The sequence below is a fragment of the Brachycentrus maculatus genome, unplaced genomic scaffold, assembly GCF_059751285.1.
Source record: "Brachycentrus maculatus isolate JH-2025_06_01 unplaced genomic scaffold, ASM5975128v1 h1tg000144l, whole genome shotgun sequence".
Taxonomy (NCBI): Eukaryota; Metazoa; Arthropoda; class Insecta; order Trichoptera; family Brachycentridae; genus Brachycentrus; species Brachycentrus maculatus.
Genome location: NW_028280897.1, coordinates 4,176,458 through 4,237,405, shown reverse-complemented (window position 1 = coordinate 4,237,405; position 60,948 = coordinate 4,176,458). Strand labels below are relative to the sequence as shown.

Genomic DNA, 60,948 nt, shown 5'->3' with positions numbered 1-60,948 from the left:
TAGTAAAATATTTCGCAAACGTCATTTCAATTCGAGGTGGTATGCACTATACTCGGGTATATATGATCGGAGAAAATGCAGTGAATGCGTTTGTTACCAGGAGCTCATTAATTGAAAGAGTAATCTTACTAATACGTTATTTAGTTTTGAGCGTCTAACGAGAAAGGTTGAGATTTTGTTTTTCTTTTTACCAGGAGCGCATGAATCGAAACATATTGTTTCAAGTATCGTTTAATTTCTCACCGATCCTAATGCTGATGTTGGTAGCTATCCATATACGGCCACATTACAGGTTTTATTTGTATATGTAAGCTGAGTGATATTTTTTTAAAGGCGCCAGTTGCGTATTGACGTGACAGTGCCTCACTAGCAGCTCACTGTTGACATACGAAGAATTGGTCTCCTTACCGAAGGCTGTTTGGCAAGTTGTATTTGGCAAAAAAATGTATTGAACCTCAGTTATATTTCGCAATTATTAATTTAGAGCGATTTAGAGCAAACTCTTTATAAAGTGTTTAGCTTTTTGAACATAAGATTGGCGAACTTGAAATATTTTGAAAAAAAATATTAGTCAAGGATGATAATTACCATACCAGACATTGCGAATACCATGTTTACAATATCCTTCGACATACTGCAAAATAACAGAGATATTATAAAATTTTGGTATATATAGTCTGATTCGTTCTCCATGTAAAATACTGTTGATTTTTTTCAGTTTTATCTCTCTTGACGGTTGTGAACTTCCCATCAGATTCATGCACAGGAGCATCAGGAAATAATGGCACGTGTTTAGCCTCCCAGGACTGCAGAGCCCGCCAAGGAGCTCCAGATGGTTCCTGCGCTAATGGCTTTGGCGTTTGCTGCATGTGTAAGTTGCTCTGTTTGTATTTGTATTGTATTTTTGTATTTCTGCAATTAATACTGTCACTTGTTTATGTCATGATGATTGTGCAGACAATTTGCTGTAATGGTTTTGATTTTCGCTATAATGAATAAAAAATGCCTCTTTGAAAATATATCAACATGACGATGCAACCAGGAACACAGAATCCTTATTTCGAAAAACAAATTTGGCAAATTAAAATGATGAACGGAATTTTTAAATTTTGGTATTTTTTATGAATACAAGGATAAAAAAAACATTTTAAATATACATAGAGAAAATGTGTGTTTTCGTAAATTGATTCGGCAGTCACTTTGTCTATCTTAAAAATCTATTGTGACACTTGTTTCAATGATTCCGCATCAATACGGTATTTGAAAATGATGCGGAATGCATCAAAATTTGTGTTACAATGTATTTCAGTAATAAGTGGTTTTTACCAAGTAAAAATAAAAAATAAAAAAATATGTATTTTAAATGCGATATAATTGGAGAGACATATCGCTCACTCCTTTCAACAACGTCATATAACAAAAAAACTTCATTTTTCAGGACATCGTTTTTAATGTTTAAGAACATAATAAAATGTATTAAAATATATATCCAGCCAATTATTGAACTTTTTATTGTGCAGCAAATCTTTTTAGGTTGAACCTGAAGGTTTTTTCTCCATTTGAAAAATATGTAGTAAATTAAAAAAAAATTAAACAATACCTTTTCTTCAAAATGCAAAAACAACACTTTCTGCCCTGTAGCGGGTAAATATTAAGTTTGAAATATGCCGCGTTTGCTGGGATATAGTACATTTTCTGGACAATCCGAAAACATGCATAACTGAAAATTGTCGATTTTTGATATATGACGTTTTTGAAAGGAGTGAGCAGCATACCAAAATACCTTAATATGTGCTTTTAAAAATACTTTTATACTTATATATTTAATAGATTTATATTATCCACTGACACTTCGTGATGGAATTGCATTTTTAATTTATTATTAGATTAAAACCAATATTTTTAGCTTTTCCACTTTTTTATTTGACCAGCGACCGGGTTTCGTCGTTACGGACATCATCAGACTGGACTTATATATTTGCTTAAAATACATATTAAGAGTTGTGTTTTTTTCTTTCTAGTTATTGTGAGCTGTGGAAGTACCACAGCAGAGAATGGCACATACTTCGTGAACAATGGCTATCCATCTCGATATGATGGAACAGGATCCTGTCAACTTACTGTGTTAAAATCACATCCGGATGTATGCCAAATAAGGTACGTTCTACATGACAAAATAAAATGAATATTATGTATTCATTTTTAAATCAAACACAGAGTTTTTGAGTCTATTAAGTTGTATTTTATTTAAAAAAAAAACAAGAATTAATATTGTGACAATTGTTTCGCCTAGTTTTTAGTAAGTGAGAAATTTTAGTAGTGTGGTTGTCAATCATGGGAAGAATTGGTAAAGTGATTACTTAAACCAGCTTATGACGGTAGTAAGCCCCGTAAATGCCCAGACTTTCATATTCTTCTTCATCTATGTTGAGATGTCAAAAAATAATACAAAAATAAATATATTTTTTAATATATTTCATCATATACATAATCACTAATTGCGATTTATAATAAAAATAAACCCTCACTTTTTTTTTTCCCGTGTCGAGGGCACATTTTACAATATTTTTTAATTTTTTTTTTAACAAAATAATTTTTTTCATTGAATTGTGCGATCTATTTCAGCGCTAACAATTATCCTTTTCATGAATATCTCTTTTACATTTGTTTTGAATTTTTAATGACTTAATCGATATAAGTAGCAGGTTATACAACTTTATTGCATAATAATCATAGTTCTTTTGACCATAAGAGTTATGTGTCAGATTATATTTGATATGTGTCGCCTACTTTCGAAATCCGACAGATCCATGTAAGTCGATTTTACAAAAAAATGCAAAATTCTCCGGGTAACATTTATGTTCAAAAGATTTGTCTATATTCTCAATATTATTAATATTTAAAGCATTTACTTTGTGGTTAGTCATTTTTACTTATTTATTTTTTTACAAAAATGTTAATAAAATTAGTATATAACCACTCACCGAGATTTTTACATTTGTATATTTTCTGGGCATTCCGAAAACACGCACAACTGAAAATTGACGATTTTTGATTTATGACTTTCTTGAAAGGAGTGAGCGAATTGAGATTTGTGTGCTTAAAGTTGCATATAAAGAATGTGTATAAAGTTGTTGTTTAAGTGTGAATGGAATGAACTGTTTTTAGATATATTTATTAACACTAGAATTAAATAATCTGAGAAAATTTATTATATGTTATATGCGAAATCATTCCTTGTATGAATTAAATACATTCATTTTTTAGGAACATTGGTAGGAATGTATTTCTCTCCCATCATTGAAAAAATGGGTTCTATTGAACATGTTATATTTAATGTACTTCACTTCATTGAGTTGATTACACACGATAGTTAACGACTTAACTACGTGCTGTAGACAACTTTAAATTTCTCTAGTTCTCTAATTCAGTTAATGGTACCAAAAAACCATTTTCAGAGATTTCGTACGTAAAATATACTGTAGTAAAATTTTATAAATATTTTATTTATTTTTCTATTTATTTTAACTCCATGTACAGAAAAAATGTACATTGGCCAGCTTATTGCTAAGAAGCAATATCTTCCAACCAACCAAAAACGGCTGGTGATATTGGTAAAAAAAAATTATACCTCAAATAGCTGTTTGCCATCAGAAGGTAGATAGATAGTATTTGTATTTATATTTTATTTTTTTGTCTATTTATTTTAACTCCATGTACACAAAAAATGTATAATGGCGGGCTTATTGCTAAGAAGCAATATCTTCCAACCAACCAAAAACGGCTAGTGATATTGGTCATAAATTTTGATACCTTATATAGCTGTTTGAATTAAAGGGTAGATAGGACTTGTATTTGTATAATATATAAAGCAGGGCTTTTTTCAATTTAGACGAAACAATGCTTGTGCTTTCGTAATTACAATCTTTATTTATACTATTCATAAAAATTATAAAATATGGTATTGTTATGAATTTTTTTAAAGTAAAAAGCTTGACATGAAATGACTCCCGGGACAATTTTTATTAAAAAAAAACTCTTTATAATATTAGGTACATATAGATCACTTCTTTCAACAACGTCATGTATCAAAAAACTTGATTTTTCAGGAGATCATTTTTAAAGTTTAAGAATAAAATAAAATGTATTAAAAATAAATATCAAGCCACTTATTGAACTTTTTACTGCGCAACAGATCTTTTTAGGTAAAACCTAAAGGTTTCTTTCTCCATTTCAAAAATATTTAGTTTATTTAAAAAATAATTAAACAACACCCTTTCTTCAAAAATAATGTAGTGTAATGGTCAGCACGCTCGGCTACCGTTCTGGAGGTCCCGGGTTCGTTTCCCAGGGGGGGGGGTCAAATAAATATAAGTGATTTTTTCACTGTAATATTTATTCAATATTATCCTGGACTGGTACCTGAAGCGGAGGGCTGATCACCTTGATAACACTGCGTTTATATGAAGCAGTGCCCTATGCACCATTGGGGTGCGGATTAGGGTTTTATTATTTATTATTTCTTCAAAATGCAAAAAGAACACATTCTGCCCTGTAGCGGGTAAATATTAGATTTATATTATCCACTGACACTTCGTGATGGAATTGCATTTTTAATTTATTATTAGATTAAAACCAATATTTTTAGCTTTTCCACTTTTTTATTTGACCAGCGACCGGGTTTCGTCGTTACCGACATCATCAGACTGGTCTGATGATGTCGGTAACGTCGAAACGGTAAGTCTGATGATGTCGGTAACGACGAAACCCGGTCGCTGGTCAAATAAAAAAGTGGAAAAGCTAAAAATATTGGTTTTAATCTAATAATAAAAAAAGGGTAAATATTAAGTTTAAAATATATCGCTTTTGCTGGGATATAGTACATTTTCTGGGCATTCCGAAAACATGCAAAACTGAAAATTGACGATTTTTGATATTTGACGTTGTTGAAAGGAGTGAGCGATATATCTGAGAAAGAAAAAAATTATAAATTACTTTTTATCGAAAATTTAGCCGTGGGCTATTGAAAATGTAGCCATTTATTACAGTCCGGTGTCACATATAATATATAAGAAAGTTTAATATTATATAATTTTGAATATATGATCCGATGCATAACTTTTTAATTAAATAATTTTGGCGCGACCTTGACATCATCACAATTCAACCAAAAGTATGTCATAATATTATGTATACATATTTATATGACCAACAGTTTAACATTTCGCGCACTCCTTTCAAGAACGTCATAAATCAAAAATCGTTAATATTCAGTTGTGCATGTTTTCGGAATGTCCAGAAAATGTACTATATCCCAGCAAAAGAGGCATATTTTTAACTTAAATTTACCCGCTACAGGGCAGAGAGTGTTGTTTTAGCATTTTAAAGAAAAGGTATTGTTTAATTATTTTTTTAAATTTACTAAATATTTTTCAAATGGAGAAAACATCTTCAGGTTTTACATAAAAAGATTTGTTGCACAGTAAAAAGTTCAATAAGTGGCTTGATATTTATTTTTAGTACATTGTATTATATTTTTAAACTTTAAAAACCTTCTCCTGAAAAACCATTTTTTTTTGTTTTATGCCGTTCTTGAGGGGAGTGAGCGATATGTTATAGATTAAGTAACTAAACAAAATAAAGAATATACATATATGGAAATGTACATAATAAACAAGAATTTTAAGAGAGATAGGAAGTTGCGGTATCTAACAATATTTCGGTATACTGTAAACTTCATCATACCTTGCAGTCAGTATGTTAATAATGTAATATCTTCTTCTTCCTCTTATCCGCACCCAATGGAGCATAGGGCACTACAGAATATAAATGCAGTGTTATCTTGATCGTTAACGCATGAAGGTGATTAGCCCTCCGCTTCAGGTACCAGTTCAGGGTAGTATTGAATAAACATTTGAGTAAAAAACACTAATCTTTATTTGACCACCCCCCTCCCTCAGGGAATCGAACGTCGGACCTCCAGTACGGTACCCAAAGGTGATGACTATTACACTACAGAGGCGGACGGATATATATTATATATGTACATATTTTAGAAGCCGCTTGTTCAAAATGTTTTGAACGTATAATATTTGTATATTTACGGCTTCTAAACATAGATGGAGAAGAATATGGAAGTCTGGGTATTTATAAAGCTTATGACCTGTCAAACATAGGCTGGTTAAGTGACAACATTATGTAATATATAATATTTTATTTCGAAGGTTAAATTATTATCAATTTCAAATTACTTTCGCGACAATATTATGTAATATAATATTTTTATTTCAATGGTTGGGTTTTTATCAATTTCAAATTACATTCGCGACAACATTATGTAATGTATAATATTTTTATTTCCAAGGTTAGACGGTTTTAGCGAGATCTCGGATATAACGAGGAAACATTCGTTGAAATTTTGATTTATGGTATTCTGCATACATTTTGTCACGGTTATTACTAGAAGAAGGGCAATACCGAACAAAAATTCTTAGAACAGTAAATGTGTCGATTTTTTAAGAGCACCGTTTTTTACCCTAAGCCAGGGGTTCCCAAACTTTTTCAACCCGCGGCGCACTTACAAGTTTAGTATTTTGTCACGGCGCCCTTTTTTAGTAAGCTATTCGGAATAGATATAGTGACTATATATATATATATATATATATATATATATATATATATATATATATATATATATATATATATATATATATATATATATATATATATATATATATATATATATATATATATATATATATATATATATATATATATATATATATATATATATATATATATATATATATATATATATATATATATATATATATATATATATATATATATATATATATATATATATATATATATATATATATATATATATATATATATATATATATATATATATATATATATATATATATATATATATATATATATATATATATATATATATATATACATATGTATATATATATATATATATATATATATATATATATATATATATATATATATATATATATATATATATATATATATATATATATATTTACGTATAAATATACATAGAGTCTTTCAATAAAGACTTCTAAACTTTTACAGTTCATAGGGTAGATAGGCACAAAAATTAAAACATCCACAATATGAAATTGAGTTTTATTATATTTATAAGAATTCAGAATTGAAACAGAGAACAACGGATTGGTTTTGGATAATGATAGAAGATCGTCTCCCGGCGCCCCTCTATACTTTCTACGGCGCCCCTCTATACTTTCTACGGCCCCCCAGGGCGCCACGGCGCACACTTTGGGAGCCCCTGCCCTAGGCAATAAAATCCGACCGGCAGTTAAATGAACCGATACCGCCGGGATCGGATTATGTTTATGACAGTAGTAAAGATGTTAAGTACCTTATTGGTATCCACATTTGAAAAAAAAAACATCACGGACCCGCAAAAAAAATCATTAATTGCGATCGTACGAATGTTGATGAAGCTTGAATACAAAGATTTTGTACCCAAAGAGGCTCAGAATTTTCCAAATTTTATAGGAAAAGTGTACTGACAGAAAAATTTGACACGTGTCTAACGGATTAATGGCGTACTTTATTTTAATTGCGAAGTTTTGTGTTATGTGACCCTTCCAGATACTTCATGTCTTCCTTTAGGTTTGTTTATGAAAAATATACCTATATTCGGATGTAACGAGTAACGGTTATAACGAGCAAAATCAGTCGGTCCCGTCTTCCTAGTTCTAACCGAGTTCGACTGTATTTTTATTTCGAAGGTTGGATTTTGACCAATTTCAAATTACTCTTTTGACACCATTATGTAATAAATAATATATTTATTTATGTTGTTGGATTTTGTTCTATTTCACGACAACATTATTTGATATACCATATAATATTTTTATTTGGAAGATTGTTTTTTTTTTTAATTCCAAATTACTGTATTTTTATAACTAGATTTTTTTTTTGTTAATAACAAATATATTATTTAAATCATTTATTTTTCTGAAAACGTGTTATAAAAAGCGTGTATAATACATGTGTTTACGAAAAATATGCCACAATTCATAGATTAGTGTTACATAAAACCTTGTTATTCGAGACCCAAGTGTATATAATATATTTATTTCGAAGGTTGGATTTTAACCAATTTCAAATTATTTTCACGACACTCATGTAAAATATAATATTTTTATTTCGAAGGTTGGTATTTGACCAATTTCAAGTTATTTTCACGACACTCTTATGTAATATATTATATTTTTATTTCGAGGGTTGGATTTTGACCAATTTCAAAATATTTTCACGACACTCTTACGTAATATATAATATGTATGGTTATTTCGAAGGTTGGTATTTGACCAATTTCAAGTTATTTTCACGACACTCTTATGTAATATATTATATTTTTATTTCGAAGGTTGGATTTTGACCAATTTCAAATAACTGGTCCGGAAACAGTGAACCACATTTGCAATAACGACCAGTTTATTGTGTCCGGCGGTAACCCCATTCCAGCCATTTGTGGGATCAACCAAGGAAATCACAGTGAGCACAAATATTTAATATATGTACAATATTATGCAAACGCACATTAAAGGTAATAGTTATCATTACAAAATTTGGTCATTTGAGCGCTTTTCACTGGTAATTTGGTACTATTATTTATTGCTATTGTGTGCCTAATACTTATTTAATATAGTTTTCTAGCATTTTTCATAATTCTCTTGATTATGAGTATGTATGTATTGCTGCGAAATTTTTCTAATGCGTTTCATGGTTCTTTGCGCCACATTTACAGTCAACCCCTATATAACGTTGAAATAACTACTGCGTTATCGGAGGAATAGTTACAAAGGGTTAATGTTTAATATTGTATTTTTACATTTAAACCAGCGGAAATGACTAAAATGAGTCATTATTAAATTAAAATACGATTCTTAAATATTTAACCTCTATAACGTTCTCTCCCATATCGCGGTACTTATTCAAACGTTATAGGGGAATTTACTCTATTTTTTATACTTATTTAATTTCAAACTACAATAATGTGCCCTCACTGAGTTTTCCCCTGTCAAGGGCACATTTTACGATATTTATTTATACAATTACGTGAAGGGAATTCGTTTATGATAAGCAATCGAATGCGACATAGCTAAATGGTGTTCAGATCTACCCACTTCTATTACACATTTATGAATAGCGCTTTTATATTTAGTTTTTAATTTAATGACTTTATGGGTAATGGAAGCAGGTTGTACAACTTTATTGCGTTATAATCAAAGTTCTTTTAACCAAAAGGGGTATGTATTTGATGTGTTTCTGTGTTTTGAATCTTGTAGTTCTATGTTATATGTGTTGATTGTAGTCTGTGTGCTTTGCTGGGAGGTGCGTTCTTGTATTATGCGAGAGTAATTCTTAAATGCATGTACATATAAGGATTGTTTTAGCATATTCATAGTTTTTTGACTATCATGTATTGAATATTATCTCTGTGGGAGTCCGTCTCGTAACTTTAAGTATTGGTTTCTATATTTTTTTGGAGTACAGAAAAACCTCGATATAATGGACCTTGATTTAACGAACTTCAGATATAACGGTCAAAAATCCGGTCAATAAATATTATACTCACTTTCGTAATTGTAGAGAATCGATTATATAAAAAAAACAAACCTCAAAAGTGCGAACATAAATTGATTCCCTTTTCAAAGGAGGATTACAGAAAGCAATCGCGTTGCTATCAAAAGGCAACGTCACTTCGGCTGTCCAAACTTAAAACACAGTAAGGGACATTTTTTTGCAGTACGTTTTTTTTGCAATTTTGGATTAAGTAGAATCTATACTTAGTCCAAAAATGCAAAAAAAACGTACTACAAAAAATGTCCCTTACTGTGTTTTGAGTTTGGACAGCTGACTTCACGATGAGTGTCTGAGACATTATATAGAATTTTGTTGGTGTTGTGAACTTTGTACTGTTTATTTATATCTAAATACAGAGTTCATTTATAAAAAATTCAATCCTTTTTTTATATAACGTACTTTCAGCTTAAACGGATACCCTACTCCCCCCAATTAGCCCGTTTTATCAAGGTTTTACTGTATTTTATAAAGCATTGTACCAATATTTACCAATAATCCTATAACATTATGAAAAATATTTTTCTGTTTTTTTTTGTTGCTGTTTATTTACGGTATTATTTAAATGTCTTTGTTACAGTGTATATCGACGCTGGAATAGGCACTACAAATCCGATAACTCTCACATTTGTAACAAGTGGTCCGTCATTTCAACGGAATTGGAAGGTCAAAGTTACTCAAATTCCATGCAGTACTATTTACAGAGGTAATTTATGTATATAATATTTTTTAATAATTAATTTATTCGCTCGGCTACCGTTCTGGAGGTCCCGGGTTCGATTCCCAAGGGGGGTAAAATAAATATAAGTGATTTTTTCACTGTCATATTTATTCAATATTATCCTGGACTGGCACCTGAAGCGGGGGGCTGATCACCTTTCCTTCATGTGTAAACGATCAAGATAACACTGCGTTTATATGACGCAGTGCCCTATGCACCATTGGGGTGCGGATAAGGGTTTTATTATTTATTATTATTATTAATTATTAATTTATTCGTATAAAGAACCTTTCTCAGATTGATCTAGTGCTAGTTTTTTTACCATTATTTTGTATTAATCCAGTCTATGACTTCCAAATGTATTCTATTTCAAATGTGTTCTATGCAATGTCAAAAGACAAAATACATAAAATATTAATCATATCAACTGTCCAAACTCAAAACACAGTAAGGGACATTTTTTGTAGTACGTTTTTTTGCATTTTTGAACTAAGTACAACGCTATTGTCTGAATCCTGTAATATTTCTAAAAGCGTAATTACGCCATTGTTGCACCAAATGAGCGGTATATGCTAAAAAAATCGAGTGGAGAGAGACTTCCGAAGAAGCCGAACGCGTTGTAATTTGAACGTTCGTGATCTCAGCCTTAAGACGTTATATTTGTTTAAAAAATAATAAAAAAAACACTCCTAAACATCCATTGTTCACTTTGTGTTTTACCACTTTTTTTTAATATACTTAAGTGGTATTACACAAAAAGAACAATGGATGATAAGGAGAGTATTTTATTACCATACCAAAAAGTTATCAATGCTTTTAATATACAAAATAAATAACTGTTAATAAATTATTTATTTCTTATAACCAACTAAAAGTCCACTTTTGAAAATATTCCCATTGGCATTCATTTGTTTTCTTTCTCTCTTTCAAAATTTTATTTTTTATACAAATGTCAAATTGTAATAATAATTTTATTTTAATGACCTGACGATGGAATGATTTTCCGAAACCGGTAGTCACGGATAAGTGTTTATAAAAGTGGTTTTACGAAAAGTAAACAATGGATGATAGGGGATTGTTTTATTACCATACCACAAAGTTATTAATGCTTTTAATAATTGATTTCTTTCAAAATATATTTATTTCTTATTTCACAGCCGAAGAGGGGTGCCTGCAGTACCACACAGGCGTGTCAGGCCAGCTGAGATCCTTCAACTACGATCCCGTGGGCGGTCTACAGCTGTCCAACCAGGACTACAGCATCTGCATCCGCGTGGAGCGCAACTTCTGCGGGGTGCAGTACACTGCATGCCCCGACGTGGCCAACGCTGCAGGTGAGGGCGGAGTCTTCGACCCTCAGAGTAAAATCTTTATTTCATTCCGATCTGCTGGCAGACATCTAACCGCAGATGCTCAAGAGGTTTGGTAGCAAAATTAACACGGAATTAACATTAACCATATCGGTTTATGAGCCATCTAACTCAAATGTAAAAAAATCCATTCAAAATTTACAACATAACAAAGTAATACTAAAAACTAAAAAGCATATCTAAAGGTCGGCTGTCCAAACTCAAAACACAGTAAGGGACATTTTTTTTTGATGCGTTTTTTTTTGACTAAGTAGATTCCACTTAGTCCAAAAATGCAAAAAAAACGTACTAGAAAAAAATGTCCCTTACTGTATTTTTAGTTTGGACAGCCGAGGTGAAGACAGACCGGAGCATTTTGTTGTAACGTAACGTCGTAACGTCGCTCGCGGCGAGCGCTCCGACTATGTATGGAGCGCTCGGCTCGCTGTACTGACTATACGAATGCTCGGATCGTAACGTGTTAGGTTATGACAAAATGGCTCCGGTGGTGTTTTTTTAACGAACAGTACAGTCATTGATTAGTTTCGAAAAGGTAACATTTCCAGGCCTTCGATTACGTATGTTAGGGCATCATCTTCATAAGCTATCATCGTGCATACCCTCGTAATTCTTGTCGTGTCCAAAGAACTGGAGAATCCGTCGGGTACAGATATTGGCCAGAGTCAAGCCATCCAAGCGTAGTTCCTAGCGAATGGACTCATTGGTGCGTCTAGCTGTCCATGGAATTCGGAGTATGCGCCTCCAACACCACATTTCGAAGTCATCAATTTTTCTCCTTTCTGCTGCTTTTATGGTCCATGTTTCAGCAGCATGGGGAAAAATGGAGTGGACCAAGCTCCTGACAAGCTTCATCTTGGTGTTGTTACTCACACCCCGGTCTTTCCAGATTTTGTCTAGCTTAGACATGGCACTTTTGGCGATGGCGTTATCGCCAACAATCTCAAAAAGTCGTTATACAGTACGTTCCAAAGGGATGGAGCCAATTCAGATTCCTGGATTCTTTTTAACTTATTGCGTTATAATATAAAAATAAAAAATATAATAAATGTGGATAATTCATATCGCACCATTTTCGTAAAATACTACCTCAAGGGGCTTCACTGTGATTTAATTGGGGAAAAGGAGGTAATGAAAATGATTTAGCTATCAACTTTAATATGTTTCTAGTTTTATTCTTAATATTATATCATCTCACTCTCATTCTTTCTAATTAGTGGTGGAAGAGCTTTCAAAGTCCCGCAACAGCAAAGGCACGATCGCCAAATTCAGTGCGCTGGTTGCGGGCTGGTAAGATCGCTTTCCCCATAGCAGTTGTAGCCGGTCGAAGAGTGAGACATTGTTCTATGAACTAAATTTGTAAATTTTCATCAGATTCTTAATTTGGAAAGAAAATACAAGAAATTTTATGATTATCCGGGAAAAGTAACAGTTACCCATTCGTGACATCCCTATTTGCGTTAACTTCCACATGGAATCCCACCCAGGGGACCAATCATAATTATATGGTATATCGCGGAAATATTTCCTTCCGGTCAGGATATTTTTTCATATACTCGTACAACATCGTATTTTCTTCTTTTTTTTCGCTATTCTACATTTAACCTTTGGTATCGGGACTTTTTCCGGGTTAATATGCCTGAAATACATAAATTATTCAAAATTAAAATGTGTTCAATGATTTATAAACACACATCGCTCACTCCTTTCAAGAACGTCATAAATCAAAAATCGTCAATTTTGAGTTGTGCATGTTTTCGGAATGTCCAGAAAATGTACTATATCCCAGCAAAAGAGTCATATTTTTAACTTAATATTTACCCGCTACAGGGCAGAAAATGTTGTTTTTGCATTTTGAAGAAAACATAATGTTATTTTTTTTTTTTAAATACTAAATATTTTTCAAATGGAGAAAAAACATCCAGGTTTTACCTAAAAAGATCTGTTGCACAGTAATAATTTCAATAAGTGGCTTGATATTTATTTTTAATATCTCCCTTAGTTCCCTACAGATTTCAATAATAATGTTATCGATGGTCTTGTGATTTTTAATATTAATTTATTAGCCAATAATCCAACATCGTTACAAAAGCTTTTGTTATTATGTGTATGGATGATATACAAATAAATAAATAAATACCTAACATCGTATTACAATCTAACATGGCAATATGTTATTATTAGAATTGTTGTCATTAGGAATGTCAATAGTTAGTTAATGAAATACAGTGAATAAGGTCATTCGTATAAATGTTTAGCGGTGTCGGCCGTCGCCAGTGTTGCCAGGTGTTCGGTATTTTAGCACCGCGTTCGGTTTTAAAACAAAAATACCGTTAAGACAAAAAAACCGAAGTATAGGCGGATCGGTATTTTTTCTGATTAATTTTTTTAATTGTATGGAAAATCATTGTATGACAGAATTAAAAACGAAGATATAAGAAAGGAATGTAAGGCTGAACAAGGAATAATTGAAAAGATTAAGAAGAGTTCTTTACGGTGGTATGGACATGTGGAGCGAATGGATAACGAGAGAATGACTGAGAAAATATATGTGGCGAATGTGAGAGGGAAAACAGAACGAAGACGACCGAAAAAGACTTGGCACGATCAAATCCTAAAATCTGGCGGTGACAAAAGTCTGCGTAATCGGAGGGCATGTGTGACTAGATGTAAGGATGTGAAGGAGGCGAGTAGTGTATGTCAGGAGAGAAGAGTGTGGCGTTCCAACCTCTCTGCCTACCCCTGCGGAGAAACGGCGTGATGGTAGTAGTAGTAGTAGTAGAAGTAATAATTTTTATCCCTAAGAAACGATGCTTTGTTAGCTAAGAATATCATACTCAGCCATATAACAGTTCTATGGGCAACTTTGTTTCCAGCTGTGTTTCAGGCTGTTGCTAGATTGGGATGCTATTAAAAGATATTTTCGTGAAGGGGGTGAGAATGAGTGCAATGAGATTATTTGGTCCATCGTTGCTAATGAACACAGTGGATTGCATAGTGCAGGACAGCCGTAATAAATTAAGTATGCACATGGTGAAGGCTTAATTATGTATACGATGTAATTTCAGTCTGACATGTCGCTCACTCCTTTCAACAACGTCATGTATAAAAAACTTGATTTTCAGGAGATCTTTCTTATAGTTTAAGAATATAATAAAATGTATTAAAAATAAATACTAAGCCACTTATTGAACTTTTTACTGTGCAACAGATCTTTTAGGTAAAACCTGAAGGTTTTTCTCCATTTGACAAATATTAAGTATATTTCAAAAAATAATTAAACAATACCATTTCTTCAAAATGCAAAAACAACACTTTCTGCCCTGTAGCGGGTAAATATTAAGTTTAAAATATGCCGCTTTTGCTGGGATAAACTACATTTACTGGGCATTCCGAAAACATACACAACTGAAAATAGTCGATTTTTGGTTTATGACGTTGTTGAAAGGAGTGAGCGATGTCGCGAAATGCATGAGGCAGTTAAAGCGAATAAGACATTACTGGAAGTATTACTGAGAAAAATATATAATTTTTATAAGTTAGGTAAGCGAGTCGCTCTTGTGCAATGGTACATTGTATTTTAAGTTAATAATATAAATAAACGATTGAAACTTAAAATTTATTTGGAAAAGACCTGGTAACTCTGTCTGGCACCCGTTCGTTGGTGTTGCGCATAAAATTGCTTACGCAATCCCAAATATCATAGACGATGACGTATTAATATTATACTGGCGTTTTAGGGACAAGCGAACTTGCAAACCACGTTTTGTTAAAAAATACGTTTTTTAGCTAATGGCGCCAATTGTTTTTTAGCTAATGTAGAAAATTAAAAATAAATAAATTCCATGTTTAGGTCCCAGCATTCGTTGATTCGTATTTATTCCACCGGAGAGGTCACATATCTGCTCACGCCCGACTTTTTTTAAAGATTTTTTTTTAATATATCGCTCACTCCTTTCAAGAACGTCATAAATAAAAAAACTTGATTTTTCAGGAGAACGTTTTTAAAGTTTAAAAATATAACACAATGTATTAAAAATAAATATCAAGCCACTGATTGAGCTTTTTACTGTGCAACAGATCTTTTTTTAGGTAAAACCTGAAGGTTTTTTCTCCATTTGAAAAATATTTAGTTTTTTAAAATAATAATTTAACAATACCTTTTCTTCAAAATACAAAAACAACACTTTCTGCCCTGCAGCGGGTAAATATTAAGTTTAAAATTGCCTGACTGCCTGAATGCTCGCAATGTAACGTGTTACGTTACGACGAAATGTGGAGGTCAGTCTCCACCTTTAGCATAATCTGCAAAAACTTGTTAAAACGAATTTAGTAGTAAAATAGAATAGAAAAATCAATGCTCTTTCAAAACTCGCTATGCTATACTCGCTATTAAAAAAATATCTTAAAAAAGCTCAAGTTGGTAGAAGGTTTAATATTCTACCGATTGCCGCCATTGTCTAAAAAACTTATTTTTTTATCATAACGTAGTTTACAAGTGGACTACTCACGTGTAGTATTCAATGCGCATGCGTAGGTCTCAGATATTGGACAAAACAAATTTGACATTTGATTGGTATAAAATCAAAGCTCACAAACTCCGCTAACGCGAAATTAAGAAAAAATCGAGAAAAAGTGCTATTTTATCACAATCTACATTTCTTATTTTTTTTGTTTGTTTAGAAAAATTATTTTTCAGTAAACGAATTATACTTATAATAAATAAGATATGTCATTGAGAAATACAGGTAAACCTCGTTTTACGTCGTGTTTTCGTCCCGAAAGACGAATATACCATATGTAATGGACAATGTAAGCTTCATTTCCATTCTGTTACCAATCTGCCTATATATATATATATATATATATATATATATATATATATATATATATATATATATATATATATATATATATATATATATATATATATATTATTTATATATATATATATATATATATATATATATATATATATATATATATATATATATATATATATATATTTGCAACTTATGCAACACCGCTTATTTTGACCCTTCTTTGGCTTAAACTTTTTAAGTTTTATAGCCTATGCCTACTCGTGAGTGGATTTACTCTTTATGTTTAAAGTTACAATAATTTAATGTAATTCATGAGTGAAAATTCTAGGCAAAAACACTCGCTATCTCGCTAGAGGCATGAGTTTATACAGTTCGGTGATTCTAAGTTAGCAGTGAAGTTACTTAGATGTATGATTTTGAAACCTGTACATATTTATCTAATTTTTCGTATGTAGTGGAGTTAGTGAGTTTTGATTCCAAACCCCTCATTTTAAAGTTTTGGAATATCGGAATATGTCATCGACGGTTTTCAAATTTACAAATACTATACAAATTAGTAAGTCTCTGCAAATACGAATACGTCACAGTTATCATAAATTTTAGATGGATGTTTTGAAAAATAACTGTGAAAACCTTAGTTGGAATGTGTTATACTCGTATTTAGCATATTAAAATGTAAAAGAAAGTTTATTAAAGAGTTAGACCAAAGGAGTAACAATGGGGATTATTAAAAATAAAATAAAAATACTGTAAATAATTGCTTGTGCATAAGTGATCACTTAAATCCAGCCTATGATAAGTAGTAAGCCCTGTAATTGCCCTGACTAGCATTTTCTTCTTCATCTATGTTAAGATGTCAAAAATATAATTAATGAATTAAAATAATTTCCTCGACTTTTGAAAAGACGCCACTATAAAATTGACAATTAAAAAAAGAACTCGATTAAGTGAATTATATTAATTTTCCATTTTAGCTGCATCCCTCAACCGATCAAGGAGTTTCACGTTGACTGGAAATAGTAATTTGGCGATCCCTGCAATGATTGGCTCGAGCAATACTCCCAATAGCTGTCCCGCAGATTGGATCATCATTCCTTGTGCATCTAATGTTGGCAGACCGCCGGCCTCTGCACCCTCTTGTACCGACCGCATATGTGGAGGAACATTTGCTGCTGAAGTTTCCCTTCAAGCTTCTCCTGTATTCAGTAAGTTTGTTTTATCACAAATCATGCTTTGAAAGGACTTGATCTAACCGGAATGGACTTATGTTATGCGAAAATCACATCCCATGTGTCATGGTAAGTCCCCTTGACGTCGACTTTCACTTGACAGTAATTGTTCTAGCCTTGGGCATCTCTAAACAGCGCCTCAACGGTTCTGATCTCCGTACAATCTCATATATTCCAGAGCCAGGATATCTATTTTCTGCCCACACCTTGTCAACCTTCTATTTTGCTTTTTATGATTAGGTACAACAGCTTGTACTTTTCTCAAGATGCCGCAGATAAGATAACTTCCGGACCTTGATATCAGTCAGCAACTGTCTCCCCGTTCTTGCTCTTTGGAGCACATTTGCATTGCTGACCATATCAGTCCACATAATGCGTAGCATTCTACGATGTAGCCATATTTTGAATGCCTCTAATCGGTTCATAGTGCTGATCTCGAGGGCTCACGATTCAACTCCGTAGAGAAGTACTTACCAAACAACTCAAAAAACAAAGTCTGTTACCCATAATTTAAAACAATATTTGATTACGGTACTCGGAAGGCAAGTACATGGCCAAGCCATTTGAATCGTCTTATCTTGACGAAAGTTGTGATCGTGGGTGGCTGCGTGTTATGAAGTATTTCCTTATTCCTCACGAAGTCTAACCACCGCATGCTTAAAACTTTTCACAGGCATCTATTCTATAAGTATACGGCTGCTCTGGGACCTTGTAAGGTGCCATATCTCACAACCATATCGTAGTCGTACATGAGAAAGTGACCAACTAACAAAACGTAAAAAGTTCAGGAGGGCCATTCAAGTTACTTTTGCTTAGCAAGAAAGTAAACATCAATGCAGTTAGTCATTTTTAAAAAGTCAATATATTATACTTCCAAGTTTAAAATCCTTTGGGATGTTTTCAGGGCAATATTAACCTTTTAAACGCGTTAATTTTGTTCCTAAGAGACGCTCGTGCGCGGCTGTATTTCGCCGTTTTTTAAATGATTACTTTTATCATGTATTTAGTTATGAAACGATTTATTTTCCTAAACAAAAACGTTCAATGGGATTCATTGTGCCTTTTTGGTACTCTATAATACACGTGTGTAACATTATTCTTGAAATATATCGTAATATAAACAAATTAGATCGTAACATAAATAAATCAAAGCACGCATCGTGTGTCACTCTTACCCACTGGCGATGCGTAGCGTCGAGAGTGAGACAGATATAGGGCATGATTATGGCGCGGACTAATTACCGACAGCAAGAAAAATCAGTGATCTGTTGTTTTATTTATCCTTGTGATGTTACAAATTATTAGTCAGATATTTCAACAGATGTCATAAGGCCGAGGATTGACGTATTATTTTATCCAAAGTTCCACACCATGAAAAGATCCCTCCAAGTTGAACTGAGGTTCGAAACTTGGAGCAAAGTGAAAACACAAACGCTTATGTCAGCCGCGTATGGGGCATGCCTTGTTAAAACACATACGGTTATGCGAGCCGCGTGGATCCGGTTAAGCTAATAAGGTATCAAATAGTCAATGATCTCGTTTTTGTAAAACAATGCACTTGGTCACTTTCAACTGTATGACCACAATATAAGAGAATTAAATTCACTATAATACACTTCACTTCATTCTATGATAGAGTTCATAGGGGTAGTTAAAATGGTTACAGCATACCACATTGTAGACCACCTAGATTATTTTTAGAGACAATTCTAGTTTCATTTATGAAATGTTTGAGAAAATAAAATATAACGTTCAACTTAAATTAAATGCTGTTTTCTAACAAAAATACTTATATGAATTATGATCGTTATTCGATGTATTATATTGAATATGATCTTTTTTTTTTCAGGTACAGTAAAACCATTCCGTTTGGCTTATCATACTGACAGCGTAGAAGCCCCCAATGACTTTGGAAACCGGGGATTCTGTATTAATTATGTTCAACAACCTTGCACAAATAATTTGAGTTAAAAAAAACGTTTTAACAGAGTTGCATTTAGAAAAAAGGGATATATTTCAAGAACCAAAATGTAGGAATAACTGCTAAAGAAGAAAACATACATGCTGACATTATGCTATTTGACTGAATATTAATGTTACTATAGATGTGCTGAATAAATAATCGAGGGATTAATTAGTATTCAGTGATTAAAACTAAAAACCAAATTAAGTAACGACTTATTTTTACATAATTCAGTTTTCGGTGTCCCTGAATGCGAGTGAACAGTGACTGCCATCTATTAGAAGGGTGCCCAAATACCCTTATTAGGAAACATTATCAAATACATAGTACTATTAACACATTGTAGTCGGGCGCTTCGAACAATAGACTCTAGCTTACGTTTCTAGCGATTAGCGCAAAAATATATTGCTTTCTTAAAATTCACACAATTTCTAAACCAAATAATATTTTCGATTAAAATTATCAAAGAAATCATATATGACATTTGATAATCAAAAATAAATTATAATCATAATTTTTAATTAAGTATTCCGTATTTCACAATTTTAGAAGCATTGTAAGCTTTGAAAAATAGTCTTCCCCTCCGAGGTATCATTCCCTGTACAATGCTCATATATTCAAATAATAAAATACCAAACAGTAAACAAAACAGTGCGAGCGGTATAAAAAATAGTCCAATACGTGAAATGACTCAAACTAAACTGGAGATTGAGATAGCATAAAAACTCTAGATTTCTGGCGATGCCTTTACAAGCGACACACTAGCCAACAAGGCATCGCAAATAATGTCAACAGACTGTCGCCTAGCACCCAGGTAGCAGATTACCCTTCAACGCATTTTATTTCCGACAGTCGACAAAAACGGCATTTGCCGTGTCCCGACGACAACGTGTTAATAATAACACATTGTTGTCGGGCAGATCTGCACGCTAATTAGTGCTTGAATCCCTTGATCACTTGAATCATTAGTTGTGATGTGGTATTTTGCGTGTACATGCAAACCTGTTTAGGTTATATATGTCCTGCAAACATCCAACAGGACGATTCAGGACAAAATGTATTTATATGTATTAAGCACAACTAAGATTTTTTTTATATCGCTCACTCCTTTCAAGAACGTCATAAATAAAAAATCGGCAATTTTCAGCTGTGCATGTTTTCGGAATGCCCAGAAAATGTACTATATCCCAGCAAAAGAGGCATATTTTTAACTTAATATTTACCCGCTACAGGGCAGAAAATGTTGTTTTTGCATTTTGAAGAAAAGGTATTGTTAAATAATTATTTTAAAAATACTAAATATTTTTCAAATGGAGAAAAAACCTTCAGGTTTTACCTAAAAAGATCTGTTGAATAGTAAAGACTTCAATAAGTGGCTTGATATTTATTTTTAATACATTGTGTTATATTTTATAACTTTAAAAACGTTCTCCTGAAAAATCAAGTTTTTTGATTTATGACATTCTTGAAAAGAGTGAGCGATATGTGACCTTACAAGAATGTGTTAATATGACTACAAGAATTCGTCGAACTGCCTTAAAATTGAAATACAAAATAATTCTTCTAGCCTTTATCCGCACCCCAATGGTGCATAGGGCACTGCATTGTATAGAAGCAGTGTAATCTTGATCATTTTATACACAAAGGAAAGGTAATCAGCCTTCCGCTTCAGGTACCAGTCCAGGGTCATATTAAATAAATATTTGACAGAAAAATCACTAATATTTATTTTGACCCTCTTGGGAATCAAACCCGGGACCTCCAGCATGATAGCCTAGCACGCTAACCACTACACTATAGAGGAGGACAAATTATAGCTTAAGATATTAAAAAATAAATGTACATCATTCAAGTAATGCCACAACATTGAATTAATTTAAAGAATGCCCATTGAAATGATGACATTACTAGTAATTGACTATCAGTTGATAATACCTCTAATTTCAGATGTTTTTAACATGTTTTCATACATACTTGCTATATTTTGTAGTTTTGTTGATACCTACTTCGTGTTCAGTTGGTAAAATAATTTTTTGTTTTATTAAGAATGCATTCTTAAAACAATATTTCTGTTAATAAAGAAAGTACTGAGTGAAAACTAATATAAAGGTGGAGACTGACTGGAGCATTTCGTCGTAACATAACATCGTAACATCGCTTGCGGCGAGCATCACCGAGCATCCGAAACTATGGATGAAGCGCTCGGCTTGGTGTACTGACTTCCTGAATACCCGCATCGTAATGTGTTACGTTATACTCCGGTCAGTCTCCACCTTTATGATATACTAAAATAATTGTTTTAAATATGTTAAAATTGTTAATAAATATTTTTACTACTTGAATTATTTTATTTCCTAATCCTTTTTTTGAGTATGAAATATCCTATTATGAACTGGGCATCGATGATATAAGGAAATTAAAACATTTTTTAGATATCATTATGTAACTTTACTTTCATCAAATGTTCATCAATTTTCAGTATTACTATGTACTTACTTTACTTTTCGTATGGCTATAGCAAAATAAAGGAACCTCTCAATCATTGGGCTGCGTTAAAGGCGCAGGTCCAGACTCTCCATCTACTCGACAATACTGTTTGGTAATCGTTTTACAAATGCTAACGTCATAAGAAATTAGAGTTCAGAATTGAAGTCAAAGATATCCACACTTCATAGTTAATGGATTACTTTTAACTGTAATTCAAGCACCATCAATACTGATGGACGACGTATTTATACCCATTGCACCAATAATAAATATGACATTATTTGTTCATACAACACATTTTTTTATCACAATAACATTAAGACTAAATTACTCACAAAATAAAAATGGTAAACCATAAAAGCATTTTTTTTGTTCGTAAGCTATGTTGATCATTATGGCTCATCTCCAGGCAGTTTTGGAAGAGTGTGTTCAGTTCAGAGTTGTGAAAGTAATTGACATTAAGTTTTGATGTAAAAAAATCACTTCAAAGTCAAGCCGACGAATTGCCGGCTTTGGGCGTTTGTCCACTACATGGAATTTCACCGTCCTGCAGTCCGTTTTTGAAAAATAAAAACGACGACGATAGTTTAGCGTGATCGAATTTACGCGCAACGTGTTCACGCACCAATCAAGAGCACCGATCCGAAGAAATATGGACAAAAGCACAAGCCCATCCAAGCCAATCATCGTTTTAAAACGCTAATTGACGTCCCGGATGGTAAAATTCCGTGTAATTCCGGGTAGTGGACAAGCGCCCTTTGTGTAGCAATGGGTTAAAATGCTAATGTCGTTAGAAACAAATGTCTAGAAGTGATGTTAACCCTCACTTCCCGGTGTTGTGTACCTTGTACACATTGTAAGGACATGCATTAATTTGGAAGAGGCGAAGATTACTAGTGAAGCCAGATCTTTCTATTATATTCTCTCTGCCAACCCCAGCGGAGAAATGCCGTGATGGTTGGTTAGTTAATTTAAACAAAAATAATAAAATATTTTTTACATGTTAAATTTTTCTGCTATCTGTTGGAATTCACACGAACTACATTTAGTTAACCTTTAATGTGAAAATAATTCAATGTTAGTTATTTAACAAATGATTGATTGAGTGGTTTTCTATGAATCGTTCAAAGGTCTTCAATAATTGTGTATTTATCCTTGCTAATTTTTGTGTTTGTTCAGTAAAAAATGTTTTATTTTATATTTTTGTTTAAAAAAATTATACCGCCATCTATACGTCAAAATAAAAATATATTTAATACACTCCTTGACATTGATACATTTACGCTTTTAGTTCGTAGATATAAATCACAGATGTCAGTTTGCATTTTTATGAAGTGAAAGGCTGCAATATACTATTTATATAATAAATATACTTGGTAAAAACCACTATTATATTGTGACACGTCTTGAAACTCGTGTCACATTAATAATGTTAATTAGTGGTCTTTCTCTGCTTTTATTACCAACCACATTCGCCTCATAAATTTGTTGTACTCTTCTTTATTTACTCATTCGATTCACATGCCCAAACCATCTCAAGACACCGTTCTTAATTTTATCGATAATTCTTATCTCAGCTTTGCATTTCTTCCTTATTTTACCATTCGAACATCTTTCATTCATAGAAGATCGCATTTCTGCTGCATTCAGTCTACATTCATCCTTTTTTGCCATCTCCGTGCTTCACTTCCATACATTAGGTTTGGTACCAGGACTCCGTTGTGTACTGCTAATTTAAGCTTAACCGCGTAAGAAACACTGATATCCGGAGCACATGTGTATGACGGAAGATATCGTGAGATGGGGACAACAATGAAGGCGATACTGGAATGAGGATGTGAACAGGATGCCAGAAGGCAGACTTCCACGTAATGGTTTTCAATGAAACTCTGAAGTAGACCCCCAGGCAGACCCCGAAAAGGTGGAGAGATAGCTGATAGTCAACATCCCAAGAGCATAGACAGATCCTTAGAATCTATAGAAAGATGATAAAGAAGAAAAACACTTAAATGCCTCCAGAACTACCATACGTTCTGTCAGTGTCCGCTTACAACAGAGAAGGAGAACTTTATAAATATCTTAGCTCTTACCACTCTGTAGGCCAGACATTCTGGCCCGTATGATTCTAGTAGGCAGCTCCGTGGGCCACAATGTCTGACCCGGCGCAGGTATAACTTTAATCACTGATTTCTCTATCACCCAAGTATATTCTACCAAAAAATATTTCAGATAAACACAGTTAATCTTAATTAACATTGTCATACGAATTGCCAGACATAGTGTCCCAAATATTTATTTTAATGGTAGAAAAACGTCTCATTCATGAGAAAAAATGGTCAGAGTGGAAAGGGTTAATTAACACAGGCTGGAATCCAACTCCTTACCCAAGTATCCACCCTTCATTCTAAATCTAATTCTAGAAATGAGGTCTAAATTTCTTTAGTGATAAAGCTAAAAGAATTTAAACTACAAATTATTTTATCATTGTTATTATTGTAATTTATTTTTTTTGTAAATTAAAATAAGACTTGATACTGGTAGAAACATAATCTAACTAAACGATTGAAAAAAAAACAAAATAATTAACAAATGATGGATCTATTATTTTTTTATTTGAATAATAACATACTGTGACATTGATTATAATTAAACACTAAACACCAATTTTAAAATATTTCAAAATATAACATCATAAAAAATATTGAAAAAACAGATATGTACATCAAACATTAATGAGTATATTTAGTTATTTTACATTTATGAGAAAATATATACATATTTACAACATGTGTTTGGTGACAATTCAAATTTTATATTTTATTAGATAGCAAAGCATATGAAACACAATAGATAAATTCTCAAATAATCGTGTAAAAATGTTACATTTTTTTAACATTGAACACGTTACGATTTTCAAGTAAGTACGAGTGAAAAATATATTTTTTATAGTGTAAAGATTAATTTCCTACTCAAATTAAACTATATATAAAATGAATAAAGTCCCTACACAAAATTAATTTACCATCATACTCGTACCCACAAATAACACCTTTTTTGGACATAATTATATACATTTGTTTTTATTAATTTTCATATTATAATTATACACAGTAAACCCCCTATAACGTTGAGATAGGCCTTTCGTCATCAGAGGGAACGTTTAGAGGGTAAATGTATTTAGATTGAATTTAAATTTTATAGTGACTCATTTCAGTCATTTCCGCTGATTAAAATGTAATGATACAATTTAAAACATTAACCCCTTATAACGTGGAACCTATATCAAAGTTATAACAGGGTTATAAGAGGGAATTTAGTTAATATGAACTATTATATTATACATAAATATATATTTTAATAAACATGTGTCTACATAATTAAAATATGTAATTAAGGTTTTACTTCGATAGGATATTATGTAATACGGAAAAATATTATAATTATCATATAATGATAAAATAATACAAAATTTTGTATGGTTTTCACGGGGATTACCATAATTACAAAAGCTTTGTTTAATTACATATACTTATAGGCTGAAAATTTATTTCATTCTGAACATTTATTTTTAACTTACTGGGAATTTAGAGGTATTTGAGTAAAACCTTGTTTATACTTAGTTAATACATCGTAATTACAATATTTTAAGTGTGTCCAAATACTTGCTCACAAATCGGGATTATCTCCAATTTAGAAGTTATTTAATATTATTTTTTGACATCTCAACATAGATAAAGAAGAATATTGAAGTCTGGGCATTTACAGGGCTTATGGTTGTTAATAAATTAACTGGTCAAATTATAAGCTAAAATATAGAAAAAAATGAAGAAAAGGATATTTTCTAGCGTTTCTCATGTATGTGATTATAATCCAGGATTCGGACCTTACATATAAATGAAAGAGTTTCTGCTCAGTAAAAAGCTTATTTTATTTCACCATAGATGTCTCTTGTGAAATTCTAGTGAATTCAAGTACTTTGTTTCGAATTTGAACAGTATATATAGAATCAAAAATTTGAGTAGTGTGGTTATTAGTACAGTAGGTATTGGTGAATATTACACGTGTGTAATATTCACAAACCAGTCTACGACGGTCGTAAGCCCCGTTAATCCCGAGAGTTCCATATTCTTCTTCATCTATGTTGAGATGTCAAAAAATAACATCGTTATTGCACTCGGATGAGATTAATGTTCAGCCTTAAGTAAGATTAGATTATATAGTGAGAAATACGCAAGAGTGTTGAAAGTATGTGTACTTTTTTTACAACATTTTGAGTGTCGACTGGTGAAATAAGTTGTCTGTTTATAGCTATACATCAATTTACAAAATTTCCATACTTAAAATTAATATCGTCTACAAGAGATCATCACGATATTTGGAATAGGTATATATGTAGATGGAATTATGAATGCTTTATGTACATACGTACGCAGGTAGATAAGTACAAGCTATACAAAGTGCCTATAAATATATGCAATTTTTTACATAAATAGTAATAGAAGCAGAGGAAAACATAGAAAATAATAAAATATTCCGAATACTTGGGCGAGTCATGTTAAGAGTTAACAAAAATATTTCAGAATATAGCTCTATTGTTTGTGCCAACGCACATGCCCTCCACAATCGTAAGAAGCAGGCTTGGGTGTCTTATATTTTGGTCTATCCATCTGGCTACTTTATTTAGTAAGTATCTAGACTCCCCAGCCCTGTTTATGTAGTACCTTGTTGTTTCCTATATGTTTCGACCGATGTATTCCCAACAAGTGCCTGTAGCACCACATCTCAAACGCCTCATTCTGCCTGCCCGATAGTCCACATTTCGCTTCCATACAACATAATGCTCCAGACTAGAACATACTGTTAAAGAAAAGTATCCTTCGTTTAATGCTGATCTTTCAGGCCAGCATCTTTCACCGTTTATTCTTCTTCTAACAATGATTAAAGAAAACACTTCGTTTTTTACCACTTGAGTTTTATTATAGACTACATGTTTCAGAAGTTAAACTTCCATCATTCAGGTCTGTATAATAACTAAAATATAAAATATAAAATTGTTCTATAAATAAGGAGAGGGGAAAGTAAGGGGAAGGGGTTAGTCAAGGGACGGAGTTTGAGAACAAAGGAAAAATGGAAAGCAATGGTGAAGAATTTTGAAAGAATATATTATTTAATAAATTATTATTAGAATTCAGGTTTTTTTGGATTTCTAAATTTCCAAGATAGTTCATAATTCAGAAATCCAAAAAAACCTGAATTCTAATAATAATTTATTAAATAATATATTGTTTAAAAATTCTTCACCATTGCTTTCCATTTTTCCTTTGTTTTCAAACTCCGTCCCTTGACTAACCCCTTCCCCTTACTTTCCCCTCTCCTTATTTATAGAACAATTTTATATTTTATATTTTAGTTATTATACAGACCTGAATGATGGATGTTTAACTTCTGAAACATGTAGTCTAAAATAAAACTCACGTGGTAAAAAACGAAGTGTTTTCTTTAATCATTGTAACATGTCTTACCACAAAGTTAATGCCGAAACAATAAATAAAACTTTTTCTAACACATTACTTACCTATATAGCAAGAGTAATTGTATAATACACACATGCACACGACCCAGAATTGAAATTCGACCTTCCACTCGACAAAACACGCTGTCGTAGCGTAGTAAATTCATCAATCATCAATTTGAAACGTGACATCCACTGTTTACTTCCTTGAATATTCAATGTGTGCAAAGTAAAATAAATTTAAATTTAAAAGTGGCACTTACCAAGAAAAAATCTAAAATAATCAAATAAATTTGACAAACAATGATTTTGATTAAAACGAATTGAAAAAAAAAAGATGTTATTCTATGTATAATATCTAATTATCCGAGTACTTTATAAAGAAAATTTAATGGTACCTAAAAACAAAGAATATATCTTTACTCCTTCATTGGTATTTAAAATAATTTATTCATAATTCTTCTTCAAAAATGTTTTTTTTATAGAAGTGACACTCCTTAGGTGTTACGCGATTCGATAATCGTTAACTGGGCGAGAATTGAGTGAAATTTCAAAGACACGTGACGTATGTTAGACACATTTCGTTACATGACAGAGAAGAAAGATATAATGTAGAGAGAGCTATACATTCCGACGACATGGGAGTGGAGCAAAAGAGACGACCAGTTGAGATATCACGAGTTGTGTTAGTAATATTTATTATTGCGCTTTAACAAACGCAACGAATTAGCAACAAAATCAAAACTTACAACAGATAATTTTTTTCTCTCTTGTCTTGAAAATATCGATTCATGGACATTTTATTTCATTTGTTAGTATATGGTATATTTTATAAGTTAGTTATCATAAACCAATATCAGTATTACCAATTAAAGCTTCAATTAATGACAGTATAAATATTGAGTAAACAGAATATTTTTATGCAAAGTTTGTAATTGTTGCATTTCTTTTGAGTTGCTCTCTGTCTCTCTCTCTCTCTCTGTCTGTCTCTCACATTTAATCTCTTTATTTCTTATTTTTAAAAAGTTTCACTTAGTTCACGTGTACGGTACTTTATACCCAATTAAAAAGATAATAACCTTACGATTATTTCATACGTATCTTCAATTTATTATTATTTTTATTTTTTTTGTCAGCAAAAATACTTTAATTTTGCTTTATTTCTGTGATCCTAAGCTGCTCATAATTAGAAATAGGTATCAGATTGTGGTAGAGTGGGTTCGAACCAAGAAACCCTGACTCAAGAGTCGGCGACACTAACCACGGGACCACAACCCGACACATGATTATTTTATACATATTAGTATTTTTCATGAGTTTAAAAATAGCTTAAAACAATGTTTCAGATGATGTATCAAATAATAACGTGTGTCACAAAAAGCTTGTGCATAAATTTACATGAACAATACATAGTCAGTCTACGCCGTGTTTCGAATTGCAATCACATTTCAAATTTCTATGCAAAAACACGTATGTGTCTGATTTGATGTTTGGCTATACCCGTTCTAAAAAACTTGATTCAGTATTGAATACAATGATTACCAATTCAATTTGGGTATTATATAAAATACCTGTAAATGTAATTCAATATCAATTGACTTTTGGGTATTATAAAAATACGCGCAAATGTCATGAAATATATATAACAAAAACAAATGCTCGTGATTGACTAAACCCTCGCTTTGTAGCCATACTAATCCCTATACAATTCAGTTTTAGAATTTTACACTACATATAAAATTAAAATTATAATTGGAAAAAATTATATTTAAAAAAAATAAATATTAAAAGTTTTTGTATTTTTAGAGATATTTTTTTTTATAAAAAAGTTATAATTTTAATCTTTGCTAAAATCAAACAAAACTTACATGACAAAATATTGCTTCGAACGTATTTTTTTAATGTTTTTCGTAAGTTTTATGTACAAGTATTTTTAGAATAAATCTATTTTTTTTTACAATACGAATCTTGGCAAAAATAAAGCAAAACTTACATGCATCATAACAGCTAAAATATTGCTTTAAAAGTATTTTTTCATACATCAAGAGTATGTTTTATGTCAAGTATTTACAGAATATATTATTACTTTTTTATTTAAAGTTACAATTTAAATTCTGACATCATTACAGACCAAATATTTTTTTAAAAGTCAAAGCTAAAATGCGTTTAACGCATTCAATGTATGTATGTACATGTATACCAAATACTTAGGTGTAGGTACATGAAATAAAACGTGGAAATATTATAAACGTATACTCAATGATAGGTGACCATATCCACATATTATATATCAATAATTTATTAAATATAAACCTACTTTAAAAATTATTTATACATATATTAAACCCTTATCCGCACCCCAATGGTGCATAGGGCACTGCATCATATAAATAAAGTGTTATCTTGATCGTTAACACATTAAGGAAAGGTGATCAGCCATTCGCTACAGGTACCAGTCCAGGGTAATATTGAATAAATATTATAGTGAAAAAAAAAGTTATATTTATTTGACCCCCCCCCCTAGGAATCGAACCCGGGACCTCCAGAACGGTAGCCGAGCGTGCTGACCATTATTATACTACGGAGGCGGACAAAAATAGTATATTTGAAATAATAAATCGTTTTTTTTTATGTGCATTACAAACGATCACAATTGGAGGTTTTATTTTACATTTACATCTTACGGAAAACATACATATCTTACATATCTTACATTATCTTAAGGAAAAAACTCATATTTTGATCTATCATGGTCTTATATTTTTATGACGTCTATGTACCTTGCAATATTTTTGATTTATGACCTTGTAATATTGTATTTTTGTATTATTTTTTGACATCTCATCAAAGATGAAGAAGAATACGGAAGTCTGGGCATTTACGGGGCTGACGACCGTCATAGGCTGGTTTAAGTGATCACTTTACACACGTGTAACATTCACCAATTCTATCCATTATTGACAACCACACTACTCAAATTCTTGGAAGTTCTATATATATGAACCAATTTAGAAACCTTGTTCTTGAATCACTAGAACTTCACTAGAGACATCTATTGGTGAGATGTAAAGAAGCTTTTTATTAAGCAGAAACTCTTATATTAGTATGTGAAATCCGAATCCTGGATTATAATCACACACATGAGAAACTCCAGAAAATACCATTTTCATTTTTATTATTTAAGCTTATAATTTGACCAGATAATTTATTTACAACATTTTGAGTATTTATTTTATTTTATTTTATTTTTATTTTATTGTATTTTTGATCCGATTACTGTATTATTACCAAAATTATTTCTCGAGTATTGACGCTAGTAAACAGGGGGCGTCATGTTTTTATGAATAATATTAATACTTTTAATGATTATAATAATACTATACCTTCTGCGAAGGTGAAGATATTGAGATGGAAAATTTTGTATTTTTTCTTGTTTAAAAAAAATCCGGATCAATTAATACAGGTTTATGTGTTGGACTACGAATCTAACTAACTAACTAACTAACCATCACCCGATTCTCCGCAGGGGTAGGCAGAGAGAATCGAACGCCACACCACTCTGTATTTGCAAACATTCTTCGCCTCTTTTACATTCATGCATCTCCTCATACATACCCGACGATTATTACGACTCCTGACCCGGCCGCTTTCAAGTATTTGACAAACATGATTGAGCCAGGTTTTCCTCGGTCTTCCACCGCTTCTTTTTCCGACTACATTCGCCTCATAAATTTGTTTGACCGTTCTTTCCTCACTTATACGTTCCACATGTCCAAACCATCTCAACACACCTTTCTTAATTTTATCGATAATACTAATCTATCTTACACTTTGTAATACGATATTATATATTCATGAATGAAGTTGGAAAAAGAAGCAGAGGACGACCGAGGAAAACTTGGCACAATCAGGTATGTCAAATATTTGAAAGCGGCTGGATCAGGAGTCGTAATAATCGTCGGGTATGTATGAGGAGATGCATGAATGTAGAAGAGGCGAAGAATGTTTGCAAAGACAGTGGTGTGGCGTTCGATTCTCTCTGCCTACCCTGCGGGGAAGCGACATGATTTTTATATATTCATCCGGTTACTTTTATGGAATTCCGGTTCCGGTTGGTATTTTTCGTCTTCATTTCCTACCCCTACCGTTTTCCATTTTAACAATATTCGTGGTGTCCTTCTTCCTGCTGGAGGTACACGTCTCCAAAGGGCGCTGCCGATATATGTGAATGGATCATGTTAGGGTTGCCACCGCCGTTCAGGGCTCCGTTACTTCCGTTCTGCTGTCCTTGTCCCACTGTTTCCTGTCTCATCATGTTGCGACGCCACTTGGCTCGGGCGTTTTGGAACCAGACCTTGAACAAAATTGCATCGTCAATAATAACACTTACATGGAATAGGTACTATACACACACACACACACACACACACACACACACACACACACACACACACAGACACACACACACACACACACACACACACACACACACACACACACACACACACACACACACACACACACACACACACACACACACACACACACACACACACACACACACACACACACACACACTCACCCCAACCAACATTACTTTCATAAGAATAAAATCGGTGCATTTTTGTAATTGGCTGTAGATTTTTATTTTTGTTTCGGCATTAACTTTGTGGTAAGACATGTTACAATGATTGAAGAAAACACTTGTTTTTTACCACTTGAGTTTTATTATAGACTACATGTTTCAGAAGTTAAACTTCCATCATTCAGGTCTGTATAATGACTAGTTATTATACAGACCTGAATGATGGAAGTTTAACTTCTGAAACATGTAGTCTATAATAAAACTCAAATGATAAAAAAACAAGTGTTTTCTTTAATCATTTTGGCTGTAGATTTGTTAATTTTTGTTTATATTGTTTTGTAGTGGCTGTAAAAATCCCAAATAAATAAATAAATAAAGTAACATAATTTACAAAAAAAACACATGTATAATACCAATAAATGAGTTTAATTTTCAACATTTTGAGTGTGTCCAAATACTTGTTCACTTACATATTTGTTTACAAATAATTCAGGATTCAAACCTCACATACTAATAAAAGAGTTTCTGCTCAATAAAAAGCTTCTTTTCATCTCACCAATAGATGTCTCTAGTGAAGTTCTAGTGATTCAAGAATAATGTTTCAAAATTGGTTCATTTATATAGAACTTCCAAGAAGTTGAGTACTGTGGTAATGTTACACGACAGCAGCCCCGTAAATGCCCAGACTTCCATATACTTCTTCATCTTTGATGAGGTGTCGAAAAATGAGTTTTATTTCATTATACACGACTAGTTTCGAAAACTACAGTTGTTTTCATCTACAGGTGAATAAAAAGTAAAACGGTTCTTCTTCTTACCCTTATCCGCGCCCAATGGTGCATAGGGCACTGATGCAGTGTTATTTTGAACGTTTTTTACATTAAGGCAAGCTGATCACTCTTTCGCTTCAGGGACCAGTCCAGGGTAGTAATAAATAAATATTAAAGTGTAAAATCACCAATATTTATTTTCACCCCCCCCTTTCTGGGAATCGAACCTAGGATCTCCAGCACGGTAACCAAACACGCTAACTATTACACCACGGAGGCGAATAATTACAAGCAGCAAAACTATAACAGGTGAGTTTTACTGTTTAAGTTTTTCTGCCGTTTTGTTTATATTATTGATTGTTTATAGGATTGTTTCTAACCTTTCACTAGTCGGTAACGATAAAACCCGGTCACAGATCAAATAAAATGCAATAAAACCCCCTATAACGTTGAGATAGGTACCGCATTATCAGAGGGGATGTTATAAGTGGTTAATTTTTAATATCGTATTTTTACATTTTAACCAGCGGAAAAGTCTGAAATGAGTCATTAAAAAATTAAAATTAAATTTAAAGAAACTACCCAAAACTTTCCCATTATTAAGCGCGCTATCTCAACGTTATAGGGGGGTTAACTGTAAAAGTGAACCACGAAATGTCAACTTAATAATTTTACCTGCAAAACTCTCTTTGACAATCCCGTCTTTTGGGCAAGCTGCTTCAGGTCCTTAGCATCAGGGTTTTGGTTGATCGCGAAGTAGGACTTCATAGTCCTAAGTTGGTGATGCTTGAAGCTGGTCCTCATTCTCTTAGTTCTCTGGGAGTGTCTTCCGGAAGCGCTACACGGAGAAGTCACCGAGGAATCATATGACAGAGATTCCATAGAGGAGTTGAGGTCGGTAGGCTGTAGAATTTCTGAGAAAAATATAATCAAATATTTAAATAAAACACCTTAAAGAACCCCCACATTGCACTGCACGGCCAACCCCAAGGAAGACATAAGACGACTCACGGGCAGACAACCAAAGAGATGGATTGTCAGGAATCAACATCGCAGGAGGCAAATCCCTCTTAAATACAGGTCATAAGACCAACTTTCCTACAGATCGTGTACTCTTTATTGGAGAGAACTGCGTTATTTATTTTAAGGTTGTAAAATTAGAAATGTCTAGATAGAAATTAAATTATTGAAAAAAAATCGTAACGATAAATAATAATAATAATAATAAAACCCTTATCCGCACCCCAATGGTGCATAGGGCACTGCGTCATATAAACGCAGTGTTATCTTGATCGTTTACACATGAAGGAAAGGTGATTAGCCCTCCGCTTCAAGTACCAGTCCAGGGTAATATTGAATAAATATTACAGTGAAAAAATCATTCATATTTATTCTTACCCCCCCTGGGAATCGAACCCGGGTCCTCCAGAACGGTAGCCGAGCGTGCTGACCATTACACTACGGAGGCGGACGATATATAACCAATTAAAATAAAAAAAACATCAATCCACATATTTAGTTTTTCAGGTTTGAACTTCGTTGCTTAAGTTAAATTATATTAATTTTTAATCTAGGAAATTTCTGTAACAGAACCGCTATAAAATATAAAATGGAAATTTGAATCCCATCACTGGGTATATTCGACGAAAACAAATTAAAAAATGGTTCAAAATCTGCAATATTACATATTCATAAAAATTGTACCCAGTCATATATATGTATATATAATCAAAAGGACGAATCAGTTTTGATATATAAACATTTAAAGTTATTTCCGGTACGTGGAATATTGTGGATGAGTATCATCGTTGAACAACAAACTAGACAAAATATTGAAATCTTCTAGAACACAACCATGATACACGATTTACCCACAATGAAGGTTTGATAGTCCCAAGAATTAACTATAAATGTGGGAGTCGAACACTGCAATGTATAGTTCCAAACATTTTTAATTTGTTGCCGACGGAGGTTAGTTATCAAAGTAATATATGGGACAAAGGCAAAATAAAGGAATGGGTAAATGATCAAGAGTTAATTCTATGAAAATTGTAAAATAGTTTATGTTCTTAATTTTCTCTTTCTTTTTGTGTGTATATTAGGTTAAAATGAATAAAAATGATAAAAATGTATATAAAAAGAACTCCGCCCACAAGACAAGGCACAAGGTGGCTTGATGGGTCTCTGCAAAAATATTTTTAATATGTTTAAAATTGTTATTTGAATAAATATTTACTACATATTTATGTTAATAAAATTAAAAAAAAAAACAATAGAGTGATTGAATTTACCATATGAATATTTCGCATTTTATCATAATTACAAATATAGTATTATTGAAATAGACGTACATATAGTTGTAATTTAAGTACAATATTGGGATATTTTATTAAAAAAATTAAATAAATTTTACATCTTATACGAAAGCGAGTGCAAGTCATTAATAAATAATAAAGGAGAAAAATATATTAATTCATGTTTCATTTAAAAAATTTATATACTTATGCGCAATTTATTTAAATTAAATTAAATCGCTCAAAACTGTGCATTTATAAATTACAAATATATATATATATATATATATATATATATATATATATATATATATATATATATATATATATATATATATATATATATATATATATATATATATATATATATATATATATATATATATATATATATATATATATATATATATATATATATATATATATATATATATATATATATATATATATATATATATATATATATATATAAACGGTTATTTCGCTTAAATTAATAATCATTAAAAAAACAAACAGCCAACGCTAAGATAAAATAATGTTACAGCAATTTGCGAACAAAATAAACAAGTAATAAGTACCATGTATCCACGTATAGTAAAATACATATACATATATATACATGCCAAATTTTTCCATGGTCTTCTTTTGCTCCTATTTCAAACTGCATTTGGCACGTTTTCTATTACCCCGAATTCACTCATTCCGAAATTCTTCTTTGAATATATAATATAATTTTTAGTATTTTTAATAGACTTTTCTAAAGAATGAATGAATGAAAGAATGCTAAAATTATTAGATACAAATCTTAAAGATTTATTTATTTTTTATCATCATATGAATAATTACAAATTTCAAATTACGGTAATGTGTCCTCACAGAGATTTTATCCTCAAATACAGATGAATCTAATAAACAGGTATAAAGGATAGGTGGAGATATAAACGGATGTTATCTAAGGATCAGAAACAGATCAATGAATATGCGAAGAAGAAAAAAAAGTTTCGGCTTACGATCAGTCTCACGGTACGAATTAATAAGTTTGTTATTCGAGGTTTGACTTTGATAGTTTTACACCGTTTGCAAAATTACTGACTAATGAAATTTAGTAAAAACTAGAAGTTTCGACGTGATAGTTTATGGCTCCAGGTACAAGGGCCAATTTGTGACACGGAATATCTTTGGTAATACTACCACGATATTTGATTGGGGTGGCTTTTGTTGACAGAAGAGCATTAGATGGCGCGATACGTCACGTCCCCTATCGTCCGTGTTACAAAATAAAGGGTCCTGAAGTGCCAACAGAAGCGACAGTCTTGAGATGTTATAAAAACGCTAATACACACGTTTGTACTTTTTTCTTCATATTTATTAGTTGCTTAAGAATTTTCTCATTGGCTTTGTACAAGGATTTATAGGAAAATTTAGTTAATATGTCTTAAAAATATTAGTTAACGTGTATAGTTAATAATAAATTAAAGAGGTTGATTGACGCAAATTGACGCAGTGTTATCTTGATCATTAATTACATGAAGGCAAGGTGATCACTCTTGCGCTTCAGGAACCAGTCCAGGGTAATATTAAATAAATATTAGAGTGTTAAATCACTAATATTTATTTTCACCCCCCCCCCCTGGGAATCGACACCGGGACCTCCAGCACGGTAGGTTATCACGCTGACCATTACACCACGGAGGCGAACAAAATATATATATATATATATATATATATACATATATATATATATACATATATATACACACACACATATATATATATATATATATATATATATATATATATATATATATATATATATACATATATATATATATATATATATATATATATATATATATATATATATATATATATATATATATATATATTCATTTCAGATCGGCCTTAAAGCTAATATGAGTGCTTTAACGAATTATCAATTGAAATATTTATACATTGAAGGAAAAATGCAATGTTTTACAACATAGGTGAATAAATATAATTTATTTGTGAATACATCGTCACATATGTTATGTGAGGGGTGAGGGCAGAGGGTTCGTAATGTTGTGTTATGAGTAACGGTACTTGGATCATGTGTATACGTATATTTGACAATCATAACCTTTATTTACACAGAATTAGTACAGTTGTTGGTAAACAAAAGCTTTTTACATGCAACACTTCTATCACAATGTTTTCCGTTACTGCATACAAAAGAATAATGCTAGGGTCAGAATCTTCAAGTTGATAACTAAAGCTGTTTATTCAACGGATTTTAAGACGAAAGGGGATTCAAATCCATTCCCGGCAGTTAACAAATTTTGTTTACATATTTAATGCAAACAAAAATCCATACATTTCCAAACAAACGTTGTTTTATCGTGTATAAGGTGTTTTTTTAGAGGTTTACAAATTATAATTTCCTGCAATAAATTGATGGTGGTACTCGCCACATGGAATGTTGCGTCATCTTGTTGAAACCAAGAAGTTCTGTAGCGCTCTCCATTGACCGTAATCTGGTCAGTTTTGTCTTTTTTTTTTGGACATATATATATATATATATATTGCCATGCTTAGTAGGTGGTTTGATAATTGGATGAGAGTTGAGTGAAATTTCAAGGACGTGTCCGTTTTAAGACGCTATATATGAACAGTGAGGCAGCACACTTTGTGTAAGTAATTGTGTTTTGTGATTTATCATTGTGTTTCTTCGTTATCTTAAAAATATAGAGTCACGGACATATATCTCATATTTCATATATCACAAACCCTTAATATCAGTGTTACCAATTCAACGTTCAATCAATGACAGTGTAAATATTGAATACACAGAATTATTTTGATGTAATCATTGTATTTCTTTTGAAATGCTTTCTTTTTCTGTCTCTCATACTTAATCTCTCACAGTCTTTATAAATTCAAAAGTTTAACTTCTATTAACGGAATAGTAAATAATATAATGAATACGAATATTAGAAACACAGTACAATTCTTTTCACCCTTTTCCAAACAATGAACCGAGTGACTGCAAGTACTTTTTGTTTCTATTGTTTTAATCACTTTTCAGTATGTGTATAATGATACTCATAGTATTTATAACCGAGAATCATTAAAACATGCACGAACCCAACAATACAGCTTTTATAGCAAAATTTAATTTATTTACTATCCTGAGTAATATTTTATTTGCTCGCATATAGTGGATTACGCTGTTATACAATATTTACCAAAGGAAATTTTCATATAATACTCTGGCTTGGCAGACACAATGTAGTTGAAAACTGATACTCTTCCCTTTTCAAGAATACGGTACTTCGTTTGACTTTCATGCGCGATTGCCCCCAACGCTAAGGAACGAGAGAGGAAACAAAGGGTTGAAGCAAGAATGAGCAAACAACGATGAAGTTAAGTAATGAAGAATATAAGGTGAACTAACCAATTACCGCACTGTGAGCTTTTGTATGGTTTTTTTTTTACAGTAGATACTTATGTTTTGAATATTGAAAGCATTCACTTTGTGGATCATATTGATATATTATTTTGAGAAATAAAAATACTTTGTTTTTTGATCCACTCACATTTTTATTAACGACCAACTAGTTTCGGCAACAACCTGTTGCCCTCTTCAGGGTTTATTTTATGACTAAACATACATACAGGATATATAAAAAAAATTACTATCATATATACATGTTAAGTCATAAATTAAACCTTGAAGAGGGCAACAGGTTGTTGCCGAAACTAGTTGGTTGTTAATAATGTGAGTGGATCGAAAAATAAAGTCTTTTAATTTCTCAAAATAATAGATACTTATGTGATTAATAAATACATAACGCAACACTTTAATTTACCTTATTATTATTTATCGTACATTGTACTTTGTCCGCCTCCGTAGTGAAATGGTCACCACGCTCAACTACAGTTCTGGAGGTCTTGGGTTTGATTCCCAGGGGGGGTCAAGTAAATATACTCGTAAGTGATTTTTTCACTCTAATAGTTATTCAATATTACTTTGGACTAGTGACTCGTGCGGGAGGCTGATCACCTTTCCTTCGTGTGTTAAAGATCAAGATAACACTGCGTTTATATGATGCAGTGCCCTATGCACCATTGGGGTGTGGATAAGGGTTTGAAGAAGAAGAAGAAGTGAAGTAATTGTTAACAATAGGGTGTTTTGAAAATGATGCGGAATTAATCGAATTCATCGCTTCTCCGCAGGGGTAGGCAGAGAGAATCAAACGCCACACCACTCTGTCTTTGCAAACATTCTTAGCCTCTTCTACATTCTCGACGATTATTACAACTCCTAACCCGGCCGCTTTCAAGTATTTGACATACTTGATTGTGCCACGTTTACCTCGGTATTCCGTTGCTTCTTTTTCACTACATTCACTTCATAAATTTGTTATACCATCCTTTCCTTATTCATACGTTCCTCATGTCCAAACCATCTCAGCACACCTTTCTAAATTTTATCGATAATACTTATTTCAGCCTTGCTTTCTTTCCTTATTTAATTAGCTAGAATTCCTGATTACTTAAAAAAAAATTATAATGGAAATGTATCGTTTTGGTGAAGACCTACACAATTGATGAAACGTATTTTAGAGCTTTTAGTTTTTTTTTATTCAGGTGAAAATCATAAAGGTCAGGTATTGTTGGGTAATATATCCAAAAGAAAACAAGGTTTTCGTTGGATTGAATTCTACATTTATTTATGTGTATCCGAATACGTGACGCATAAATAAATGTAGAACCAACGAAAACCTTGTTTTATTTAGAATATATAACCCAACAATTCAATATGGAATTCTACCAACTGTCTGCAGTTACAATAAATAAGGTCAGGTATATCTTCAACAATGTCAACTCACCAAGTGTATTGTTCGACATTCTCATAGCTTGTACTTGCAGAGAGTCTGGAGATGGAACTTGTGATTTCCTTTTCCTTGGTCGACCTTTCTGCACTGGACCAACTGCGAAGTAATGGTTGGGTGAACCATTTGGTCTGAAAAAAACATTTCAATTAAGATCTAGGTTCAAAGAAAAAAAGGTATTGATTTATCAATTCTACCTATGATTGACAACCACACTACAACGATGTGGAGGAACAAACACATGAGAATAGAAATGAAAATATACGAAACATGTGTTTGACCAATAGCCACTTATGGGATTGAAGCAAGTGCAGATACTTTCAGAACAAAATCTCGACTTCGAACTTCCGAGATGAAGACTCTCCGATCCATAACCGGATACATTGCGAGACCGAGTAAGAAATACGGACATCCGGAGTATGTGTAAGATGAAGGATATCGTGAGGTGGGGACGACAACGAAGGCGATACTGGAATGATCATGTTAACAGAATGTCAGATGACAGACTTCCAAGTATCGCCTTTCAAGGAAGGAATCCCTGAAGGACGCAGACCCCCAGGCAGACCTCCAAAAAGGTAAAAAGACAGCTGGGAGTCAACATCCCAAGAGCTACAAGCGGAGGCATAAACAGATCCTTGGTCAAAAAGTGGAGATATCTTGCCTGAACATTGCAGCCATTTCTTCCTCACAATAGGCTTCGCTGAAGATCATCTCGTAGTGGGGTCTGCAGTAGACGGCCGAGTCCCTCATGCCGAAGGTGTCCCCCTTGCAGAGCGGCACTCCGCAGGTGGAGCAGACGAAGCAGTGCAGGTGGAACACCAGGTCTCTGGCCCTCATCACCAGCTCGTTGGCAGATATGCCAGCCTGGCACCGAGCGCATCTCTTCACGCAGAACATCCTGGGGACAAACGCACCTATATTTATTTATTGTAACTGGAGGCAGTTGGTAGAATTCAATTTTGAATTGTTGGGTAATATATCCAAAATAAAACACGGTTATTGGATTGAATTGTACTTTTATTTATAAACAAATGTACAATTATATAAACAAACGTATGTTTGATAATGTCTTAATACGACACTCCTTTCAACAACGTCATATATCAAAAATCGTCAATTTTCAGTTGTGGACGTTTTCGCAATACCCAGAAAATGTACTATATCCCAGCAAAAGCAGCATATTTTCAACTTAATATTTACCCGCTACAGGGCAGAAAGTGTTGTTTTTGCATTTTTAAGAAAGGGTATTGTTTAATGAATTTTTTTAGCATATTAAATATTTTTCAAATGGAGAAAAAACATTCAGGTTTTACCTAAAAAGATCTGTTGCACAGTAAAAAGTTCATTAAGTGGCTTGATATTTATTTTTAATAATTTTCATTATATTTTTAAACTTTAAAAACGATCTCCTAAAAATCAAGTCTTTTGATATATGACGTTGTTGAAAGGAGTGAGCAGCATATGTTAATAAAATTAGAATTCAATGCAATAACCGTGTTTAATTTTGGATGTATTACCCAAGAGCACCTAAATTTTTATTATTACTATCTTTGTGAAGATGTCAAGAAATAATATTGAAAACGTTTTAAGAGGTTCCACTTTGTATCCAAAAGGAAACAGGGCAGGTCTAAGCATCAGGTCGTGAGCTACATGCTTTACGTAGGTCTTGAGAGTGAGCTATGACACAGAGGGAGGTCACAATAGACCCAATATGGTCGCAGTGACATAAGGGATGCAAGATCCCTTGACATCTTATGAAAAAATAAATATAAAATAGCATATTATTTCTTGACATCTCAACATAGATGAAAAAGAATATGGAATAAGTCCAGAGGTACCTATTGTAAAATAAAAAATTAGTCATCTATAATGATGGCAATCACGTTTTGTAATTTAATCAAAACACATTTTTTTTACTCAGACAAGTCGTAAGACCTGTAAATACCTAGATTTCCATATTCTTATTTTGTTTAATTTTTTTAAAAATGGTTTTAAAAAAATACATGGAGGCCAATTTGTTATTTCTAACGATGGCATTCATATATTTCTTAATTTTAGCAAAAAAAAAAAATATTTTTACTGCTATGACAGGTCATAAGCCCTGTAATTACCCAGACTTCCATATTCTTCTTCGTCAATGATGAGATGTCAAAATGCAGATCTAAAATTAAACCCGATGTGTATATATTGTTAACATCTTCTATAGTTGTATGTCTCTGCGAAAAAATGTCGAATGTGATAAATATTACAGGAGCCGTTTATTAATACTAATTAACAATTCTATTTCTGAGATGCTGCGCGAGAAAAAAAAGAAAGAAAAATGATCTTAATTACCCGCAATTGCTTTCCTGCTGATAGCTTTATTGGCCGCTAATAATTTTGACCTAATCTTGTTACAATTGAACCTGAGTATTTTTATCCCAGATATACTAGAACAGTGGTTCTTATCCCATCGGTTTAATATGCGCGTTCACGCAACCCTTAACTGGAAAAATTAAACATATTTTTTTTCAAATTTAAACCAATACCCCCCCTCTTATAACGCTGAGATAGGTACCTAGTTATCGGATGGGACTTCTAAAGGAAGTTGATGTTTTTAAACATTATAAAATTAAACAACTTTATAATTAAAATGTAACATTCTTTTAAAATCACTATAAGTATTTTATTATAACTTAATTATAATGTCTACTGGTTTCAAAGCTAACCGCTTCTTTATCAAGATTAATTATAAAATGGAAAATCATAAAGTTATTGCTTCAAATATAAGTAATATAACTTTGTTTTAACCTTAAAATCATTAAAATTCTCATAATAATTTACATTCCCTTACCAAAAACTTCCACACTTTTTTTGTATGTCGATGTTTTTGGTAAGGGAATGTAATTAATTATGAGTATTGTAATGTTTTTAATATTTTAGAATTTCGATAAACCCTGATTATGACAAGGTTATTGTCGAAACCGGTAGATTAAAGTGTACTTATAATAAAAAAGTGGTTAAAACAAAGTTGTTTAATTTTATCAAGTTTATAAAATGTGCCACAAAGTATCAGCGAAAAACATTCAAGAAATTAATGTTTTTAAATTGTACGTAAATTGCAAAAACGCCTATTCAAAATTTACAACACTAAAACAAGTAGCGTTTGTATTGTGGCTGCGCTGAAGCCGCATTGCAAGCGCTAGATCTATTGGATAAATGAATATATCGTATGAATAGTCGGGTGTGTTTTGAGCTCCGCCGAACCCGGGAGACTGTCTCACCGAACCCAGGTTAAGAACCACTGTACTAGACTATAGTGACATTGTAACGGTCGAATCACTTACGAAATGGTTTTCGTTATTTGTCCACAATTGTGATGTTAAGTGTTACAATTGACCCAGCAATTGGGTAGTTCAACATATTTCTTCCTTATGGCACTTAGGAATCGAATCAGGAAGTCGTTTTAATTTCGTATAACAAATATGTCACTGCATACATTTTTATAAAGTATAAGACGAGTGTTTAGAATTAGACAGGCGCCGTGGCGTAGACACTCGACTGCGAAGCTGGCGTCGCGGGTTCGATTTCCACCAATTGCAAATTAGCCAAGCGTACTGACCTTTACACTACGGGGGCGAAAAAAATATGCATTTATTTATTACCGAATATAATCTCATCTCTAAAAGATCCACCATGTTTCACTTCTACTACTATATATATATATATATATATATATATATATATATATATATATATATATATATATATATATATATATATATATATATATATATATATATATATATATATATATATATATATATATATATATATATATATATATATATATATATATATATATATATATATATATATATATATATATATATATATATATATATATATATATATATATTTATATATATATGTATATATATATATATATATATATATATATATGTATGTATATATATATATATATATATATATATATATATATATATATATATATATATATATATATATATATATATATATATATATATATAACTATATATATATATATAACGTGGTAATATTTTCCTTTTGAAAATTAAGTGTAAATAATATGTAAAGTGGGTGTATAATAATAAAATAAACAATGTGTTGCTTTGTAATTAAAGTTTATTCTTAATTTATCTTTATAATAACTTTATATCTATCTATCTATCTATCTATCTGATTCTGACAGTTAATAATATTATCAGAAGTCTTTTGTTTTATTCTGTGCGACGCATGCGGCATCTGGTGGTAGAACTGTTTTATGTAGGTACTTTTTGTAAGTACTTAATAAAATGTATAGGTAGGTACCTAGTTATTTTATTACATATAATAGATTTATATTATCCACTGACACTTCGTGATGGAATTGCATTTTTAATTTATTATTAGATTAAAACCAATATTTTTAGCTTTTCCACTTTTTTATTTGACCAGCGACCGGGTTTCGTCGTTACCGACATCATCAGACTGGTCTGTCGTTACCGACATCATCAGACCAGTCTGATGATGTCGGTAACGACGAAACCCGGTCGCTGGTCAAATAAAAAAGTGGAAAAGCTAAAAATATTGGTTTTAATCTAATAATAAATTATTACATATATATAGAACTTTCAAGAATTTGAGTTGTGTGGTTGTCAATCATGGGTAGAATTGGTGTACTGAATACTGGCCACAAGAAGAAGGCTATTGGTGAGAGGAAGAACCTTTTTTTTTGAGCAGAAATTCTAATATTTGTATGTGAGGTCCGAATCTTGGATTATAATCACATACATGAGAAACGCCCGAAAATATCATTTTTTTATCATTTTAGCTAATAATTTTACCAGACTTCCATATTCTTCTTCATTTATGTTGAGATGTAAAAATAGTTTGAAATAACTCCTATAAATGGAGATAATCCAAATTTGCGAACTAGGATTTGGACACACTCAAAATTTTATCTTTCTATACATTGAGCTTTGATCTTTCTCTCTTCCCCTTTTCCTTCCTCCCGCCCCTCTTCCGGGTATTTACAATTAACGACATATCGCTCATTCCTTTCAAGAACGTCATAAATCAAAAATCGTCAATTTTCAGTTGCGCATGTTATCGGAATGCCCAGAAAATGTACAATATCCCAGCAAAAGCAGCATATTTTTAACTTAATATTTACCCGCTACAGGGCAGAAGATATTGTTTTTGCATTTAAAAAAAAATAATTGTTTAATTATTTTTTTAAATATACTTAATATTTTTCAAATGGAGAAAAAACCATCAGGTTTCACATAAAAAGATCTGTTGCACAGTAAAAAGTTCAAATAGTGGCTTGATATTTATTTTCAATACATTGTATAATATTTTTACACTTTAAATACGTTCTCCTGAAAAATCAAGTTTTTATTTTATTTATGACGTTCTTGAAAGGAGTGAGCGATATGTGAAATTTTGTAAATGGAATGTTTTATAATATTACATGTTTTTTTTAGGTTTATGTATTTATGTAACTGTTCTGATAAATTAATGAATAAATATATTCAGGTAATTAGGCATCTTCCGTTTCATGATCAATTTGATAGTTCTCTATCCCAACTTTTAAACCCCCTCCGTAAGCTGTCTTTTCAATGGAAGGATGGTACGATATAAGGAGGGCCGGATGTTCACGGAAGTCGAGTTTCCTTTCTTCTGAGCCAGTGAAAAAGTATAATGGACGGCTAGGCTTTCATTACTTTATGACATACGTTACTTCTGCAGCCATAAATAGTAGAGTGAAACCTCTCATAACGAGTAATTCGCATAACGAGCAAAAAAAATCATAAAAAGTTGCTCCCTTAACGAGTTACAGAGAAAGGGAAAGTCCCCTTTTCACGACATTCACTTGAGAGCCGGGACATCCGCGCCGGGACTCAAGGTGGAAAACAACGATATTGAATATATTGTGAAAAAGCTCACCTAAAAGTTGACCACTGAAAAGCCTATGGAGTTGCATCGCATTTCACAGCAAGAAATTATGGAGGAGAGCTTATTAATAGAGAAGAAGGAAGTGTCTCTATTGAAGTTCTAGTGATTCAAGAATAATGTTTCAAAATTGGTTAATATATATATGTAGAACTTCAAGAATTTCAGTAGTGAGGTTGTCAATATTTTTTTTTTGTTTTTTTTTTTTATTAATTTTTTTTTTTACAAAAACGTATTTAAATAAAACATAATAGTTGGTAAATGCACAATACATTTCAATATATAACGTTTCTACCTCTCTAATAAAGTAGACACTTGTATTTAGAGAGGGAGTTCGTTTTACAATTTTTTTTAAACAAAGTGTATTAAACAAAAGTAAATTAAAATTAAAATTAAAAATAAAACAAGGTAAATAAAAAAAAAAAATCTTTGGTATGGAGTCTAGGTAGGGGTGAGTCTTATACGCTTTTTTTATTTTAATTTTAAAGATTTGATAGTTTTCTATAATGGATAATTCTCAGAATAATGGGTAGAATTGGTGAACACGTGTGTAAAGTGATCGTCAGCCCCGTAAATGCCAGGACTTCCATATTCTTCTTCATCTTTGATGAGATGTCAAAATATAAGAAGGAAGCAGCAAAAATCTTCTAAAACAATGAGATAAATGCTGAAAGCATGGAAAACTGTCTCATAATACATTAAGAAGCATCACTCTAATAAGGTGGTAACTATTCGTTCTATAAATTTATTATGTAATAATGATATGACTCATTTCACTACGTAACAATATATAAGTAATTTGATTTGGATATACGTTAAAAAATATATTTAAAAAAATGAGTGTAGTTTCGGCATGGAACGCATTATCGTATTTTACATTGATTTGTATGGAAAAAAAAGTTTCGCTTAGCGAGAAAGATGTTGGAACGAATTATGCTCGTTATAAGAGGTTCCACTGTATATCCAAAAGCAAACAAGGCAGGCTTAGGCATCAGGTCGTGAGCTACATGCCTCACGTAGGTCTTTAGAGTGAGCTATGACACAGAGGGAGGTCACAATAGACCCAATATGGTTGTAGTGACATAAGGGATGCAAGATCCCTTGACGTCTTATAAAAAAAGCATATTATTTCTTGAAATCTCAATATAGATGAAGAAGAATGTGGAGGTCTGGGCATTTACGGGGCTAACGACCAAATGTCCAGACTTATATTCTTCATCATCTATGTTGTGATGTCAAAAAATAGACAATATTTAGACACACTCAAAATATTGAAAAAAAAAGCATCGTGAAGAATGCTCCAGAATTGTAAGAGAAAGGAAGGAGGCATGACAGATGTATCGGCAATAAATGCAATTATTTATTAACAACATTTTTAACGTGTCTAAATACTTGTTCACAAATCTGGATAACCTCCGATTATAGGAGTTATTTTACATATTATTTTTTGACATATCAACATATGTGAAGAAGAATATGGAAGTCTGGGCATTTACGGGGCTTACGACCGTCATAGCCTATGAATGGTTTAAGTGATCACTCTACACACTGGAATATTTGCATTAAAATATGTATTTATTACCAAATTTTTAATAAGAGACATTATTTGTTTGATTTTATTTTATAAATTACAATGAAACTTCAAATTTGATTTTTAAAACGTCCAATTCGGAGTGAAATGCCTGTATTTTGTGACGTGTTAAACGCAGTAAAATATATTTTCAGTTAAAAATACAGTGAGTTTAAAAAAATCTATCAATATAAGATTTATCAATATGAATCAAACCACGTTAATTATAACCTACATTTGGAATAGGGAAAAAAAATATTTTGGTGGACAAATTGTTTGTCTTTTATGATTGATTGATTGATAATTTGTTTTAGTTTTAGCTTTTGCTCCGATTTATGTCTGTCTGATATTTTAAAGTCGTGTACTGTGAGAAACGCCGGCTGTGTATGACACTCCTCTGTAAAAAGTTTCACATTAATTTTTATAAAACTCATAATACTCACCAAGCCTTGATAATATGGAAACATTGACGGATATGTTGTCATAAAACAGTATTTTATTTATTTAAATATCTTAAATATATATATTGAATATATGACATGTTATCATAACACAGGAGGGATGTTTCACCGCCAAAATTTTGCAGTGGCCGACTGTCCCAACTGACTTTATTTACTAGATGGTGTAACTTTAAAAAAAATGATACCGATGGGGACGAAATTAGGTTCCAGGACGAAATTTGGCGACTGTACCTTATATAATAGATAGCTAAGTATTTTTTAAATACAAACTAAGGGTTGCAAATATGCCATAGATGGATATTGTTATTTTATATACTTAATCTTAAAATCAAACACTGATTTTTTGAGTCTACTAAGTTGTATTTTATTGTTAAAAAAACATCAAAAATCAATTTTTTGACAATTTTTTCGCGCTTATTATGGCATTTTCTAACGAACGTGAAGAATGATAATTGTAATAATTATCAATTAAAATATATATCAAACCTTTTGTCAAGTCAAAATGATGCGCAATACATCGAAACATTTGTCAGAATAGATTTTTAAGAAATAGCGATATTTACCAAGTAAAACATATTTAAGACTGTATGTGAAAATTATCATTCAAGAATTATTTGTATAATACCAATTTAAATTGATAAAGCAACTGATCTTAAGAAAAATACGGCGATTTGTATACGTATAATGTTATCCGTATAATATATTATGAAAGTATTATATAATATACAATTCATTTGGTCCTTTGATTGAGATGGTTAGCATGAATTGCGACTCATTAATTTATTTACTGAATAAACATGAACACAATTTGCCAAAACAATTGTATGGAAAATATAAATCTCACGATACCAATAAATTTATCAAGAACATGTAAAAATTACAGTGAAACCACGATATAACGGACTAATTGAGAGAGGTGGTGTCAGTTAAAGACGGAAATCCTTTATATAAAAATAGATTTAAAATAAATCATAAAACTTTATTTTTATTTTTTATATTAAGATATTAATAAACAGTGGGTACAAAAAATAAACAAAATTATTAATATTTAAAGCATTTACTTTATGGTTAGTTATTTTGACTTAATTTTTTTTTACAAAATTATATTTATTGTATTCGGACACTTCGCTCACTCCGTTCAAGAACGTCATAAATCAAAAAACTTGATTTTTCAGTAGAACGTTTTCAAAGTTTGAAAATATAATGCAATGTATTAAAAATAAATATCAAGCTACTTATTGAACTTTTACTGTGCCACAGATCTTTTTAGGTAAAACCTGAAGGATTTGTCTTCATTTGAAAAATATTTATTAAATTTAAAAAAATAATTAAACAACACCTTTTCTTCAAACTGCAAAAACAACACTTTCTGCCCTATAGTGGGTAAATATTAAGTTAAAAATTTGTCTCTTTCGCTGGGATATAGTACATTTTCCGGGCATCCCGAAAACATGCACAACTGAAAATTGACGATTTTTTATTTATGACGTTCTTGAAAGGAGTGAGCAACTTGTGAATTGACATTACTGTTTGATATCGACGCGTTTGCTTTTGGTAATCCTGTTTGGAAAAAGGAATCTAGTTTTAGTTTTCACTTTTAAAGTTCTGAGACATAATTTGTGATAATAATGATACCTAAAAATTGTCCACATGAAACTAGATTTCAAGCATGTATAATATTGTCAGGACGTTTTTTTTATTTTATAATTTTACCAGATTTTTTGTCTGTTTTATCCGAAGTTCGTCGAATAGAGGTCCATTATATCGAGGTTTTACTGTACAGCTAAAGAAAGTGTGTACGTACGAGTATGTATGTATGAAAAGCTTGAGAGAAATATTTACCAGAGGGATAATTTATTTTCATATTCTTTGAATTTGGCATGTTTTTCTTATAATACCCTCGTAATACCTTTCTTCCGTCGAGAATTGACTACCCAGAAAATAAAAATACTTTATTAAAAGGTTTAATTTTTAATGTTATGAAAGATAAATAGTTCAACATAATGTAGATAAATGTTTATCTAGAAAGTTATGTTTACACATAAGAAAATAAAACTGAGACATTTAACGATTTTTTTATTTTTAAATTGAAACTTCTCAGGCGGCGATTCGATAATCGATAATTAGATGAGAATTGAGAGTGAATTTTAAATAAAGCGTTACGTTTATTGTGCACATTTCGTTACATGAGAGGGAAGAAGAGGAGTTTCAGCACTTTAATATTTAGTTAGGGTATACGAAGTCCACTTCCGTAGTATAATGGTCGGTCAGCACGTTAGGCTACCTTTTTTGATGTCGCGGGTTCGATTCCCAGGGTAGGATTCTTTCACTCTAGTATTTATTCAATATTACCCGGGAAGGTACCTGAAGCGGAGGGCTGATCACCTTTTCTTCATGTGTGACTATCAAGATAACTAATCCTACTACCATCACGCCGTTACCCCGCAGGGGTAGACAGAGAGGATAGAACGCCCCACTCTTCTGTCTTGACATACACTTCTCGGTTCCTTCACATCTATACATCTAGTCATACATGCCCTCCGATTACGCAGACTTTAGATACCACAGTATTTTAGGTTCTAATTAGTATATTAAAAGTTTTGTTAACTTTGTGGTATGGTAATATACGTCTCTCCTTTTCATTAATTTTTATCTTTCAAATTTTTTTTCGTATAAATGTCACAGTAGTAATTTTATGATTATTTCGAAACCGGTAGTCACGAATAAGTGTTTATAAAAGTGGTATTACATAAAAACAAGGATGAATGATAAGGAGAGGACAATGTTATTTTACGTTCTGATTGGATCAATACTGCGTTTGCATGATGCAGTGCCCTATGCACCATTGGGGTGCGGAATATGGTTTGAAGAAGAAAATACGAAGTTTTGTACATGTGAAAAATCACTTCTCATTTTGGTTTTGAACTGCTTAGGAAATCGGTCTTTTGTCCAAAACAAGTATTTTGACGGTATAAGACATCATATTGAGTGAGTCAAAATACTTGTTCACAAATGGATTATCTCCAATTACAGGAGCTATTATTAATAATATTATTTTCCTCAGATACAAATAAAAGACTTTCTGACCAATAAAAAGCTTATTTCATCCCACCAATAGATGTCTCTAGTGAAAATTCTAGTGATTCAGGTACAATGTGTCGAAATTTATCATATAAATATATAAAACTTCATTATTATACAGACCTGAATGATGGAAGTTTAACTTCTGAAACATGTAGTCTATAATAAAACTCAAGTGGTAAAAAACGAAGTGTTTTCTTTAATCAATATAAAACTTCCAAGAATTTGAGTAGTGTGGCTGTCAATCATGGGTAGAATTGGTGAATGTTACATTACATGTTAAATGTATTTGAAGTGATCACTTCAACCAACCCATGGCGGTCGTGAGCCCCGTAAATACCAAGCTTCCACATTCTTCTTCGTCTATGTTGAGATTTAAAAAAATTATTTTACTAGAGTTTTTGATTACCTATAGTAGTCGTCTTTGCAGTAAATGTTGTTTTCCCTTGCAAAGCAGGTCAACTCTGTGTCGAGTGGCAGGCGACACTCACAGCAACGCAGGCAAGGAGCATGCCATTGTCTGTCCGCTGCTAGTAGGTAAAACCTGCAAAAATGTAAAAAATGAATTATAGCTAAAATTCTGGTAAATTCCTGTTATGAATTATAGCTTCAATTCTGGTAAATTCCTGTTAAAATGTTTAAGAATTATAACCAAAGTTCTGGTAAACTCCTGTAAAACTGTTTATGAGTTATATCTAAAGTTCTGTTAAATTCCAGTAGAAATGTTAATGTATTATAACTTATGTCTGGTAAATTCCTGTAAAAATGTTTATGGATTATAGCTTAAGTTCTGGAAATTTCTACAAAAATGTTAATGTGTTATAACTAATATTCTGGTAATCTTATAAAAAACGCTTATTAATTATATCTAAAGTTCTTGCACATTCCTGTAAAATGTTAATGAATAATAGCTTAAGTATTAATAAATTCCTGTAAAAATGTTTAGTCCGCCTGCGTCGTGCAATGGTCAGCACGCTAGGTTACCGTTCTGGAGGTCCCGGGTCCGATTCCTAGGGGAGGGATCAAATAAATATAAGTGATTTTTTTCACTCTAATATTCATTCAATATTACCCCGGACTGGTACCTGAAGCGGAGGGCTGATTACCTTTCCTTCGTGTGTTAACGATCAGGATAATACTGCTTATATATGATGTAGTGCCCTATGAACCATTGGGGTGCGGATAAGGGTATGATAAAGAAGAAAAATGATTATGAATTATAGCAAAATTTCTGGTAATAAAATTATAAAGATCACTCTTGCTGATGCGTGAGTTGGAGGAAAGGGAAGGCAAGTATCTCATTGAGTTTTGCGGTTGTCAATCACGGATAGAACGGTGAATGTTTCGCTGTGTATAAATTTACAATTAAACCAGCCCACGATTGGTCATTGGCGGTGTTAATACCCAGACTTAAATTTTCCCATAAATGTTTTATTAGGTTGATGCATAAATAACGTCGTATTTATATTATTATTATTATTAAACTAGTATTTTTCGTAGGGCGAAGAATTCCTGTCTGATTTAGTAAATTATAAAAATAATTATTTTTTGACATCTCATCAAAGATGAGGAAGAATATGGAAGTCTGGGCATTTACGGGGCTTACGACCGTCATAGGCTGGTTTAAGTGATCACTTTACACACGTGTAACATTCACCAATTCTACCCATTATTGACAACCAACTACTCAAATTCTTGGAAGTTCTATATATATGAACCAATTTAGAAACCTTGTTCATGAATCACTAGAACTTCACTAGAGACATCTATTGGTGAGATGTAAAGAATAATTATGATGTAAATATAATTCAGAATTTGTGAACAAGTATTTGGACACTCTCAAAATGTTGTAAATAAAAATAATTGTTTATAATTGAAATAAATTTTACAAAGATTTTTCGATATCGGTTTTTTTAAAGCTGATATATGCACAATCATCATTATGACATCTTATTAACCTTCATCTGACAAACATTTGAATTTTTTTCAGTTTATTTTGTTTTTAATTATTCTGATAAAACGAATTTCTCAGTCTTCCGAAACTCAAAATAAGCTCAACTAATTCAATTATTCTGCAATAACAAAGACAGCTAATAATAGATACGATAATTAATATGTGGTCATATCTATGTTGCTAGTTGTAGCCACATACAAACACACACATACACACACACACACACACACACACACACACACACACACACACACACACACACACACACACACACACACACACACACACACTCAAACACACACAAACATATAAGCTTTACATAATATAGAATATACATAGACATGTCGTTATCAAATTCTTAATCAAGCTATATATTATGTATCGTATTGCATAGTTCTTTAAGACCATTAATAAAAAGTATGTAAATAGTGATATTTATGTTTTTGTTCGCTTTCGTAGTGTAGTGATTAGTGCATTCGGCTACCATGCTGGAAATCCTGGGTTCGAATCCCAGGATTTCCAGCATGGTAGGGGAAGGGAAAAAATAAATTTAATTTTGAAAAAATGTGATATTTCACTCCAATGTTTATTAAATATTTTTATTTCAAGGTTTACTTGATAAATACAACTATTTATTTAAATCTATTGTGACACATGTTTCGATGAATTCCGCATCATTTTCAAACACCGTAATGATGCGGAATGCAGCGAAACACGCGTCACAATATATTTTAAGAATATACCGAGTGAAACTTAAATTGAAAATGAATAGATTTCATCTAATGAAATTAATTTAATATCGCTGGATTCAAATACAGGACTGGTCACCTTGTTATCATGTTATAATGGTCAGTATAATGCGATTCAGTGTCCTATGCACCATTCGGTGCGATAGAGGTTAGAAGAAGAAGAAGATTATAGTGTTTGAATTTCATTTTAGCATTTGAAATTCATTTTAATATATTTAAGTTCTAAAATTAAAATAATGTGTTAACTAAAGTGGTTATTTAGGATACCTACAATAAAAACTAAAATAATGAGTTAAATTTAGTAGTTAATTAGAATACAACAAAAACTAATATAATGTGTTTAACTTAGTGGTTAATTAGAATACAACAAAAACTAAACTAATGTATTGAACTTAGTGGTTAATTAGAATACAACAAAAACTAAAATAATGTGTTGAACTTAGTGGTTAATTAGAATACAACAAAAACTTAAATAATGTGTAAAATTTTGTGTACAATTAAAACTAAAATAACGTGTTAAATTTAGTGGTTATTTAGTATACAATAAAAACTAAATTGAAACGGTAAATTTCGTGGTTATTTAGTGTTACAATGCAGGGTTACAATACTTGAGCTTTATGGAGTGTAACGCTACGCAAAAGTATACTCAGGATTTAATCTCATCGTCGCTGTTGTTTGTTTTTCAATTCAACGTGCATTTCATCAAATGCACCGATTTAACGCATAAAATAAATATGATGCGATTTTGAAGCATGCACTGTAGTGCAAGCACGTGTGATAGGGATTATAACCAACGCATCCCTTACTTGCATTTACATTTGACATATATAATATAGAACCCAGTTAGGGATCCAAAATAAATGAACTGGAAAAATACTTTATGAAAAGATATTTGTTTTACAACATTTTGAGAGTGACCTAATACTTGTTCACAAATCTGGATTATCTCCAATTAAAGGAGTTATTTTTTTATTATTTTTTGACATCTCAACATACATGAAGAAGAATATACAAGAATGTTTGTTTTATTTATCGTTTCGGCATTCACTTTGTTAAAATGAATGATTAACATGATTAAATTGTATATATGACGGTCGTCAGCCCCGTAAATGCCCAGACTTCCATATTCTTCTTCGTCTTTGATGAGATGTCAAAAATAAAAAATAAATTAAATTAAATTGTAAATGAAAACACTTATATTTTAGCACTTAAGTGGTAGAAAGGTTATAAGGTTGTGTTAGTGATTAGTTATATTTTCTTATTTGTTTCTTTTAAACATGCTTCTTACATTATATATTTATATGCCTTTTTACTTTACCCGTTTATTGCTGTATATTATATTTAATATTTCCCCTGCGTTAGTTTCGTTTAATTTTAAACCTTTTTTTTTAATTTTCTTATTTGTGTTTCAGTCTTGTTACCCTTAATCCCATGTCTCAAAATGTGAAATGGGAATTACTGATCGGGAATATTTTATATGTATGCAATGAATGTAATATGTTTAAAAATAATGCATGTTTAATAATAATGACTAATGCATGGAATGTGTTTAAAAATAAAATATTTTTTTATGTTGCTAAAATTTTATTATACATGGCAAATAAAATAAAATGCATCTTTTTTCATATTCATGTAACGAGAATGATCCAAAAATACTTAAATATTGCGTGATTTTGAAATGAAATATATCAATCGCATTCGTAATACTAATTTTTCATTTTTGTTTCATTTTTTTATTTATTTCAATTTTATCACCTGTCTAGTATGGGTCCACCACATCCCGCACAACCCTCGGGAGAGGTTGGAGACCGTTCTGGAGCCCCTTCCCTTTCTTTCAGCATATCGGGAGCCACACCGAACTTTTTCACAATCACTGAAAAAACATGTTTCAAAAGATCTATCGAAGTGCGCGAGTTTTTAACTAGTTATTTTTCAGTAAAATAAAATATTATATTATTTTATTTTTTATGTCTTTTAAATTGATTTTATTATTAAAAATATGTTTTGTTTTAAAATTGTATTAATTGGTTGTGTGTTTAAATTTCATCGACTCGATTTGAGCGCGTGATGTTATTATTTGTTAACGTTAGCGATGCGCTGTTGAGGGACGATCGTATATTCCGACGCTCTCGATCAGACTGCGTCCTGGCGTTTGAGAGAGCAGCGTCGCGACGCTCCACCCACTAGACTCACCCCAAACTCACCCCTTTTCACTACCACCAATGATAGCGCCCCTCTCAAACACGGCCGAACAATGCAGAGTTCAAAATCGCAGTCTGCGCTTTCGTTTCACTGTAGATTTTTGGACTCATTTAATTTATCGACTAGGAAATTTTTGTTCTTCCGTTCATAGAAAATTGACGAGAATGGAGAATAGAAGTCTGTTATATCGAGGTTTTAATGTGCAGTTAATCAAAGTATGTATGAATGAATGAAGAGTATGAGAGAAATATTTATCAGAGGTAAAATTTATTTTCAAATTCTTTGGGTTTGACATGTTTTATTTTATGATACTTCTCTTTCATCGAGAATCGACTACCCAATACATATAAAATATTATCAAAAATTAGAATTTTTGATGGAAAGAAATAAATAGTTATGTTTATCAAAAAAGTTATGTTTACATACAATAAAATAAAACTAAGGCATTTGACGAAATTAAATAACTTTTAGAACTGAAACCTTCAGCTAGATAATCGATAATTCCATGAGAATTGAAAGTGAAATTTCTAAAAACCGTCACGTTTATTGAGCACATTTCGTTTCATGAAAGGGAAGACACGCAGAGAGAAGGACAAAAATAGCCATACATTCTAAAGCTGCAGGAGTGGAGCAAAAGAGAGTGACATCTACACAACGATACGATGAGATGTGTCGCGTATGCGCTCGTTGTTGATGTACACGTCAGATCTATATATGAACAGCTGAGTAACACATATTGTTTACGTAATATTTATCATTGTTTTTGACTATCCCAACGAATCAATTACAAATCCGGAACTACGATAGATGCAATTTTCAGTATTCGAAGCAACAATTAATGACAGTGTAAATATTGAATAAACAGAATATTCTTTATGTATATAAATTTTGTATTTCTTTTGAGATGCTCCCTCTCTCATTATGCTTTATTTTTTAAAGAAGTTTTACTTCTGTCACGTGTACGATTTTACAAGTACATTTTTTGTACTAGCTGTACCCAGCCACGCGTTGCTGTGCCCCACTCTGATTAAATGGAAAAAATCACATATTTCTATTATGTGATATTTTTACACTAAAAAATAAAATACATATAATGTGTGTGGAAAAAATAGATTTTAGAATAAGTATTTGGACACACACTCAAAGTGTTGTAAGCATCTCACATTGTGTAAAAAGTATTATATTTAGAAGATGTTCATCTTTGACTAATACATGGTAATAATCTTAAGATTAAAAAAAAACTTTTTACATATGAATAAACGTCATTTGGGATGTTATAGTTTATATGTGATGTGCTCATAAAAGAGTCATTTTAAACTCGAAGTTACACAATATAGACAACCAGGATGGTACCGCCCCCCTGGGACGTTGGAGACATCTTCTAGGGTGTACTAGATATCCTAGGATTCAGAAAGCGGGGACTGGGATGTGGGCTATATGTTGGTAACGCGGGCGCCATGGTGCCCGCGGGCACTAGGTTGGGAACCTCTGCTTTTTATTATATTTTATTTCACATATTACAAATCATTTATATCAATTTTACCAATTGACGCACCAATCAATGGCAGTGTAAATATTGAATGAACAGAATATTATTTATGCTATTCATATTATTTTTTGACATTTCATCAAAGATGAAGAAGAATCTGGAAGTCTGGGCATTTATGGGGCTGACCACACTACTCAAATTCTTGGAAGTTCTTTATATGAACCAATTTTTAAACATTGTTCTTGAATCACTAGAACTTCACTAGAGACACCTATTGGTGAGATGAAAAGAAGCTTTTTATTGAGCAGAAACTCTTTTTATTAGTATGTGAGGTCCGAATCCTGGATTATAATCACATACATGAGAAACGCCAGAAAATATCATATCTTCATCTTTGATGATCTTCATCCTTGAAAAAAAACACTTTTTACCCTGTAGTGGGTAAATATTAAGTTAAAAATATGCCTCTTTTGCTGGGATGTAGTACATTTTCTGGGCATTCCGAAAACGTGCACAACTGAAAATTGTCGATTTTTTATTTATGACGTTCTTAAAAGGAGTGAACAATGTCGTCAAGACTTCTTTAAATTCATGAGTAACACAAACATCGGGCTTGTATACTTATCCCAGCTTCTCCACACAGATTTGAACGATTGAATAATGGATATGGAATATTTATGTAATCTCTCTTGTCGTATCGCTCGGGCTTTGACTCGATTAGTGCTTAAATTTTGTCATCAGTTTATTTGACCCCCCCCCCTTGGGAATCGAACCCGAGACCTCCAGAATGGTAGCTAAGCGTCCTGACCATTACAATACAGAGGCGGAGAAAGGATAATGTGGTTGATAAATAAAACGGTTCATTATTTTTATCATTTATCTTATTGCAGACTTATTTATAAACCACCTTCGTATTCCCTGAAGCCTCCAGAGCCCCCCACGGAGTCTAGGGGGGTGATATAGCTCAGTTTACAATTCCCATAATTATGGGAATTGGGAATCTCCAATTGGAGATAATCCAGATTTGTGAACAAGTATTTGGACACACTCAAAATGTCATATTCTACTTTTTGTATTCTTGTATTTCTTTTGAGATGCTGTCTTTCTCTGTTTCTCACGTTATTTCTCTCTTATTATTTATTTATAAAGATTTTTTTACAAAAATACCTATTTTTAATTTACACTGATCTGTAAATTTTTCGTAATGAATTGAAAAAAAATCTCATTTTTACAGTTGGCTTGGCAGACGCAAACAGCTGTATTCATGAGTCGGAATAATTGTCTGGCATGTATGAGGAGATGCATGAGTGTGGAAGAGGCGTAAATTGTTTGCGTAGACAGATTGGTATGGCATTCTATTCTTTCTACCTACCCCTGATGGAAGAAGGGTGTGGGTTAGTTAGTTAATTATTTACTTGCTTTTTTTATTTTTAACACTTCATGAATATGTTTATCATTCGTAAGAAATAAGACATAAAAAATATGATTAAAGAAGTTTGTTGAATTTGTGAAATTTATTGAAATATATATTTTTAATTATTTGAACAAATGCATATAAAAATCCTTTTCGAATTTTTTTATTTGTTTAGAAAAATATAGATAGGTACAAGTGACATCTGTTGAAATTTACAGTTGACACTGCAATGTGATATAAGTCATCCGAGTTTCAATCCAGAATACTATTCGCTCTGCCTACCCCTGCGGGGTGATGGTTAGTTTTTCTAACCTTTATCCGGATTCAATGGTGCATAGGGCATTGCATCGTTTTGACGCAGTGTTACCTCTATCGTTACTTACACGAACGCAATGTGATTACTCCCCGTGCTTCAGGGATGCAGTGCCCTATGCACCATTGGGGTACGGATAAGGGTTTGAAGAACGCACTCATACACACACATATATATAAATCTAACTAACCAACTAACCATCACACCGCTTCCCCGCAGGGGTAAGCAGAGAGAATAGAACGCCACACCACTCTGTCTTTGCAAACATTCTTCGCCTCCTCCACGTTCATGCATCTCCTCATACATACCCGCCGATCATTACGACTCCTAACCTGACCACTTTCAAGTATTTGGCATACCTGATCGTGCCATGTTTTTCTCGGTCTTCCTCTGCTCCTTTTTCCAATTACATATATACATATAAATTTTATCATTCAGTAATCTTAACATTTATTTATACAAAATACAAAAAGAGAAAAATAAAATTCTCACAAAGAATATTAAAGTGTATAAAAAAAGCACAAAGAACGAAAGACTCGGCATAGTACATATATATTATACATAAACCCAACTTCATTTTAATACAATAGTTCCGAGTTCTGGTATAAAGCGGTGAAATTCGTATTCCGAATTGGAGTTCGTTTTTTAAAAATCGGCAACAGTCGGGCCGCGAGGGCCCCCTTTCTTGTCGATCCGGATTCCCGCGGCGTATTGGCGTCTCTTTCCCTCCTTCGCGACTGAGCCAAGACGTAAAAACAGATTCCAAGCGAGGAAGTCACATACCGAGGCGTTATCTCTCTCTGGCGCACGGGATTTGCGCGACAAAAGAACGTGCGAGAAAAATCGTTTTCTGCGTCACCATATTTTGTCAAAATCAACAATTGGTATGCGGGCTGCGATTTTACTTTTTTTTATGGTTATTGTTTATTTTAAGTTTAAAAAAAAGTGTATTCATATACATATATTTATTTACTCCGTGATTGTCGATATGTGCGGAATTCAAAATTATGTAGTCATTTAGACATTATAAAAAATATATACATATATAAAATAATAAAAATTACTAAGTAATGAATTTAAAGATTTTCATACCACAAACATACGAGTTAACACAGCTGTTTGAATCTTTTACCAAATAGTTTAGAATATCAATACAATTTTAGTTTTTTTTTATATATAGGTTAGTGCTTTCCGATCTTTTATCATTAAATATTCACATCTTAATAAAGATGAAGAAAAACGTTTAAGTCTGGTTATTTACAGGGCTTACGACGTGTCATGGGTTCGTTTAAGTGATAACTTAATACTTGTGTAACATTCACTAATTAGAATAGATTGACCCATGATTGACAACCACACTACTGACATTTTGAATTTTCGTTTATATTTACATCTAATAATCGACACGTTCTTTCAAATATGATTTCTTGGCACCATTTATGGTTGAGTTGACTAAGTTTTATACTCAGCAGGCACTT

The 60,948-nt window shown here is 32.0% G+C and overlaps 2 protein-coding genes across 3 annotated transcripts; one reads left to right on the top strand and one right to left on the bottom strand.

The window, feature by feature from the left end:
• Positions 1–372: 372 nt before the first annotated feature.
• Positions 373–22,077, top strand: LOC148308945 (uncharacterized). 2 transcript variants are annotated; one of them, XM_088260915.1, is made up of 8 exons: positions 373–445; positions 719–871; positions 2,022–2,157; positions 8,438–8,565; positions 10,235–10,360; positions 11,533–11,709; positions 17,540–17,770; positions 19,644–22,077. In XM_088260915.1, the coding sequence occupies exons 2-8, from the start codon at positions 868–870 to the stop codon at positions 19,763–19,765; spliced, it is 924 nt and encodes a 307-aa protein (XP_088117041.1). In that variant the 5' UTR covers positions 373–445; positions 719–867; the 3' UTR covers positions 19,766–22,077. The 2 variants fall into 2 exon arrangements, with proteins under 2 accessions (XP_088117041.1, XP_088117040.1); XM_088260914.1 differs by having other exon boundaries at positions 11,533–11,736.
• A 9,755-nt stretch (positions 22,078–31,832) lies between these two features.
• LOC148308944 (LIM/homeobox protein Lhx9-like) lies at positions 31,833–55,893 on the bottom strand. The gene is made up of 6 exons (XM_088260905.1): positions 55,808–55,893; positions 51,759–51,893; positions 40,927–41,177; positions 40,277–40,408; positions 33,787–34,025; positions 31,833–32,110 (listed from the first exon to the last, which is right to left on the bottom strand). The coding sequence occupies exons 1-6, from the start codon at positions 55,891–55,893 to the stop codon at positions 31,913–31,915; spliced, it is 1,041 nt and encodes a 346-aa protein (XP_088117031.1). The 3' UTR covers positions 31,833–31,912.
• Positions 55,894–60,948: the final 5,055 nt, after the last annotated feature.

Coding starts and splice junctions, on each gene's coding strand:
- LOC148308945 (XM_088260914.1), top strand. Junction 8,566..10,234: donor GATCAACCAAGGAAATCACA/GTGAGCACAAAT, acceptor TCTTTGTTACAG/TGTATATCGACGCTGGAATA. Junction 17,771..19,643: donor TCAAGCTTCTCCTGTATTCA/GTAAGTTTGTTT, acceptor TTTTTTTTTCAG/GTACAGTAAAACCATTCCGT.
- LOC148308944 (XM_088260905.1), bottom strand. CDS start 55,893: ATGCTGAAAGAAAGGGAAGGGGCTCCAGAACGGTCTCCAACCTCTCCC. Junction 41,178..51,758: donor TGCAAAGACGACTACTATAG/GTAATCAAAAAC, acceptor GTTTGTCCCCAG/GATGTTCTGCGTGAAGAGAT. Junction 34,026..40,276: donor AATGTCGAACAATACACTTG/GTGAGTTGACAT, acceptor TATTTTTCTCAG/AAATTCTACAGCCTACCGAC.